A 60,948-nucleotide genomic window follows, 5' to 3' on the forward strand; every position below is an offset into this window, starting at 1 on the left:
TATGAGCCTAAAAAAACTTTTTTGTATTAAATATATAATTCAATATTATTTACCTACTATATTACTGTATACTTGCTCAGTTAGAAAAACTCATTGATCATGAGTTCAATGAATAAATTGAAATAAATGAAAAAATTAATAAATTAATCTTATTTAACTAATTAAATAAAATAAAAACTATGGAAATTAATATATTATCTTAACAACATAAATTTAGCGGACTGTAGGTTGGAAACTCCTGGTTTAAACTGTTAAAAGGTTTAAAGTGAAATAAATTTTAGCTATAATAGCTTGTAAGAACAGTGTTTAAAATAAAATCGAAAACAATTCATTTGTAGATATTTGGCGGAACGACTGAAGACCAAATGAAACATGTTATATTTTTACGTTAAATAAATTTAATTATTATTCTATGGGTATTAGGTACCTACGGTGAACGGTCACATAGGTTTTCCATTCTAAATAATTATTAAATTTGTACTTATATATACATACATGACAAAATACATTTTCTGTCGTGTATACATATATATAATTTATAAATAAATAACAACACAATATAATTAAACATAAGAAATAGTATTATTAAATAAATTATATAATAATTTTAAACATTGTCATTTTTACAAAATATCGTTGTCGCCCAGTAATTAAATATATCATCTGCTAGGCGACAAAAAATTTTCTCTGGGCGACATTAATGTCACTCAGTATATTAGTTAAAATATCCACTGCCACTCAGCGGAGGCAGCTTTTGTATTTTTTAATTCTAAGCAATATTTAAGAACAATTCATAAGACGATAACTAACTGTAGTCCAGGTAAACTAAATTATCAATTTATTTTTTAATTGGTATTAATTTATTATAACTATTAACCGGTATTATTTATTACATTATAATAACTATTTAATCATAAATATTTAAGGTAAATTTGGAAAGCGATTTCTTCTAAATTACGATCAAAAAGAGCCAACAGAGCGAAAAAGAGGAAATTATTTCTAAAAATTAGAAAAAATAAAATTAAACGTTCAGATGGACCCGATAAAGATTACGGCATGGCTGAACCTTTTATTGATTCATATTCCTAAAAAGAGATTGAAAAAAAAAACAAATTTCCTGAAAACATTAAGTCGGTCTAATTTTTCATAAATTGAAAAAGATACGAGAGGACAGTGACACTCAAATTTGGTTCAAAGAACGAAAAACGCGTCTTACAATTTCCATTACAATTATTGTATCTACATTATTTTGAGAATTTGAACATTTAATATTATCATAAAAAATTAGAAGAAATTAAAAATTGGTCAGTACAAAGTCTGTCGACAAGATGAACCTTATATAAACCTAAAAAAAAGTCCTTACGAGTTCAAGCGGCCCATCGGGAAACTCCCGGTATCCCGCCTGCCCAGTCCTGCCCTGAGTCTAGGTATTTTTTTAGTGAATACAATAATGCATAAGTTACATTATTTGTTAAATTATACTTTTTCATTTTACATAATTTACGATCTATCAACAATATGTTTATACTTTTAAATGGTTTGATTGAGATTAAGTGTCCATATTAAGTCCAGAATAAAGAAAATGCGATCGATACCATAAATAATAAACAGGTGCTACTATGAATTTGTATAAATGTATAACCTAATACAATAAGCCACTAACAAAATATAACAAATTATTAACCATTATTATTAACATTTTAGAAATATACAGAAAATAAGTTGGTCGTATCATTCAGGGTTGGTTCGTCGCTATAAGTCTATAAATGTAAATACTGTTCTATAAAAGTTGTAGTACTTAATTAATCGGTACACATATTAAATTAAATGAGAGCTCTAGTAAGTTGTGACCAGTGAGTGCAATGCCAGGAGCGAGTGCACCGTGTGCTTAGAAATAAATTTGCGAAATCAAAATATTAGAAACGGTCTACTGCATTGACGAGGGATGTTCTGAACGGCAGACTGAGGAACAATAATTTACCTATGAAGCGCGGACCGCGTCGCGTATACGATGGGCGTGGTTACAGCCAGCCGCGTCGGCGCGCAACGCCATCTCTGGAGCGTTGTATACGTTTTACTTTCTGTGCGGCGTCCTCTTAAAATATAATAAATTGCAATTACAATTTCAGATAATTCAGTTTTGTCATAACGGTCACACTGTTTTTCCCATCGTGTAGTCTGCTGTATCTCCTTTGTCCAATATTTGTCGACGGTTTTTCTCTATACGCGCAGACGCGCATTCCATTGATTTTTAGGTTGTACGTGTGTGGTGTATGGTGTGCGAAACTAATACTAATGTATGTTGATGTCGGCCATCTTTTACTTTGATAATAATATTACACATTAATACATTACACACTTACACACTGACACTTGTAAGCTTTGTGTACATGTGTTGTCATCGTTATTTCTTGTTAGTACGCTATTAGGCACTGAACGCTATTCGTTGTTGTTTATTGTATCTACTAGCGTCTAAACTAGTTAATACTTGATTCTGTTTACGTATATCTATTATCGCGTCGCATTAAACAAATTTTAATTCTGCAATATTGTTGTATAGCGTTATAGCTGAATTAACTTGTCAGTCATAAGTGTTACACTGAATCCAGCACCAGAAACGAAAACCACACTAGACTTCAGAACGTCAACAAACGTAGTGGTGAGTATTAATGGAACTAGCGATATTTTGGAAGGACACATACCTAACATATAACTAGCTTATAAGTTTATAGACACATAAGTCATAATAACGTGTTTTTAATGTCTGTAGAGAATGTCGTCGAACATCAACAAAATGCCAAGTGCAGAACCATCCACCTCGAAGACAACAAACGTAGCTACCAGTTCCACGGATAAAGTCATTAGTATTGACTGCCAACACCAGAGCATGTCTGTGGCTGTTCCAAAGGCTGATGCGTCGGAGGTGGTCGAAAAAAAGTATTCGGCCACTCTCCAAGAGTACATCCGTCTGCGTGTCATCACTGCTGATATGTCTAACGAAGTACACTTTCGTGTAAAAGCCGCCACAGCCTTGCTTCGCCTGAAACGTTCATACTGCAACAAGTTGGGTTTTCAAGTGAATGAGTTACGTTTTGTGTTTGATGGCCATCGAATAACTGACGAAGATACTCCAAAATCATTAGGCATGATGAACGATGATGTAATTGAAATATACCAAGAGAGGATCGGTGGTATGTGATGCAAACATAAAAAATTAATTATGTTTTTAATTTAAAATCCATGGGTTTCTTACTGAAGTATCTTAAAAATTAATTCTTATCTCAAGGTAAATATATATTTTACAAACAATATAATAATATGTTAAAGGTGGTTTTTCAATTACAACATTTTTCAATTTAAAAAATAGTCTAAAATGTCAGAATAATACAAAATTCAAAATTGTTAACAAAGTTTAAACTTTAATTTTATAAAAAAATTATGTTAGCTATAATTATCTTCTTAATTAAAATTAAATATACAGAATGATCTAGGGTTTCCCATTTTTTGTGTTTACCTTGTAGCTTATGGGGACCATTCTAAATAATACCCTTTAATTTATACCAATTTTATTTTAGCGAATTGTTGAATTATTGTACTGATAATAAAGTTTTAGCAATCATTTATTTTTAATAATATTATTTGTATGCTTTAGTACCACCAATAACTGGATAATGATACAATTGTTTTTAAAGCCTTTTTGATCTATCACCACATATTATATACATTTATTTTACAATTCATTATCTTAAGATGAAATACCTTCATCTTACCATTCAATATTTTGTAACTATAATACTTATAAAAAGTTAATCAAATTAAAAAATGCTTTTCATGTTTATTTTCCTTATTTTTATTATTATGTACGCTATAGTGAACAATTTAATGTTAATTATAAAAAAAAATGTGTTTTCAATTTAATATACAAATAAAAAAACCCAAACAAAATCTGTTTTAATTTGTATTACTTATATATTACCTGTGTAGTTTATTAACTATAAATCATTGTCATGTTTGATAAACTTTAAATTCTGGAGTCAAGTACAAGAAATAGCTTGACATCTAGTTACTTAAATGCTATATTTGTGTAATGAGTTTACCTCTAAATTGTGTAATTGAATTGGATTGAAAATATTAATATACTTAATGAGTGATACAAGGATTATTCCAAGAATTTTAATCAACTACAAACTTTGTTTAAAAAATAAGCCTATCAAAATAGAACTTTAAATTGAAATTTAATATTAGATATTATAGTGAAAAATGATAACATTTTTAGCTTTCAGATGGAATAATTTAAAATTTAACCTATTAATAAGAAATAAAATAATAAAAATTTGTGTTTCACGTTTAAAATATTTCATTTTAATTAATGTTTACTTTACTTTTTTCGTAATTAATACAACACAACACAATATTAGAACATTTTTTTAAAATTGTTTTCAGTTTTTATCTTTAGTCATAATTAGATTTTCTTTTTGAAACTGCCATAAAAATCCCATTAAACCATTCTTGTTCTTTGGCTTCAGTACATGAGTCTTTGATACAAAATTCATAATTTATCATTTATTATTTTTTTTTTTTTTTCATTATTTCATAATTTCTATATCTTTACTATATTGCTGGTCTTGAATCTCAATTTTGAAGAGCAGACGCCAGGCATGTTAAAATTAATAAAAAAACATTAATTTTCCGTTTCTAGTGGTTCTACATACAAACTTTAACGGTTTATTGATTTATTAAAATTTTACTGATATTAACTTTTACTAATTAATTGTTCAATGTCAGCGCTGTGACTAATATGAGCAAGTAAAATAGTGATATTTTTTAACTCGTTGGACCCTGCAGATAAATGTTATATCATAATTTTGGCAATGACACTTGTTGTATTTCTTTTAATCTATTATTTTTAATCTTTATATCTACTACCTACATATTAAGATCTACTAAATTTAAATCATTACCCAAAACGACAAATTCATTTTTAATATTAATATTACAAATTACAATCAAGGTTAGCTATACAGGTGTAATGTAGTACTAACAAAATATTCATCAATAAAGGCAGAGATTACTTAATCAATATCTACTGGTTTTATCGAAAAAATATAACCTAACCTAATGAATCCAAGACCACACATCGCACATGTCACCTCATTACAACTACAACTCTGCTTATCAACCTTTATGAACAACTTTGTGATACTTCACTTTTCCCAAATTAGTTAGCTGGGTCTTATATTGGACAGAAGACTTACCTGAGGTCCTTACTACAAAGATAAACATAAGAAGTTAAACCATAGATTCCTGCTTAGACCTTAGACCATTTATCAGGTCTAATATTAGAATTAAAAAATAAATTGTTGTCATAAAATAGTTTTCTCCGTTCGATTTGGACTCTGGGGCCTAGTTAAAAAAGACAATCCTGGCTGTTTGGTCTATCTGCTGTAAGGTAAAGAAAGGCAAATTATGCAACGGCATGTTGAAATTTAAGTAAGAATTGTTTTTAATTTACTTAATATACTAATAATTTATTAGGTATATAATTATTATTTATTATTGTATAACTAAAAACATTACATAAATAATATGAACAATATAAAACAAATTACATTAATATAAAATCTCTTTAAACATTTTTAATTTGTTCTTCATAAATATCATGTATTAACTTTTCACTTTATATTTAATAGTAATTTAATAAATTAGAATACAATTATTATTATAAAATGATTCTAAGGATGATTTAGACCTTCAAGTAATAAACACAAAATAATAATATTTAAATAGGACTTACCAAATTAAAAAAAAAAAACATACAATACATTCGTATTTAAGTTTATAAATGATGTAATTTATAGTGCTTATTTGCATATTTACTAAAATTTATTTTCTTAATACATATTATACTGATAAATATTTATATAGAATGTATTAAAACCTGTTCAAAGTAATACAAATGTATATGCTTCAGATAGTACAAAAAAGATTTTTGTTAATGTTAGTGCTCAGACAAAAGTAACTGGTTAAGAATTGAATAAAACAATACATGATTTACAATGAAAAAATAAAATATTTTTAATAAAAACTTATGAGAAGTGATAATCAAGTAAGTAATATAAGAAAAAAGTTAAATTTATTAAGATAAAATAATTTAATTGAAGGTATTGTAGAAGATATTTATAAAAATCAATTTAATTCTTTACTACTATTCATATTATTTCAACATGAAATTGCAAATATAAAAAAAATCAAGCAAACCGCAAGTCATACTCTGAGGAAATTCGTGAATTTTGCTTAACATTTCATATTTGTTCTCCCTGAGCTTATTACCGAGATTTTATACGTCAAAGAAGTGCACTATCAACTAATCTGCCCGTAATTTGTATTTGGTTGGTAATAGACACTGAAATCTTGGTGTTTTATATGAAGTCATGGAATATTTTAAACACAAACTTAAAACTTAAATATCTGCATTTGTACATATATCATAATATATTGCTTTAATTTATGATGCTTTGTTTGTTAGAGGTGAATTTTGGCCAGATGAAAATAGTAAAGTTTATGCAATTCTACTGCGATATTGCTGGTATTGCTCATATGCATAATGGGGAGTTAACTAAAGAATTTAATATTCATAATTAATAGTCCGAGTGAGAAATTCGCCTTCCTACAAATTATAAAATGTTAAAAAATGCATCAAAAAGTAGCACATTCCCCAAAGCTTAAACGAATGACAAAAAATCTCTAACCAGAGCAAGAATTAAACATTATATTTTGACCTACGCATTCTTAATCAGCAAAAATCCAACACCCATATAAGATATATGCCAGGAAAATCATACCATCCAACATATCATTCAAGACTGCCCATATTTTTAAAACACTGAACACTTTTTCAATACCAAACAACTTAGATGAAGCTCTAAATGGAGACAACTCCATTAGAATCTTAGATTTTCTTACAAAAGTTAATATTGTAAACAACCTCTAATCTCATGTATAAACAACTTATATATGTCTAAATGTTAAGCCTGTTCCTCTTTAACTTCCTCACTAAAAAATTATGGTTGTAAATCATCACTAAGACATAAATTAATAAAACTAATTTCATTTTATCATATTTAAAGTTTGAGTTTGTACAATATTATGTAAATTACAGTAGTAGTTGCTTTAAATTTCTAATCAGTTATATACCTATATCAATAATCAATAATTTTAAGTATTCATTTTTTAACTAAAATATTATATAAATATGTTACTATTTGTTGTATAAAATAGGAAGAGGAAAAGAGAGAGAGAGTGAAGTATGGATATAATATATATGTGTTAATAATATTTTAATTTTTCAATATTATTAGGATATTCATTTTTTAAACACAATAAGAATAGATTGTCAGGTGAATGGACATTTAAAAAATCACTAGTAAAGATACATTATTATATTTTTATATTTAATAAAACCGTGGTTGTTTTATAATATTTTTAGTGATGTTTAATGTATTCTTAGTTGTTGGAATAGTTTTGTATTCAATTATAAGTAAATTAATAATGTTATTAGTTTATTATAATGTTTTAAAATAAATGTTTGACTTTTTTTTAATAATAGTACCAGATCAATTGTGTGTACCAATCATTATCCCAATTTTTATACTTATTTCTTCACTTAACGATGTTGGTGGAGGCATGCTAGCAATGGTTCCAAATCTAATATTTTAATCAATAACGGGTAAGGATATTATATAACATTCATTATTGAAATTATCATTCATTTTAAATTTGGCAGCGGCATATAAATGTTTATAGATACATAAATATAATACTAATGCAAGAACATTTAAATGTATGGACACAAATTATAAGAAAAACAATATTAAATACAATCATCACAAACTACAATAACTTTTTCAGTTGAATATTTCATATTTAAGGAACTATTACATCAACATTTGTTTTCTCTTTTTATATAGCACATCACATAGGAACAAAGATATTCCATATTTCCACGATTACGACTCTCTGGTTCAGTTAAGGGCAAAGGCACTAATTATATTATATTTTATAAAGAACAATATTTCCTGTACATTGACCACATACATTTTTAATATTTTCTTTTTTTTTTAATTAATTATTAGTGGTTAAAAATAATCAAAATCAATTTTAATCAAAACATTTAAAACATACTTATATTTATAAAAAATTTGAAATATTAAAAACTATCCAGTCATTGCGCAGAAAATATTTTTTTTATAAAATATATAATAGGTGCCTTTACCTAAACTAAGCTAAAGAGTTGTGATCATGGCGTTATACCCGCATGTGTTGTCTTTGTCTTCCTAATGTAAATCATAGCTAATTTTCGTTCAGCAGAACACATTTTGTGATGTTAGCTTTAAAATTAGAGTAAATTTACCTATTATTAAATTTAAAGGTAAGAATATTATATAGAAAATGTCATATGCTTTTATTGATATCATTTTAAAGTGAGTTATAGCTGTGTAAAATATTATAGTTATATAAATATTAAGTTATATTTATAACTCACTTTAAAATAATAATATTAATAAAAGCTTATGACATTTTCTATATAATATTCTTACCTTTAAATTTAATAATAGGTAAATTTACTCTAATTTTAAAGCTAACATCACAAAATGTGTTCTGCTGAACGAAAATTTGCTATGATCTTACATTAATAAAACAGAGACAACACATGCTGGTAGAACGTCCGCTTAATACAATAATAATACATAGCTATGTCATTATAGTTGGTCAGTTCATTGGTTAATATTACATTTGTCACAATATTTTGTTACACAGACCACAGTGTTTTGGCTTTCGTACTCGTCACTCGTGTCTCGTACAGTTATACTGTGCCGCGCATTATACATGTTTAAACTGTTTGCTGTAAATTGTAATATATATTGTCTATAGTAGTATAGTCTATTTTATAATGTCGAATAAAAGAAAAATTACCACCTATTTCACTCGTTCTACCACTAAACACTCGGACTCGGATGAAAAAAATAGTATGATCCTTAAGATCATTACAGAAAATGAAGTTGTGGACTTGCCGATAATATTTGTTTAACCAATTAATGTAAAATGTTTTATTTATGTCGTCTTAATGTCTTTTCCTCTATGGCTGTTCATCGTGGGATTATAAATATAACCTCCAATGAAGTACTGGATGAATTGACAAAAAAAAAACAAAATAAATTGATTTAATAATACAATACAAATATTGTTAATATTACATTGTTATAAATAAAATACCAATTTACCTTGATTTAAAAAAATTTATATTAGGCATAACCATAAATTATATTTTAATGATTAATAGTAGTGCATATTAAAAAATCAGTCACATCCCTCCCCATGACAAAATCATTTGACCGCCACTGAGTTAGGTACACAAAAATTGGTAATGATAGGCATATGCTGTAGTCACGTTTCCAATTATATGTAATAATAGTATTAACAATTTGTATTATTTAGTTTTTAACTTCCTTTAATAAATATACTATATTATGTAATGTAATATCTATAAGGTATTTAGTATTATTTGCGTTTTTAATTTTTCAAAAAAAAATAACTTTGGAGACGACAACATAAAGTTGACCACCACTAAATACAGGTTGGGGTAAATATAACTTTGTTTTATCCAATGTTTAACCTTGTACTTTGTTTATTGTCATAGTAAAAGCTATTCTTAACGAAACAGACGTCTAGTACTAGTAAACGAAAAGGGAAGAATAGAATCTGACGGAGTCAAATCAATTATAGGCAATAAAATACGCTGGCCAGTTATGGATTCTTTAATTCTAATTAGATGTGTGTGTGTGTGTGTGTGTACATACAGCAATCAATGCACATCATTACAACGCAACAACGCGACTAAACAGAAAACTAAATATTTCCAAAAACTATTTAATTGATATGTTATAAGTACATGAGGTTTCTGAAAATTCGATCTAGTTTAACTTCAGATATAACTGTTCAAAGAAATCGCCTCAGGTTTAAAATGTTTTAATAATATTATAAAGATATTGCATATCTACTTAGTACCAGTAATACCTATAAATAATAATTATCATTATACACCGTGAATAAACACTATAATATGTATTATTTAGTGTCAATAATCAACACTGTCAACTTTCAAATATGTCTAACTGCAATAGATTCTAAACAACGGCTGTAAAAGCGTTTTAGTACGAATAAAAAAGTTTTCAGTTGCGAAGCCAGGGGACACATGGACCTCATCCTCTCTCAGACAACATTCCTATGATATTCATATAAATATTTAATTAAATAAAGTAATATGTCATATAGTATTCACAGAATACCTTTTTGGGAGGAGGGGAGGGCACGTGCCCCAGGGCCCTCTCCTCTGGCTAAGGCACTGTAATAGAGTATGTACATAAGTTGTTTAAAAATAAATGTTGTGTTCTTAATACTTTTTGAACTAGGGTTTTTTTTTTTTTTTTAAAGCCCCTAAAATTCATATTCTGCATCTACCATTGGGCTGATAATATAAATCGTTTTACATGGATAATACCATTGGAAAACAGACGAGGTTCCGTGTACTCTAACAGCTCCAAGGGCGCTCGGAGGCATTTGCCCCCCCCCCCCTGGAATTCAAATAGAATGTTGGACATTTTAACTTTTATTTTGATTTAAAAAAATTACATCGATATTTTTACTTTAGTGTGTGGGGTTGGTATTTTATTTCATATAATTCTAAAATGTCTAACACATTTTGTAGTTTACAAGGAATAAACATTTTTTATTGTATTTTTTGGTGTTTAATGTCATTATGTCCCTCCCTGATAAATTTCTTGCTAAGGTTCCGCGAGTAAAATAAATTGGGAAACACTGACCTAGTAGATATATTTAAAGGAGCATTTGTGGTAAAGTAGGTCTATGCAAATTAGTATGAAAAAAGTATAAATGTCAAACGTAACACCTAAATCACGATTTTCAACCACTCGACGAAGAAGTAGAATATTATTTAAGTATAATAGCTGTGGAGAACTATAGCAATATACCTATTAACCGATAGTTATTTTAATTATAAATGTCTGCTGTTTCATATAAGTAGGTAACGCGAATAACAAATGTACATTATTTAAAAAAACTCAAATTTAATACCTATTCTCCATCATTCAAATCGAAATGGAATCATTAGCATTGGCATTGTCGTATGATGTTTTAATAAAAACCTGCCTTATTATTACCTACCTTAATGTAACAAACTCAAATTTACGATTTGAATTATTACAATTATTATTATACAAGTATTATTGATATAATCAGTAAATCAGACTACGAGACCCTGTATGGTTGTATGGTTTAGCACTTACTTTGCCTTACAGACGCAAAAAATCATAATACACGATTGCACACGAAAATATGTATTTATATTTTAGGTATAGCCGTATAGGTATATAATATATACAATGATGATAATGATTAATAATAAATACGAGTATCCGGTATAAATCAAAAAATAATAGCAATGAGTAGACCAATAGACTATGGGAATTCATTTGTTTGTCATTTAATTTAATTATTTATGAACACTAATTTATTAATATTATCATATTGCCTATGTACCTATAACACTAACATCGGCAAACGAGTATTTTTAATTTATTTTATCTTTCTATTTTTTTGCTATTATATGCGTTGGCTAAATATCACTGCACGTGTGAAATTTGTTTCTTCACAACAAGTCATTTAATATACAAACACTTCCAATTAAAAATTGTAACAATTACTTATAATTTATATCCAATATAGATATTAATTATAAAATGACTACATATATATTACAGCTACTGGCTAACTCGAATTTATAAATAAATATTATGTTATTGTTGCACAAAAGTACAATACGTCATAAAAATGTCAGACGATCGAACCATTAACACGACAAACTGCACAATATACGTCGGAAGTGTACGAATCGTCCTCGAACCACGTCCGAGCGACGACGACGACCAAGACGATGCCGTCACGAATACGCCTACGAAACGGACGAATATCGTCGGCGACCGCGGTTGTACAAGTACTTCATTATATTATCATCAGTCATTCGTCTTTACATTATAGTTTCACCGGTAGGTATTATATATTATTGTTATGATATTGTACACTGCGCGTTTCCAGAACATGTCGGCCAACGTCAACTCTGCGCCGCACCGTACGCGGTCCAACCAAAAACCGCGGCGTCGGTTGGCCCGACAAGTCAGCCGTCGGACCGTCCGCGGTTGTCGGCCATCACTACTACGTCGTCGCGATCTACGGCGTGCTGCTTACACGGCGGCGGTCGGTGTAATTATGACGAGTGGTCCGGTGCCGGAACAGACAATTACTGGATTTCCGCCGGAAGCGACGACTGCGACGCTGCCGCCAGGAACGGCGGACGCTCTCCGATCTGGGGCACCCAGAACGGCGGCCGATTGTCACCGCTGAGGTTCGTGTCCCGGAACCAGTCCGCCGGGCAGACGCTGTCCAGGATACCGGTGCCCTGTCCGAGCCGGCCCGAACCGCCCGTCAGACAGGACCGGCCGGTGGACCTGTACGCCGATTCCAGACTTCCCGTGCCCGTTCGACCCGGACCGGCGCCGGCGCGGATTCCTCGGCGCGACCGAGCTTTCGACGTGCGGCCGTCGCCGTCGTGGGACGATGACCGGAATGGCCACCGGCACACCGTCGACGATGATCCGGCGGGGGGCGGGGTGGCTGGCGTTGACTCGTCGCTGTCGCGTGACACGCTGCACGACACTGACGGTTCGCTCGACAGGCCGCACGACACCACTGACGACGGCGGCGGCGGCGTTGACGGTTCGCTCGACAGCCATGCGGACGATGGTGACGCGGCGGCAGTCGTGCCGGAGCAGCCGAGCGTGTGCGTCGACGAGTCGGCCGCGAGCACGTCGCTCGAACAGTGGCTCCCGCAGGCGCCGGACGACTTGAGCTCGACGTGTTCGCAATCGCTGACCGTCCAGAGTCTCGACGACGATTGCCCCGGTTCGCTGGAAGGGTGTACGTGTACGTCCGGCGACCGCGGCAGTCTGTCAGACGCGTCCGAACGAAGTAAGTCCGTCGAGCCGTGCGTTTGCAGGCCGCTCCCCGACGACCTAATGACGTGACACTTCCGACCGGAACACCCGTTCGACGGCGACGGCACGCAGCTATATTATATTTGTAGAATATATAACACGTGCACCGATCGGCGTGCCGCTGTGCAGCAGTCAACAGAATGAAAGTCAATAATATGTGTACCTCCATACGGTTTTCTATATATATATATATATAATATATAATATCAATATATTACACGTTATAAAATATTTTCAATAAACACCTATACGATAATATTATATTCCATGATTGGTTTGGTTATCCCCTTTATATTATATGATATTGATTTTTTTTTGAATATTTGTCGGTAATTTTTTTCACATTAATTTTATTCTGTTTTCCAATATGCGAAGTGGCCTAAAATGATTTTGGATAAATTTAACAAAGTTATATTGAAGAAAACAACAAGCGATGACGTTTTAAAATTTAGTTATCTCAATTTAGATAATTATTTATGTAATAAGAAGACGTCGCACATACGTCATTACATACGTACGACATAGTAAATTTTCGTTCACCAGTTTCAATAGTCTGCTTTTAGTTTTGATATTGGAGTAAATTGACATATAATCAAACTTAGGTAAAAACATTATCTGTGTTCTGTGTTCTCTCGTTTGTTTTTTACGATATTTTAATTTTTAAGTGAGTTATGAGTATGAAAAATATAAATATTTGAAATGTTCACAATTCACTTAAAAATTAAAATATCGTACAAAACCAACGAGAGAACACAGATAATGTTCTTACCTAAAAGTTTGATAATAGGTCAATTCACTCTAATATCAAAACTATAAGCACACTATTGAAACTGGTGAACGAAAATTTATTATGTCGTATGTGTGTAAGACGGAGTCAACACATGCGGGTGCGACGTCCTCTTAAATACATTTACTTGTAGTAAGTAACAAATAACAGTATCATTTGGGAAGAAATAGGTATTAATTAAATAAATGAAATTCTGTTGTAAAAATTTTAAATTCAAACAGTCATAAAATATGTACTTGATTTAATTTAAATTCAATTTTTAATATAGGTTGAAAAACGTATAAAGAACATTGTTTTAAATTTTTAATCTCAATAATAAACAACATTTTTTTATGAATTTTTAACTACGCCAAATAATTTGTAATTATTGAGATTTAGACAATTTTTTTAAAAATTCTTTATTTAAATGCTTATAAAAAAATATTGTAGATTTTATAAAATGCTTATAAAATTATAAATTTTTGATATTTTTTAATTAAAAAATTAAAAACTTGTTAGGAATCTTATATTCAATTTTAAAGCATTTTTACCCATTTATACATTTTCAACAAAAATTTCAATTGTGTATATAAATAGCTGAAAAAAATTTAAATATTTTGAAAATTATTCGATGTTTATATATATACATAAAGCCATATAGGCTTTACTTGTGTAATGAGTAATGACTAACAAGTTTATCTAATGATTAAGGGCTATATATTATTATACAGTATATATTATAACAACTAACCAGTTTATTTTTCAATGTTATCATATTTTATTTTAACCTAAAATTATTACAAAAAATTATCATAAATAAATAATTAATGAATAATACATAGACACTGCAGGAATGCATTCAACCATGGATTTTGATTTTTGACTTATTAGTTATTACATAGTACCTATACATATTATTAATATATTCTTCACTTCTTCAGATAAGAGATAAATGGAGGAAACCTACATTTTTTAAATGTTATACATACATCAGTATATGTAAATAAAACTTTCATTATACTTAAACTTTTAATACATATATATTTATCTGTATTTGTTATTATATTTACCAGTCGCAATAAGTCATAACTTCATAAGACTGTTATAAGACTGCCGCATTGTTAATAGTTTATACAACGTCATGGAGGCTTCAAGAATCTTTGCACATATACTTATCTGTCACTAATATTTTCTATTATTCCATCCCTATATTAGATACACTCCCTTTAAGTACACTAGTATACAGTGTATGTACAATCTGTTATTTGTATAATTTTATGTGACATAATTACTAGTTAGCCCTTTCACTCACACAATAAATTTACTTTTTGTCCTGATTGAGTTGTTCTTAGGTAATAAGTTATTAGTAATTAAATAAATATAAATATAAACATATATATTTTGAATAAAGTAAACCAGTTATATTATTTGAGTAAGATACATTTTTTTTTATATTCTCAGCTTGAAACTAATGAGGATTGCTAAGCTTTATTTTAGTACTTTCGGATATGTATGACTTAAGTACAATGTAGTAAGTATCGTTAAGCTGCAAAATACCAACACTTTACAATGTAATGGAATGAATAATTCTACAAATTTACTAAGCTACAATATTTATGTAGTTATTACATAAAATAATTATGTGTACTAAACAATAGTGTACTTATTGTATCCTTACAACTTACAATTAGCAAATCAAATTATATTACAATATACATAACTAGTGAAATTTATCATGATAGTACAACTATCAAATATTTTTGATACTCATGTTTTTTCAACATAGTTTTTAAGTTTGATATAGGTAAAATGATATATTTTTGCAAATTTTTTTTATATGAAAATACACAATTGTGAAAAAATAGTAAATGAGAATATTGTTATTCATATTTATGAAAAAAGTTAAAATAACATTTTTTAATCTGCTGTATTCATTCTTTGTGGTTTGGCTGATTCATAAGTTCTTATTTGTTTTTCCAAATTAGCACATGCCAATTCTATTTCATAATACTTGTTTACCAATGCTACCCAATTGGCTTTTAATTCTCGTGATTGTTCAGTTATTTGCAACTGCACATTCAATTGTTGGAAATTAATTTTTTTAATAAGTTTTCTAAAAAAAAAATAAAACAATTTATTAATAAATGTAATAAGCACATAACTATAGTCTTAAAAATGTATATTTACTTCAATTTAGTTACTTGTGTCTGCAAAGCAGTAATACATTTTATTATAACTTCTAAATAAGATTCCCAAGCATCTATATCATAATCCGTCATCAGTCTTAGGTTTGTAATTCTGTTAGACAAAAGTATTTTGAGTATATAATCCACTTAAATAAGGTTTTAGTAAGAGAAGGTCATAAATAGATCTCATATTTAGAGTACAGTAAAATCAGTAAATAATGAGTAAATATAATGACTAGTATAATTGAACAACCAATTTAAGAAATTATATAGTCACAAAATATTGAAAATTGAGATAATGCGAAGAGTGTGTTATACTGTATCTATGGATAGATTCATTATGAGTAAAAAATAAAAATATTTAATTACCAAATAATTACTAATATAATTAGTTTATTGCAGTAATTTACTATTCCTTTTCGTGCTTTCATTAAAAAAAAAAATATAGGTGTACTTGAGACTGACTATGATTATTTGTGAATTAATAAAAATTCAATACAAATCTATGGTAATTCAGCTGCATATTTACACTACGGAGATTTCGCCTATTGTAGAAACAATGGAAGTCCAGAAACTTCACATACACTTCCTCCCGTAGGTCAAAACGTAGTTTTTTTATTTTTAAATAGTGTATCTTACTGAGTTTTTTCCATTAGATATCTCTGTAGCCAAGAGTGTAAAAACAGTTTTTTTATTGTTTTCTTTGAATGGTCAATTATAATATTTACAATGATGTTAATGGATATTAAGCAGGATAGCTTAAGCCACATTAGTTGAGTGTGATTAGGAGACATGGCAGATTTGTGACTCAGTTGGTATGAGGACCTAAATTATATACGTAACTGGGAAGACTGGTAGAATTGTTATTAAAGGATCTAAATAGTCTGTAACCTAAAAAATAATAATATAAAATACCTTGTAGCTTGATTTTTAAGTTGAGCCATTGAATTTTCTAAGCAATCATTCCAAGCAGACATATCTGCAAGTTGTCCAGCTGGCGGTGGAAGTAGCTCATAGCGTTTCATATTCATTATTTTCACAGGTAAATGCCTCTCTAGTCTATCAAACTCTGCGCGCATCATTTCTGTCTATTGATTAAAAACAATATGTCATTATTATAAATTTTTAAAATGATGTATTAGGCAATTAAATTAGTAAATATATCAAATTAAATAATCCTCAACATATTTTATACTCTATGATGGTATTGTGGTGATACCAGTTAATAATTACTTCAAACACTGATATATTGAGTGCTGGCAAATGTTCAAGATAGTTTTTCGATGGCCTGTAATTACGTTTTTCATCTTCTACCATACTAATCGCCTGTCAGTAAATTGAAGTGAATAATTAGTGTTTGTTAGTTACAAAAACAATATGAATATATCAAAACTACTTACAACTTCAAGAATGCTTGAATCGTCATACCCTTGATCAATACACGGGAGAGCATCAACATTAATTTCACTGGCCATTGTTGAAATCCTGGTATTACTTAATTTTTATCCAAAGGCAATAAGCTAGAAATTCAGGAAATACAAATAGTGATGAGATTGCAACAGTCATTTTTTTTTTTTACAGAGTCGGATAAGGTATTTTTTCTAAACAATTTTTACATAAAACGTTTTTTTTTAATTACAAAATTGGTAAAATTTAATGGTAAGAATTTATTTAAATACAAAAATTTAATAGGCTCCTCCAAAAAAAAAATTATATAGAACTTAATATATTTCCTGACAGGTCTTTGTACAAGCAATTTGACATATTACATGAGTTTAAAAAATTATATAACAAAGAAGTTATTAATACTCATGAAATAAGAGCATATAACATTAACGTATCATACACTAAAAAAGATTTTGGTAGACATTTCATAAGCTATCTAGGTCCAACTAAGTTTAATTCTATGCCTTAACATCTAAAATATTAAATAATAATAATACCAAATTATTAGTGATAAACTAACTGTCAAATAACTAAACTTATTAAAAAAAAAATTTTATGAATAGTAATCATAATTTATTGTAGTAACATAAAAAAGAATTTTGTAAATATTATAGAACTTTACCGTGTTTAACTTTTTAAATTAAATTTTTATAAAAAAAATATTAAAAAAACAATTAAAATTGGACTTTCAATATCAATTTTAACATTGAGGTAAATAATAATTTTTAATTTTAATTTAGTCATTTCTCATATATTTTATAATTTAGTATTAAACCTTAAACCAATTATTTCATATTAAGTATTTTCTAACATACATACCTATATCTTTTTTAAATGATTTTAATTTAAAACTAAAATATATATATAAAATAATATATTATTTATAAATATTTGAAAATAATTGTATCAATTATTAATACTCACTAAAATGGTAATAATAAGCAAATGAAATGAGCTACAGCCAAGTGCTAAATTTTGATATATACAATAAAAGTAAAAAGTAGATATATAACCAAAATAGTGAAAAATCATAAACAAAGATACTTTGTCTAATATTAATGTAATAAATCTAATGTTTTCGAGTACCTAAATAGTGTTGTACTTGTCTGATTAATACCGTACAGTACCTATTATGTGATAAAAGTTTGTTAAGTTTAGGTTGTACTCCAAACACAATATTAAAATTATAAATTTAAATGATTTTATGCTTAATGAATCTATGTATCTATGTATCTTAATGTCTATGGAGATTACTTTGAAGACAAATCATATAAATGCATAAGCAATCTAAATACAGCATACAATTAACACTATAAAGGTACAAATACACTTCACCAAAAGTTAAATAACGACAATGCTGCAATTATTCTCTCGATGCTCTGGTCATTAAGATCTTTTCACACAACGCCACAATAAATTGTTAAAAGCGGTCATACCAGCAAAACATATATAATCGAAGCCTAACCTCAAAAATAATCCCAACTTACAATGTAAGGGCGTCTGTCCTAGGGCGGTCCCCATATGACAAACACTCCATTCAGTTTAGAGTATTGACTCTACTCAAATGACAAATATGCGTACTATTGCTTGCCGCCCTAACGACCATGGCCTTCGGACGATGAAGATACCCACGACGAGTATTCAAAAATTTAAATACATAGCGCCAGCGTTACAATAAATACGCGTATATGACTTACTTGGGTACTGTAAAAATAATTATAGTCGCAAAACGAAGAAAAGTTCTAAAGAGAACACATTTTGACAACTGAACAAATTATGACCAATACATATTAATATATTATTGTGACTTTTCGAACGCCATGATCATGATATAATTTATAGCAGTAACAGATGATATAAACGAGTAATGGTTGATAGTTTTTATATCGCGTAATCAGAAGAGAGAGAAGTAGATAGGGTCATACAGGGTGATGACGGCGGATAGCCGATAAATACCATATAATATATAAATAAACGACATAAATACATAATGGGTATGTAATTATTGTAGAATCGACATAGGCAATATAGGTTAAGACTGAAGACCGCAGTGTTGTAAAAACATGGTAATTATAATCTAAATAATGGCCAACAATTTCTAAAAGGTCATATTTATCAAAGTACCTAATTTTTATCATAAGAGTTTCTCGACAGATTGTATTTTTGCTAAAAATGCAGTACCTACTATAAGATACCGTCTTGAATCGTGGTACCTACCTACGTACCTCGAGATTATAATTACGATTATTTAAAGTGTCTATAGTAGCCGACACAGATTATACTCGGAGTATGTTTGTAACTATAAGATGGGTATACATAAAAAAAAAAAAAAAAAATAGACAGTTATATCATGAATTACATAACTATTGTGACCAGAAAATAACAGCTAATAATTTTATTGATGTTAAACACTGCAGGTAATGGGCCGACGGGTAAATGGATACAGCATATTGACTTTCATTGGACATACTTACGCTTTTTAGCATACACAACTGAGAGAGAAACGATAGTTTTCACTGGCACTATGGAAGTTTCGATAAAACACGTAAACACGATTAATACATACTAACATTTAAATAAGAGTAAAAAAAAATTGTAACGGAATGTTGTGGTTAACAATGGCATCAGTTGTATTGGCCATATGTATGATACGTAAACTGGGGCTGACCTACACATTTTAATATTTTGTATAGTCCTCAGACCAGTGCTTCCCAACTTCTTTTACTCGCGGGAGCTTAAACGTTTTGAGGAACCCCCATATAATTGTTGGGGCTTTTCTATGTTCAAATCATAAATATTATTAATTAATTTACATTTTCCCAAATTTCTCGCGGAACCCTTGGTTGGCACCGGCTGACGAAACCCTTAGGGAAACACCGGTTGAGAAACACTGCCTTAGACAATGTATAAGTATCAATCGTGTAGTACACATCTACCTAATTTGACGATTACACCGTGCAAGTAACACATTTTCATTTGATTTTAATAGAAATTTCATAAGGCGCCTGTTAGTTTCGTGATTACATAATATTATATTATCATCATAATATTAGCACATTACAGGTTAGTAGGCACCAAACAGAATAACTCTATTATGTCTACGGTGGGTACGAAAACGAAAACCGCGGTTAACACAATAAGTCAGCCCGTGGTAAGGACCAGTGCGCAGTAACCGCCGTTATCATTACGACGAAGATAGCACCGACTGATTTGAGTTTATGAATTACAACGGTTTTGAATCGTTCGGCCGTGCAGGCGCTACAGGCTCGTGGGTGACTGCCGTTTTGTGTTCGAGACGTTCGAGTTCCGCGGTATGAGGTCGGAGCCGTGAAGGTGATGAGGTTAGAATTGAATCTTGATATTGAATTAATGACATTGTAATTCAATATTCGTTGTTAGCCGACACGACTGATATCCCACTGTTAACCTCACAGTACATAACAACTTCATTGCGTCTCTTTTACTTCTGCGTAAATACATAGATTGAAACAAACCTACGTATACGCTTATCTTTCTTTACCTATCTGTGTTAATTATTAGTTTATTTATCGCTCAAAAGCTTCTGTGCGACTGAGAACCATTATTTATCTTTGATAACTACTCGTCATTGTTAGTTGTACCTGTGGTTGTTGAATGTCGATTTCTTAGTGACCTTAAAGTATGTATTATTATATTGTTTTGTCCGATTTAATATGTCAATATTAACAATATATTCGAAACTTCGGTATTTACTTTCAGGTTTTATTACTCTGTGTTATTTGATCAAATATTTAATACGACTGCCATCATGAGACTCTGTGATTTTTTGAGAGTCCCAGCTTTATTTATTATGGACCAAATTTTCAAAATTAGTTTCGGGTTTGAAAATCTTGATGGTATAATAATTAATTTACATAATACCTCCAAGAACGGTGACTTTACGCAATACTACAAGCTCATGTTTCTATTCTTCACCAAAATAATAGTATCTTGTTTAAGTAAGTGTAATACATTTTCATAAAAAAATATAATTAAAAATACAATAAAAACATTATCCATTAATTTAGTGTTATTTTATTAGTATTTGGTTTATCATTATGTTTATTGGCTCTACCTACCCGGTACTTGTACTTAGTATACTTACATTCAGTTTCTGTTTGTGTTGTACTTTTATCTTATTGGGCAAATACAGAAACACTAAATGTTTTATCGGAGAAATATGAAAACTTTATAACAATTATGATAAACGGAGCTGTAACATGGGATGTAGATATAATTATACATCATTTTAAACAATTACAAATAGTAAATGTCCTATACTTGTTATTCTTTAATGTAATACTACAGATTTTTCTATCACAAGTATTTGACTTCTTACAAGTTTGTACCACTAATCATACCAACCATAAAGTAAATATCCATTTAAATTAACTTCTATTTTGAATAGAAATAATATTTTTGATTTTTCAGGTTTTTAATTTAGGTTTTATTATGCCTACTATAATAGCATTAATACCTGGTTCGCATGCATTTTTAAATACAGTATCTGTGTTATTAACATTGTTGCCATTGTTTATCATGCTAAAAACATTATTGCTAAATATATTTACAATAATAGACTTATTTTGCCATGGATATAATCATATCCGATTGACCATTAAGTAAGATCATTTTATACATAGTTTTATAATCATATATGGCTACAATAACTATAATCTTAACATATTCCATGCAGACTATTTGATAAATTAAGTATTTTGTTTCAGTACTTATGAAATAAATAACCTTATTATAATTGAATGGTCTCGTCTCAAAATCCCAAGTGTTTTACGAATATTTTGGGCTATGCGAGTATTGGAACAAATGGCATACTTGTTAACTCAGAAAGAAATAAAAAATGAAACTTTGTTTAAAGTTGTAAAATATTTGTTGATTAAAGGTTGTAATACATTTACTGCAGTTTTAGGAATGACAAGTTTTGTATCATACTTTTTCTATTATCTAGGAGCATTCATTCGATGGGTAAGATACTAAGATTCTAAAATGGATTTAAATATTAAAATATTTTTAATAGTTTATTTATTTAGATATTGTTGACTGAAGATGTGGAACAGATTAATATTGAAAATGTGTTGGCAGTATTATTTTATTTACTAGCTATACAAACTGGACTAACAGTCACAGAGCCAGAAGAACGTTTTGTACAACTTTATCGAAATTTTTGTTTAACTTGTGGTATCCTATTAATTTACGTCCATAGTTTAGTTAATCCATTATTATTATCTTTGAGTATTTCTCAAAATTCTTCACTTAATAGGTATTATATAAATTATTATCAATAATATTTAAAAATTAATTTTATTTCATTTTTTTTAGGCATTTAAGACCTCTTTTAGTTTGCGGATTTCTTTTAGTGCTTTCATACAATATATTGATATACTTGTGGTCTTACAATTTATTGAACAATTGGCTACTAGCATTTTCTTCCTTAAACATTCAAATTATTATAAAAGTATTGGTAACATTAGCTATCTATTCATTAAATATAATTAATGAATATTATAGGTTATTTGATGAGAAATTGGATGATTATGTGTTCTATATTAAATCATTTGGCAGTGTGGTAATTTTAGAATTTCTTTAAATTTTTTCATAGTTAAGATTAAAATTTTTTATTTTAGGTGAATTTTTGTTTTGGAGTCTGTATTTTTCTAAATGGTGTTTATAATACAGCTTTTGTATCTGATAGTGTAATCCATACACCCTTGATGTGTTTAGATGCATATTTAATCATATGGTGTGGCATTAGGGACGGATGGAAAATATTCATTAGACGTCGTATAGCTATGCTCAAAATTGAATCATTAGCAGATGCAACTAATGAACAATCATCAGAAATTAATGATAATTGTCCCATATGTTATCAAAAAATGGTTTCAGCAAAAATTACCAATTGCAATCATTTTTACCACGGTACATGTCTGCGTAAATGGCTCTATTTACAAGTAAATAATTATTTAATATATTTTTATTATAATTAATAATATAAAATAAATCAAGTTAGTATTAAGTTATTACTTAAGTATGGCAAATACTACAGAAAAAATGTAATGTAATTTAATATATAAAATTATTTTAAAATAATATATTAAGAGGATGTAGTACCCGCATGTGTTGTCTCCGTCTTACAGACGTACAACATAGCAAATTTTCGTTCACTAGTTGAACTAGTTTGAAACTGTATATTTTAAAATTATCATAATTTACCTAAAAATAATAATATCAATAAAAGGCCCTGAATAATAATCTTACCTTTAAATTTTATAATAGGTCAGTTCACACTAATATCAAAACTAACAGCACAATATTGAAACTGGTGAATGAAAATTTGCTATGTTGTACGTGTAAAGACGGAGACAACACATGCGGGTACTACGTTCTCTTAACAGTAATTATTAGTTGGTATTTGATTTTTAATACAGGTACTTTAGAAAATATTAAAATTTTAAGTTTGAGTACTTTAACTAAAAATCGTTTAAATAATAATTTTGAGTAAAAATGTTTAAAATTATTTTAATAATTGTTATTTAAGTAACTAGTTAACAAAAGCTGCCTATTACAGTAATACAAAGTCTATTCTATCAATTACAAATTAAATTTATACAAAAATGTTTGAATTAACTAAATTGTATATAATTTAATTTTTGTTGTTTTTTATAATTTTACTTTATTTTTTGTTTTAGGATTACTGTCCAATGTGTCATACAGTTGTATCCTAGGCATAATTGTCAACCATCCATAACGCAGTGAATAAATATAGAATATTAGATAGAATTTAAACCTATTTCAAAGGTCTTCAAAGTGTTTTTGAAGTTGATAATTCTTAGATAATTTTAATTGATTAGATTTTTTATTAAAGATAAAATGTATACCTAATATTATATCCTTGACAACTTTACCATTGTAATTAAAATATTTGATTAGATATTTAATTTTGTACTTAACATATATTTACTATACGGCCATTTTGCTCAAGAATTTTTTTAACTATCATGAATAAAAAATTCAATCAATATTCAACATTTTCAGAATTAAAAATTTGATTTAATTATTTTAAGATAATTCTTATGTATACTATATTATTATACTGATGTTATCTTTGTTTATATACTTTAAATATTTGTTATTTGTCTGGTTTTTATGTAAAATGTATTTTATAATTGTATTGATTTATTATCAATGATCACTTATTTCAGTACATTACACATATATTTTTAAAGTTTTATTTATTAAAATTAATATATTTTATTTAATAATATATACTACCGTATTATTTCTTAAAATTATGCCATACTCATTTGTATTTTTATGCTGTCTGCGTCTTTCAAATTAATAGTGTAGGTAGCACATTTGAGTTAAACTGTTCCAATTTTGTATTATAGGGATTTTATCTATTATCAAATTTAAACTTAATTATTTGTAATCTATCATGGGCTTTTAACTATATTTTAAGTTCTAGGCAAGTTAAGAAATTTTTTATTAGGATAATTGGAATATATCAACACCTAAATTACTATTATTAGGTCACCAAACAATTATTTTAATAATAATACAATTTATCTATGTATATTTTTTTTCAATCCCATTTATTGTGAAAAGTATCGTGAATTTCTTTTTGTCTCCTAAAGTAAAATTTAGATCAATTCTAACATAAAATTTTCAATTAGAAACCATGGCCCATGGTAATGGTTTGAGAATTTTTTTCTACGTAACAAATATTTTTATACCATGCACACCCATGCACAAAATAATAATGATAATAAACAAAAACATAGGGTTATAGTAAAAGAAAAAATATAGTTGGATAATTATTACAAAAATATATATAAATAAATAACAATTTTTTATACAGAAATAATAAAATTGTCTGTATAGTAGGTATTTTTCATCACTATAAAAACTATTTTAATTTATTTTAAAATTATAATGTAATTTGTGAAAATAATAATAATAATAATACTTAATAAAAGTTTATTGCAACAATATAAATTACAAGATTAATATTAGAAAAATAACAAACGTTGCAACTTATCCTATAAGAAAAAAGGTTGAATGCAGACAAGTATAATTATAGGATTAAATTAAACAGGGATTTCGAAGACAAGTAATATGAGTGCTGGTTGTGTGATCGTTGGTAGGGTGGTGAGATTGAATATGAAAAATGATTGTATAATCTTCTGTAATCATATTAGTAAATAATCTGTTGAGTTTGGAATGAATACATTCAATTCACGAAATGATCGAATGAATGCGTGAGTACCTTCAGTTTTTACATTGTGAATTATAAATGTGAATGTATTCATTTATATACAATTGTAAGTTTAAATTAAATGTATAGTGCATTTTTTTGACTAAATACAGTAAAAATATTATGTTTGAATTTAAACTTTAAATAAATAAATGAATGATCCCAAACATTACTTATCCTTTTCACTACCACCTGGGTTAGGAATTGTATAGTATTAGTATTACATTGTAATTTGTCTTATATCCATAGTGACATTCAATAAATTGAATTTTCTACACAAAACTAACTAAACATATAATTAATATACATATGGTAGTATATTATGGTAATATGGTATATCTTAATATTGTATTATTTTAATCATTTACGTATTTATAATCGTTGTAGGCACAACGTGTTGATGTAATGTTATGAATGTAATCTATTGTGATTAGGCGTTCCATTGACTGTGGACATTTTTTAAATTTATTCTAAATTAATTTTCATACATTTATTTAGCAACGTAATTTGTAGTGCAATAAGTACCTTTATTGACGTTCGTTATTTCATTTTTGATATTATAAAATTATCCCTTTGCTGTACTAATTGTTTTTTTTTAAAGACCATCAATCGGGAGCAGATTGGAAAAATATTTCGATGCAGGAAAATGGTAAATAAACCTGCGCAGGGTCGTTGTTAATTACGATCATGACCATGACAATTTTAGATTTCAACGACACATTTTTTTTACTTTCATAAAATAACCAATTAATTATTTATATATTTTTGTGAAAGTGGCAAATTGTTATTATATTTAACTCTTTTTCTAATAAATTAGGTCTAACCTCACAGTGGTGTATTTACGGGGGGGGGGGGTATGGGGGATAGATCACCCTTACCCCCATAGGTCTTTTTTATACTGATAAGTTTATTAATGTCGTACATATATTACAGAGATACAGAACACAATTATTGAAAACGCTACATTTTATTATAAAATTGAAATATTAAGAATTTAGAAGTATTATGGGTGATGCTCGTAGTCAATACACGACTTACTGCTAAATATGTAAGTATATGAATATAATTGAAAACAATTCGTATCGTAAATCATTTATTTGACTATGGTAGGTTTTATTGCAACAGTACAAAAAAAAATTTGAAAATTATTAGATCAATATTTAAAAAGGTGGGCAAAGTGGGTATCGTTCTGCTATATAGTAAAGAGATGGAGAGTAAGGTCTCTATAGTGGGTATGTGAAATTCGAATGCAATGACAGGCATCATGATATACGATAAACGATTCTGTACGGAGATGGTTTATCAGTAGGATATATTATCTATATTAAATACATCGTTATTTTACTCAATTTCGTGAAAAATTAAATTTCATACATAACATTTTTCCTATATTGGCGCTGGAGTTTTTTTTTACAGTTATTTGAAGAAAAATTTATGAAGAACCTTGTGTTGGGTTTTTAACCTTAGATATAAACTATAAAATTTTTATGAATTTTAAACTTCAAGTACAACTTATAATAAACCATGTATTAAATTTTAAAGATTTTTAGAAAGCCAAATTTTTTAATCGGCATTTCAAGAAAAGATATTTAGAAAAATCAAAAGTTTCAATTGCCAATAAATTGGCTTAAAAAAATTCAAAATATTTTGAAAATTTAATCATAAATAGGTAACGTTAATATAAACATTTGGTGAAAATTTCAACCTTCATAAAGTTAGCAGCACAACTATGACAGAAACCTATGAAATACATCCAACAAACTTGTTGGACATTGTTAGATTACTCCCAGACTTTGTTGAACTTTTATTTAACATTAGAGCTTTAGACACTTTTGTGCTACCAACTATACTCCAACAGCACGACTAATATATCAGCCAACTTTCATCTCTAAAAAAAATGTCAAGCTTGATTTGTTGAACACTATTGGAACACTCCGAAAATTTGTTGGCCATTATTATCACCGGCAGAGCATTTACAAAGTTTCACTGCCGACAGAACGACTTTATGTCATCCAAATTTCATCGCTATAAAAAATGTCGAGCTTGATTTTTTAAAAGTTATGCTATATACAGAGATTAGACTTAATAAGGATACAAATTTTTTTTTACTGTCAGACCAATTTTTTATAATTTTAAATTAAGTTATATTAAAACATTTTTTTATACTTTACCTAGTTAGTTGATTTAATCATATTATATCATTATAATTTTCATATTTTTAATTTTATAACTTTAAGTTATTTAATCAACTCTATTATTATTAATTTTACATTAAAAAAAAATCAAAATGCTATTTATATTAAAAATTTTAAGTTTCCATTATTTTATTGATTATTTTTGTTTATAACTTGGTTGAACTCGGGTTAACCTGGTTGGTTAATTTAATCATGTATTATTATTATTTCATATTTTAATTGTTACGTAATGTTATTTTAATCAACTGACAATCATTTTATTATTTATTTTTTATTAAATAATCAAAATGTTATTTATGTTGAAATTTAATTATTATTACAAATTTTTAAGCTTTAATTATGTTATTGATAACTAAAACAATGAATAAGTAAAATATTTAAGTATTGGTAATTTAAAATTATAAAAAATTGTTGAGTGACAGTAAAAAAAAAATTGTATCCTTATTAAGTCTAATCTCTGTATATAGCACAACTTTTAAAAAATCAAATTCGACATTTTTTATAGGGGTGACATTTGGCTGACATAAAGTCGTGATGTTAGAGTATAGTTGGCAGCACAAAAGTGTCTAAAGCTCTAACGTTAAAATGAAAGTTCAACAAAGTCTGGGAGTAATCCAACAATGTCCAACAAGTTACCAAAAAATTTGTTGGATGTATTTCATAGGTGTCTGCCATAGTTGTGCTGCTAACTTTATGAAGGTAAATTTCAAGTATTTATAATGATTAGATTTTGAGTTACAATAAAATAAAAAAATTGATTATGTTGAAAACTGGTTATGCGTAAAAATATTCGTTTTTCAGTTACTTTTTTAGGGTTTTTCCTGGCGCATTTGAAAGCTACTGGAAATTGCTTACTTTTACCCGGAAGTACCAATTAGATTCATTTTCCTTTTCAATAAGGGGCTGACGTCAAAAATCAAAGCACTATTACTACTTCGAAACATGATAACACACAAAAAAAAAAATGAAATAAAAAAAATACATCATTGTAAAATCAATACATTCATCACTCCATTAAGAATCTAAAATATTTTATTAATATATAAAAATGTATAGGTATGAAAAAAATAGAAAGATAATTTAGAATAAGTATATAAAGTAATAATTTCCAAGTTGAATATAGGGTTTTTAAGTCACACCAGTATTAGCATTGCTTATTACAGCATTGTATACAGTGACTAGTCTATATGAGAATTACATACCTATGTATTATTTACTTTGGCCAAACATCTTAGACATTGTATACAATGTCCGGGCATTGTATTACAATGACTGATTTATCCACTTATCGGATCGTAACATTAACATATACATACAGACGGAGATATTAAGTGTACCTATCAGGCGTATTGTCATGGATTGAAATAATTATCTCGATCAATTAAACTTGAAATAGTAGTTTATTTCGTTTAACACAAATAAGTTTCATAAAGAGTACAATAGTGTGAGATGTGAAGGTGCTGAGGACTCAACAGGTTAGGTACCTACATGTGAAAATGATGTAATGTTTGGTATCTTTATTATTTTACTCCTAGACCAGGTGTTTTTAAATTGGCCATGGCTTTTCTGGCAGAAGTTTATAAGCGGATAAAGTATAATAGATATTAGGTATCATATATTATATTATTATAATACTATAAGTATAATATTATGTGTCATACGTGTATGAAGGAGCCAAGCAGCGATGATATGATAATAACTATAATAAGCTTGGCGGATACAAATTAGATAAAAATAATTGGTACATAAATTCGATTTATTATTAATGAATTTGATTTATAGAATTATTTTGATGACTACTTTATTAATAACTTCTACAAAATATGTTTTTATATTATACAACAACTTATTATTATAGGTAATTATGTGCCAAACAAACGTGTGGTTGCCGATTAGTGACTCCACTCACCACCAGAAAATTTTACAATATAAATAGCGACAGCTGAAGCACAACAACATGATGTTTTTTTTATCGTAATATCATATGTATCCACGCTGCGATGTTGAACCATATAAAAAGGTGTCGCATATAATATAAATAGTGTCGTACTATCGTCAAGCAAAAAGAAAGAAATACAATTATCGAATTTTAAATTTCAATATAATATTCGTATAATTATGTTGAACATTTTCGCTAATTGATTGGAAACAAATTACATCAATTTAGTAACATCTCGTACAAATCAAGGTTTTCATTGATTATAATATAATATTTATAATGTTTTTCCCACTTAAATTATTATAGGTAATATATACATTTTATAACAGTAGATATAGAGTTGATGATATAATATTGTACAATGTTGTAACTTGGTTATAATTAAAAATGTCAATAAATGTTGAGAAAATATACTAATTTATAAATCAGTTTTAATATTTACTTAAATTATTGGATTTTTTAATTTATAACTTTCTCAAGAAGGTTATAGTGTCATTGTTAAATTTTAATACAATTGGGTGATTCTTCATCTGTATCAAAGTAATTATTCCACTAATCAATAACACAAGAATCTGTAAAAGAAAAACTAATTTACGTTGACTGATCAAAACACGTAAAAAAATACAAAATAAAATATTAGAATCTTAAGATTTTCAACGGGCATTCCAAGACATATTAATGTAGGAAAAATTAAATTGTTATTGAAAATATGCCGTGAAAATAAAACGATTAAGATCCAGTTGATTAAACATACAATGATAAATCAAACGATATATATATACACAGAGGCGGAACTAGGGGGGGGGGGAAGCCGGGGATTGATCCCCGGGCGTAAAATTTTAATAGGCGTAATTTTTTTGTAGGTATTTAAATTAATGTTTGGACATCATTTTAGTTAAAGGTAAGATTATAAATAGATTTGTATAAGTATAAGTAATAAGTATATACCTACTATAGTCTATAATTATTAAGATTCTGAGTGATAGTGTCAAACTAGGTATTTATTAATGCTGTGTTTTCGTTAAAATGTCTGGTCTGATACCTACACAATAACTTTTATAAGATTATCAATCAACGTACGATATAATATTATATCTGTTTATTGAAAATTATGTTAATATTTTATAATATTATTATATATTATAATATTTACCAAGATAGTTATACATTTGTTTATGTTTAAAAAAAAAGATTTTATTTTTATAATTTGATTACATTTTTTATTGGCCTAAAATCTAAATTTTTGTATCTTTATCAGAATAAACGAATTTATATTTCACTATAAAGGTCTATTATAATTGAGGCACACAGAACCAAAACAGCAAAAGTGTTTTTATATAGGACAGGTGCCTATTCAAGTTTTGATTATTTTGCAACATTTTTTTTTCTTATAAAATCCACTCTAAGGAAAATAATAAACTCACGTTTTATGTATAATTTCTTGCTTTTTAAACTAACTATCAAGCATTAACTCAATTAACAGTTGATTAAGTTTTAATGTTTAATTATTTTTTAAATTAAGGTTTATTATGTAAATAGTAAATATATAAAAATATAATACCTATATAATTGTTTAATGTTTACTATTGCAGACTGAATACAAACAAAAATAAACAGTTTCTATTTAAATACCCTATTTCGAAAAAAAATATGTAACCACTTTAAGTTTTTAATGTTGTAAAAAAATTTTAATTCCATAAACTAAATAAAGATATCTAGTTGCATTCATCGCTTCAGTGGTTTTAATTAGTAAAATTATATTATGATTTATGTTAATATGTTATTATATTAAATTATATTATATTATATTATTTTAAAAAAAAGCAGTAACTTTAAGTTATTGGCGTATTTGTTTTATAAAATAGTATTTTTCCATCCAATTTTGGATAACTTAAAAAAAGGAAAAAATATAAAACGAGAGATTATTTTTTGTAGATTTTTATTGGTGCTATGAGCCTCAATTTATAATGTATTGTAAATTGTAATAAAGAGTGTAACAATATATCTACATATTACCTTAATTCGTAAATGTAGTTAATTATTCAATATTTTATAATTTTAATTATATTACAGTAAGCAATATAATATTAATTTAAGTAATTCAATAATTATAATTCTTAATGATATCAATACATTTTTTGCTTCACTCAGAACTTAAGACTGATTTTATTAAATTTTTAAAATTTCAAAAAAAAATGTTAATACATTTAAGGACGAAAATGTCAAAGCGGCCTCCAGGTTCATTTTTTCGCAATAGAAAGCAGAAGATAGAAGCTGAAAAGATACAATTAGCAAAACAGTGGGAAAAAACGCGGAAAAACTGGTTAAAGTGTGAAAATGTGGATAAGTCTGAAGATTCTTTGGATGTTGATGTCAATGAAGTAAATATTGAACAACATGAAAATGAAAACACGATTATAAAAGAACCATTACCATTGATAAGTTGTAATAGCAATTTAAATGAAAAAATTACTAATGACGATTCTTTGGATGTTAAGATAAATGAAAAAAATATAACTGTCAATGACTTAGAACTCATAACATTTAATATAAGTGAGAATTGTCATCAAGTTAATAATGAGAATACTTTTGAGGTATCTTTAGAAGGTCAAAATAAGTATGAACATTTTAAAGCCACACATTATCCTGAAATTTTATTTGACAATCCTCGTTCTTGGTAATTTTAATATTTTCCCTGGGCGTAAAAAATCTTAGATCCGCCTCTGTATATACATAAATATAAGATTTGTCATATAATAGATGAAAAAACGAGTAAGGTACTTACAGATGTAACAAGATTCAAATTGATATAAAAAAATCCAAATGCTGAAATTTGGTCCGAATTGCAAGCTGATATTTGATTCATAAACATTTTGATCTGAATAATAAAACATTAATAGGTAATGACGAAATAAAATTAAAATAAAACTAGTAGCTTTCTACAGTAAAAATATAAACTAATAATATAAAATAAAAATTATATATGTTTATTACTTGTCGTTTAATGTCCATGTGTAAATTGGAAATTTGATATAACCGTAGGTATGATATAATCTTCAATCGCTGTAAAAATAATTTGATAAGACTTATTTTTATGGAATTTACCTCAGTACAGTTTAGATATAAAATATTTTTCTTTGTGTTTAAATAATTGTTTAACCCGACCGAAATTTAATTTACTTCAATCCATAGTTTTTTATTTTTTTTTTATTGTTCACTGAAATAAAATAATTAAAGAAAACAATACAAATATAGGGAATCAAATTCTTATGAACACGATTTTAATAACATTTTTAAAATAAAAAATAAAAATTCTTGTAATGAGAATATAATACAATTTTACTGTAATTATTTATTTTCAAGACGGTCACATTTCGTAACTGTACCTAAATGTTTTATTGAAGATGTAATGCATTTAAATTTAAATAACTATTCACAGTTATATTCGTAGTTTAGTTATTTAATGCAGGTATGTGTCTTACAGTAAGGATATCAGCAAAATAATTTACATTAAATATAATACGATAGGCAAGGTTCATTTAAATACAATGTCGTAATGTTAATACAATAATAAATATTGCTTTAATTTTTAGTACATAATATACCCTTTATATAATTAATAAATTAATAGTGTCCATAGTACTCATGCTAGGTACCCAAAGATCACTAAATAAATAGGTAGCAGTTCAATAATAGGTATGCCATTAAATTTTTAAATATAATCATCTGCATAAGAATTTAAGATACGAGTGTTAAACGTATTCTTTGGGGAAAATGCTAGTAATATAATATATATAGAATATAAGTACCTAATTAAAAATATAATTTATTAAGAAGAGTTTCTAGTTAAAAATCAGAAAATGAATAAATTAAGGTTTAATGGACGAGAATAATATGACGGTGACAAGGTTGAATAACCCATTAATTACCTACCTTATCGTTTATGAATGAAACAAAAACGATAACTGACAGCAAAAACGTGATAATTTGTACGTGAACCATCAGTGGTAACCAGAAACCATTTATCGGAGCTGATTTATTGGATCCATCAGTGTTGATAATAATAAAATAAACACAGAGAAGCATATTAATAAAGCTGGACGAGAAGAAAGTCAAAAGCATTGGGCCGTAACCAAGAGTAAACGCTTTTAACAACTCGCACAGTTCGGAGTGTAACAGCCGCGTGTTTTCCATCACATCCACTATTTTGTCGTGTGTCCATTGGCCAGGAACGACCGATAAGTCGGCAGGAAGACATACCCAAATATCGTTTAACTTTTGGAATCTAACATACATGTTTTGAAGAAAGAAACAAGAAGTGATCGTAACCGCATAATCCATAACATATGGTACACTGAACAATGCATAATGTAACATCGATAGAATTTGTTGTGTTCTTCGGAACCTAATATAAATAAAGAAGAATTTAAATCCAATAAAGTATAAAAATAATGATATAAAAATCATATTCCATTGTTTTTTACTCCACGAACGCTTCGCGGTCAGTAAATTTGTTGCAAGTTGTTTAATGTTTCGATCAAACTCGATAATACCATTAATGAATCTGAAAACAACAATAATAAAAACGTATCAATGTTATTAGTTACTATTATGTGATGATATTTCTCTTAATACATTTAATTTGAATACAGCTATTATCACGGAAAAGTATCAATTTAACTAAGTGCACAAAAAAACTGTGTCACTAACTTGGCAAATGAAAAGTGTGTACACGTACAAATATTTAAATATATCGCATTTCTATTAATTACAACAGAAGGTTAGTATATAATTAGTATTATTGTGATATTGAGAAATTAAATCTAATATGATTTAAATTTTATGTTTTGAACGGACTATACTAAGTACTCGAAATTAAGATTTTATTTCAAACATTTTTTCTTTATTGTTTATTATTTTATATAAAGGATAAATCAAAATTATTTGACATATTACGCAGTAACTTTTATTCTCTCCAACTATCTTATGTCTTATATAGATATATATTTTTTAAATATTGCATAATATTTTTAACAGTGTTATTTTTAATAAGATTAATTTTTTATGATGGGTAGAGTAGAAGGGTTGTAAAGGGTGGAATTTTAAAATCTGCCCGCAGGTGGCATATTTGTTGACCCAGTACTGCATATAATATAGATAAATCTTTCAATCTTAAAATTAAAAGATGGTTTTGATGAAAACAATTAAATTAACAATTTGGAAATATATGAATAGGTAATAATTATAAAACAGCATTTGGACATCATTGATTTTTATTTATTGTTATACTTCAAAAGTGAAAATTTTAAATAGATTAAGGTTATTAAAATTATTACTAATTTACTTCAATTTTTTGTATGGTTTAATTTTAGTTAAATATTTTAGAGTTTTGTTATTATGGGGCATGTGGAACGATTGAACAAACATATTATACATATTTCTATAGTGTTTTCTCTATGACGTGTATTTTAGGCACTCCAAATTTTATTAAATATGTAAAATCAAATCAAACAAACAAATATTACGTCCTTTAGTAACTCATTTACAGTCTTGTAAAGTATTTGAGTTCATGTATCTAAATACAATTTTAAAAGTATCTTTTACAAGACTGCTGATTTATGAAAATAGTTAATATATACTTGATTATCCATTTTGTTGATAGTCTGGCTGAGATAATGATAATCCAAAATTTTATAGTATTTATAATTTGAAGTATGTGAATTTCTGGATCAAATTGATGTAAATATAAAAAAGTGCATATCAACAACACAATCATTCGAGTTATTTCTAGAACTGCATGAAACGCAGAGTTTTTATTATGAACCAATAACCCAGATGGTTCAACTGTAAAAGTAATATCAATTAAACCAATAGATTTAGATAAAATTAAAATAGGTCTTAAGGTTATGTGAAATTTAGTCGTCATTTCGATAAAGTTTGTTACCAAAACTGAAATTAAAAATTATTTTATAATAAATATTTTTAGTAATGAAATATTGATAATATTTAAATTGGTCGACCATAATAAATACAATAACAAACATAATAATTTATTCACATAGTATTATTACTCACCAGAAAATATTAAAACATATAATTGGATATTATCGTGAATGTTTGAATTTAATGTTATAGTTTTTGTATTTGTTGTTTTTAGTTGCTATATTGTCTAGTTCGTAGTAATTTCTTCAAAACAATAAAATATGCAAATTCATTAAAACAGGATATGCGGAGAATATTATATAACTATTGACTTTCATAATATTTAAAAAGTGAGATTGTAGATAGTTATATGAGTATACAGGTTGCGATAATTGTATTACAATTTAAATAATGTAAGCAGTAGAGTTCATGTGTACAATAAACATATGTTTGGATAGTTTTGTAAATGCAGTTTTATTATTAACACGAAAGTTAAAACACACCTATGTCCTTAATAAATAGAAAGGCTTGAAATGTTAAGTTTTATTTGATAATTTCTGAAATAATGTCGGTGTACCAGATAATAGGTATAAATTAAATTGATACATCGTGTACATTTTATAGGCAGTGGGGTAGTTAGATACTTTTCACACACTATTAACTATTTTACAACATTTTAAAAATAAAATTTCCAAAAATTTTACTTGCAAAAAATTATAGATATATCATATATGATAAGTTAGTCATATGGATAAATGTTATATTTGTTTCAGTTTATCTTTTAATCTTATTGATCTTTATTTTGCGCGAAAATAATTTGAATTTGTCATTATAATTGTAAAATAATAAAATTATGACATTCGCTAGATCCCGCTATACCTTTATGTCCCAATACTTTCTTAATGGCACTGCTGTTTCCCGTATTGTTGCCGTGTTATAGGTCTTGGTTTTAGCTTAACCCGAGTGCTCACATTGAGTACGTGTGTTGTAGGATTCTTTTGGTCTAGTCATGCGTTTGGTGAAAGACTTTTGACTAAAGTACTGTTAAAAATACTGTGCATCCCATATTGGAGTATGATGTTGTAATAAAGGCAGCTTGAGCGTATTCAACGTGGATTCTTTGATAGCTTTCTACTAAAAAATTCCTTGTGTGCCTCAGAATTACACACCGGTGGCTACTTACCTACCTTGGTTTGTCTTCCTTATAGTTGAGCGTCGTCGTATCGTTGGTATTACATTTTTTGATGGGTTATCAAACAATACCATCGATTCATCCGTCTTCTGTAATCTGTTTTAAAGTTCCATTTCTTTCCACTGCTCCTTGCTGTGTACCTCATACCACTGCCGACTAAGCAGGTATAGTTATACATTTATCATAAACTTTTAAGGTGTCTAATATTGATTGTCAATGTAGATCGCATACCATATAAACATAACAATACAGTAGTTTTAAATTTGTGTATTTTATAGGTTATATAAATTATTTTTTGTAACATTATTTTAGAATTACCATTAAAACCTTATTATTAATTATTGCATGGCATGCTTCCGTGACATTTTGAAAGGCACAAAATATCACATTTCCCCTTACATGAATTCATGAATACCTTTTGGCTTTTATATCCCTGACCACCGCATCATCTGACATTTGACTCGAAATTTCCCATAATGATTTTGATACTCATCTAGGAGTATTAGAGGAAACAGACCAACATATTAAATTAAATAATACAATGTTCACGATATTCGTCCTGACCTCAAAATGCTTGTGTTGATAATGTCATTAATAAATCTGGAAAAAAATACAATGAAAACCAATTAATTTTAAAATTAATTTTATGGTTTAATCTGACTATAAACATTCATTTTTTTCATTTTAAGTGAACTATTTTGCATAGATTTAGGTGACCTATTACACAAATATATATTTTCAACCTGGCCATCTGGTGTACTTTGTTAAAGTTTTATTCAAATTGTTCCTCAAAAATTAAATAGATGACAAGAAGTCATTCGGACCAGAATGAGAATTGGACATTAATTTTTAAAACATGTGTTAAAATGCCTTAAAAAGTATTAGTATTTTAAAATATAATAAAAAAAAGTTAATGTTTATTTAACGAAACTTATGATAACAATAATTAATAAAAATATATTTAACAAAAGTATTTTGATGAGCTGGCCGAATAAGACTTTTAATTACCTTCTCGTTTATTATTGAAACGAAAATGATAATAGACATAAAAATGTGACAATTTGTACTGTGAATCATTAGTGGTATTAATTTTTCCCAGACATTTTTGTCAAAATGTTTGCTGGATATTTCTCTAATGTTGACAATAAAGTGAATACAGACAAGCAAACTGATATAGCTGGATGTGAAGAAAATCAAAAGCATTAAGCCATTAAGAGTAAACGTTTTTAACAATTCGCAGAGTTCGGAGTGTAAGAACCGCGTGTTTTCCATTACACACACTATTTTGTTGTGTGTCCATTGGTTGGAAACAGCAACCGAGTCAGCGGGTAGACATTTCCAAACATCGTTTAACATCTGGAATCTGACAAATATGTTTTGAAGAAAGAAACACGAAGTAATCGTAACTACATAATCCATAAAATACGGGGGAAAGAATAATAAATGATGTAATGATAATAGAATGTTTTCTACTTTTGGGTGCCATAAATACAAATATATGCATTTAAATCCAATAAAATATAATAATAATGAAATAATAATCGTATCCCAACGTCTTTTTGTCCATGAACGTGGTGGGATCAACATATTTCTCGAGAGTGTTGTAATTTTTCGATCAAACTCTATAATGCCATTTATAAATCTGCAAAATAAAACAATAAAAATTAATTCATTTCATTATTTATTATCATTTATTAGTATGATTTTCTTAAAATATTTGATTTGAATACAGCCTTTATCGTAGAAAAGTATTTATTTAACTAAATGTATTAATATACATATTATTAATACTACTGAATGTTGATTAATGCATGATATTCCACTTTTATGATAATATTAAAGTATAAAATTTCTTATGAATTAAAATTCATATTATGAATAATAAAAAAATATTTTTGTTTCACACCATAAATGATAATAAGAAAGTACCTAACCAGAAATTCTGTTAGAGACTGTAGACTCTTGTTGATTGATTATTTTATTTTGCTACAACTTAAAAAGAAACCATTGTAAATACTTGACATTTTCACCAGATGTTTATATTAACGTTATTTATTTACGATTAAATTTTCAAAATATTTTGACTTTTTTTAAGCTAATTATTTATTTTTTTTTGGGTTTATGGTCATTGAGCCCATACCGTCAAACAAATTTCTCTCCATCTATCTCTATTTTCTACCGCTACTCTCCATGGTATCTCTGGTTCAATGCTTTCCGCATCTCTTTTTACACAGTCTTGTCAACGTAAGCGTGGTCTTCCTAAGGATCTCTTACCATCCGGGTTCTCTTCAATTGTTGTTCTGACTATGGATCCTACTCTCCGCCATGCATGTCCTGCACAGGTTAATCTCCTTTTCTTGATTTCATTCGAGATGTTCGGTCTCTGGAACAGTTCCTCGAGTTCCTTTTGTGTCGAAGCATGGGCCGTAGATTTTCCTTAGGATTCTCCTTTCAAATACTTTTATTCTAGTTTCTTCTGCTTTCCTAAGTGGCCATGTTTCCGCGGCATACAGTACTATGGGTCGTATCAGGGTCATGTACATTCGTATCTTCAAGTTTGTCGATAATGTTCTTTAGCTCAGTACTTTTCCAAAACCAAAAAAAAACTTTTGTTGCCTTTTTGTATCCTAGCACTGACTTCCATTTTCAGGTCATTATCTTGTGTTAGCAAGTGCCCCAATTACTTGAAATGTGTGATTCTTTTGAATATATACCCTTCTACATTCATAGATTGTCCTTGTTGATATTCTCTGTCCTGGCGGCTTAATATCATGTACTCTGTTTTTTCGTCGTTTATCTCCAGTCAGACCTTACTAGCTATCATGATGAGTTTCCTGCATACTTGTTTAACCGTTTCTTCAGTTTCTCTTATTATCGCTGTATCGTCCGCATAAGCCGAGATATTTATGTTCGAAGTGAGCTTAACTTAATCAGAATATCTGTCCTCATGGACCAGACCATCGTGTATGAGCATACCATATATCAGTTAAAAGGAATCAACAATCAGATAGTGTATCTACATTAGGGCGAATAAGACTAGATGTACAATTTGGAAACAAAACCATATTAACAGAATTTCAAATAGTTCATTCCACATTCCCAATTCCCAACGACGGAATCCTGGGCTAGCTGTTGATGGTCGAAAATGAAATCAACTTGAATTACCAGACAAATAATGTAATTATTCCAGATGAATCAGAAATCCTTTTAGAATCTTAAGCAGAAACTCTTGTAGAGGCGCTGATCATCGAGCATAAAACGAGACTATTCTAATAGTAAACCAAGAAATCGCAAATTCAGTCAGGTGTTGTAATGCAGTTACCACAGTGAAAAATCATAAAGTCTTGGTTTCATTCATTAATCCGACCGAGAATATTATTTAAGTAAAAATATCTGGTCTAAAAGAAAATGTTCATGAAGAGTTTCGAGAAGCTTCAATACATGCAATACAGTCCAGCATTCTAGAGGAAAATCATGTGGATGCTCAGAGAATACGAAAATTAGAAGAAACGTTACGTATGGAACATCTGAACTCTGAAGAAAAAGAATCTCTAAATGCAATCTTTAAAAAGTATTTCAATGTTTTCTTTCTAGAAGGTGACAAAATCACAGCAACGACAGCAGTTGCTCACGAAATCAGAACGTCTGAGTCCGTGACACCCATTCATGAGAAGCCACACCGTTTACAACAGCAATATCGTCAGGAAATTGCGGAATAAAAGGAGGCCCTCGAAATATAAGGTGTAGTTCAAAGCAATTCACCTTGGAACGCTCCACTCTTAGTCGTTCCGAAAAAGCCGGATGTTAATGGAAACGTTAAGTACCGTGTCTTTGTCGATTTACGTCGATTGAATGAAGTCACTGTAAAAGACGCATTCCCACTCCCTAACATTGTAGATATACTGGACCAGTTAGGAAGGTCTAAGTACTACAGTACTCTTGATTTGGCGCATGGATATTATCAAATTCCTATGAACCTAGCAGATTGTGAAAAAACTGCTTTCTCCATGGACAGAGGCCATTTTGAATATTTGCTTATGATTTTTGGACTAAAAGGAGCACCGGGAACATTTCAAAAGCTGATGAATAAAGTATTAACCAGTTTAAATGGGTTGAAGGCATTCGTGTATCTAGATGATATCATAATTTATGCCAAAGATTTACCAGAGCATACACAAAAACTCTCCGAAATATTTCAAAGACTCCGGCAGTATCAGCTAAAACTTCAACCGTTAAAATGTGAATTTCTACGAAAAGAAGTTAAATCTAGGATAAAAAAAACACCGATGAAAGAGTATAACCAGACCCTTAGAAAATCGAGTGTGTTAAGGATTTCCCAATCTACAAAAACGTAAGAGAGGTAAAGTCTTTCCTTGGATTATCCGGGTATCGACGGTTTATAAAAAACTATGGACAGATTACTAAGCCATTTACAGCGATGCTGAAGAAGGACGTTATTGGAAAAGATTTACTCATAGCATTCGCTTCACGTTCCTTGAACAAAGCCGATATTAATTATAATACCACTGAGAAGGAGCTCACTAAGGCAAAGAAAGGGATTGCATTGGAATTTTGGAAACAATTTGGGAAGGTCAATGAACTTCGTTGCCAAAAATGCCAATTCACGGAGATTTCAACTGTTAATGTAGATAGATACTAGGTGTTCTTCATAATCATTAAACAGTTCTTTTGGCAAAAGGAAAACTATGAAACTATTTTCAAAAGTCTTCAGAACCTTTGAAAAATATGTGTCAAACATTAGGATACACAACTTGCTTGTACACGTCTAGGCTGCAGTTTAGAGGGACGAAATATGCTGAGGTATATTTTTCGTGATGCGCCTGTGTATATTCAAGTATACACACGTAATAAATTATCGGACGAAAACAAATTACAGATCATGAAGGAATTCCATGAAAATCTGTTGTGTGATCACCAAGGTGTGACACGCACTTACAATAAAATTGCACAACAGTACTAATAGTAGGGTATGAGAGCACAAATCGGAAAATACATAAAGATATGTCCGGTGTGTCAGATCAACAAAACTCCGAACCACACCATCAAGGAAACTAATATGGTTATAACTATCACTGCAACTGCTTCGAAACCTTTCGGAAAAATGTTCATGGATATTGTAGGGTCGCTTAACAAGTCTTACAATGAGAATTCGTACATTCTAACACTGATCGATGATTTCTCAAAGTTCACATGGGCTTCTGCAATGAGAAATCACGAAGCAAACACAGTCGCACAGCATTTTGTTACGTAATTTGTATGTCTGCACGGACAACCCGAATCTCTGTTGACGGAATATGGAACAGAATTCCTTAGTAAGTTTTTTAAAGAGGTATGCAAGCTTTTAAATATATCTCAAACATCCACTACTCCGTATCATCTACAGTGTAACGGTAGTTTGGAGAAAAGCCACCGAACTATGGGTGAATATTTGAGGAATTACTCTGGGAAAAATCCGCAAAACTGAGATGTTTATGTTCTTTATGCAATGTACTGTCATAATTCTTCTGCACATACCTCTACGGAATTTCTACCGAATGAAGTTGTGTACGGATATCCTTTGAATATTCCAAATTTGTTAAGCCCTAAGCCACAACCTCAGTATAACTACCAACAATAACAATTTGAAACGAAACGACTTATGCAAGAGACTCATCAGATATTAACAGAACATCAAACTAAATTCAAACAAAAAACATAGGAGCTATACGACCAAACAGTTGTACCGTTACAAATTAATGAAGGTAATAAAGTTATAGTGCAAGAAAAAGCAAATAAGGGAAAATTAGCACCTAAGTGGTTAGGACCATCACAGTGGTGGAAGCTAATATAGACTCTCCGAATGTAACCATATTAAAAAGAAATAAATGTGTGAAATTGCATGAAAGAATGAATGAATTTGAAAAAATTTCATGAACGAAATCTAAATTATTTTTCAGAATATCAGTGATTAATTGTCATGGAATGCCAGATTCTCAAGATGGAAATCTCCAAGTTACACCGTTGCTGAATTTATCTTGCCTATAATTTGAAGGTATGGGTCCTCTTCGTGTCTTTTTCACGAATTGGAACTTTGTTATTTATGTAAATATGACTACTTATCATATGAAGTACCGTTTACTCCAGAATCTCCATTATTAAACAGGCAAAATTTGCATTCAACTAAAGAAGAGGGAAGATTTAATTTTAACAAGCACTTGTACAGATTTCATGAAATACAGATTCATGCAGGAGATTGAAACAAATTTTAACTCCGTACTACGAATTCTTGGATCAAACCACAGAACCTCTGAACATTTGAATCGTCAGTCTCGGGGATTAATAAATGCTGTAGGAAGCTTAGCGAACGTACTTTTTGGAGTTTGTTCTGATAAAGGTGCCGAATTCTTTTACAAAAACATTGAAAACCTAACTCGTTCTGAAGATAAGCACGTGCATCTATCCCAGGAACAAGTACGAAGAATTTCTTTAGCCACAAATAATGTCAATTCTACCATGCACGAATTATTAACAGATACTCAGAAGTTGCAAGAGAACGAAATAGAAGAGCAGTCCAGACGTTCTGCAATAACAATCAACGTTAACAACAAATTACCTTCCTGGAGCACACAGCAATAAAAACCATTCTTCTGAACCAACTCGCTTGGGAAACTCAAAACCTCCAGTCTATCGCGAATTCGACGTTGAATGTATTAATGCATACAAACGTGTACCCTCCATCTGATCTAATTCATGAACTAAAACAAATACAACTAACATTACCGCCTATACTAGAGTTTACTACAACTGAATCTCGTTTATCTATTCCCGAATTATTCCGAATCTCCAAGTTAAGCGTAGTGTACAATCAGTAGAATCTTGTATTTGTGACTCGTATACCCGTATTGTCAAACCTTTGGCTTAACCTTTTTCATAAAATTCCACTTTGATATCTACCAACAAAGGTAATATAGTAATCATTGAACCACAAATCATTATCTGGCAATAAGCGATACTAATGAATATTATTTTAGTCAAAAAATCAATATGAAAGATGCACAACATTGTTTTCTTTAAAATTATGTGTAAATCCGGAGGTTACACATAAGTTTACACATCAGGAAAATTGTGAGGTATCTATGTACAATGCCTGTTATCAAACAGCGGGAACATGTAATCTTAAATATCTGAACCTAAATATGACGATCTGGCATAAACTTCATTTACAAAATAGTGATAACGTAAAACCATGCATTAATTATTATACGAGCAATTAGTTGTGGAGACGTCCATAACAAGTGGTCTTTGAAAGCTTAGGACCACCTTAATTTTACGTGCACTTGGTGAAATAATTCTCTTTGTAATTTCACTGTTAACTTATTAAAGGCCCTGTAGTCCACACAAAATCTCCCTCCACCATCTTTCTTTACAGTTTTTCATTCAGACTCTCTTAGTCTGTTGGGACGGAAGTTAACAGGTTCATCAGTAATTGTAATTATTTCACATTCCGGATTTGTCGACTTAACCGAGTTCGCTCATTTGAATGGCGAAACAGCTTTGATGCTTTTTCAATTAAGTCTGCAGTGCTAGTTTTTCTTCAGTCAATAATTGGTTCCCATGATGCTTAATGGATATTACCTTAAAGCGTGGTCCTTCCTTCTATCTTTCTAAATCTAGACATCCGTCGATAAATAGTTTATAACGGGCAACCGTGTTTTACCTTGGTTATCCAAGATTAACTCCATTGATACATGAACGTTACAACTTCTTATTAATGTCATTATTTCTTTTTGAAATACTGGGAGCATGCGTCATTGATCTGAGCAAACGTCGTTGTATCGTAATACAGAATGTTATCGTCCGTATGATGTCGTACCAATAAATAATGACATATTTCTTGTGACCTTAAACTAGCAATAATCTATTTTGAACTTCATTAAATGGCAGTTCTAGCTCTCGGCATAATCTGGATTTGTGGTGGAAATAGTCAGCTATTGCTTGGCATAACTAAGTAATCAGCATTGTCAGACAGCGTAATTCTTCGTTCTCGATGTCCCGTGTTAGTAAACAAACTGTTTATCAATTTTGCTCTAACAGTGCTTTCACTATTGGGTCTAAACTGCTAGTTGTGAAAGACGGGTTAGTTGCTGTACTTCGATTATTTTTTTTAGTATAATCATGATCAATATTACTGCGTAATCTAGGTTCTGGAGGTTATGTTCATCTTCTTTTGAGCGACTGGCGCGATTTTCGTCGTCTACACCACATGATCCTTGCGGGTTTACTTCATCGTTTGGCATATTTGGGTCGTAATTCGTCATCTGTGATTACGATAATTACTATTATATCATTAGTATCCTACTTCTAAATATTAACTACATAATAATTAATAAAATAAATACAGTGATTTAAGTATAACTGGATATTTATTTGTCACTAGGTCCAAACATCGTGGCTCTCGGTCACTAATTAACATATAATACAATCTAACTACTAACCTAAGCAGTAAGACTCCTTGTCCCTAACTCAATTTTATGTTTACAACCGCTAGTTATTAGTTGAATTTTTACTGTACCATAAATTAAAGAAGTTAAGGTTTTTAATCAAACAGTGTTTATTTATTGCCTTGTTGGTGAAATAAATAATTGGTTGTCAAAGCAGAGAAATAGAAAATTATTGTTTTGGTATTTATTTTTGGTATTGGTGTCCATCGACTTAATACCTACTTCATTAAAAGTTGGCTGTTTATAAATATTTGATATGAACTATTTAAATAAATATGAGCATAACCCAAAATTGGTTTTCATTTAAAACCAGTAATAATTTGTCATGTCATTTTATACCATTTCGTTAAAAACCATTTAAGTTGATTTAAATTAAATTTTAAAAAGTTAATATTAACTGAACTTAAATTTTTAATTTAAATTTTCCCACTATCTAAGCTCGAAAAAAACTAAGTTTATAAATCGTGTACAATTAAAACGAACAAACAAAAAATATTACACCTTTGTATAATGTATAAAAATAATTAATAGGTACTTGATTATCCATATTGTTGATAGCCTGGCTGTGATAATGATGAACCAAAATTTAGTAATATTGATAATTTGAAGTATGTGAACATCTCTATCAAACTGTTGAAAGTATAAATAAGTGATGATGACCAATGCCATAATTCGTGTTATTTCTAGAAATACATGAAACGTTGAATTTATATTATGAACCAATAATCCAGTCGGTTCCATAGTACATGAAATATGAATTAAACCTATACACTTGGATAAAATTATAATAGGTCTTGAGGTTATTTGAAAAACAGTTGCCATCTCGATAAAATGTATTACCTAAAGTGAAATTAAAATATAAGGAATTGTTTTTTTTTTTATGTTAGAAATTCTTAGTAATGTAATTATGATGTCACTTGAATTTAACGACCGTAAAAACCAATAACAAACATTATTGCTTATTCATATATTTTCTCATTATAAAACACTAATAATTTAATTAAAAGTTTTTTTGTGTGCGGTTTTTGTCTATTTACCTTTTTGGGGTCAAAATAAAAAATATGTGGTTTTTAAATGCAATCAGTTAAAACAGAAATTATATGCATTATGAAAGTATTTTAACAAATTAAAACAATGTAATTAAGAAACTTAAAAACGTCATGTTTACAATAAATATGTATTTACATACTGTTCTTAATGCAATTTAAATATTCGTAGAAGTTTAAAGTAATAAATATTTGTAAATAAATTTAGAATGTTTATTATACTAAAATTGATCCCCCACTCACTTTTAAAATGTATCTAACAATGCTTAACACTCAAAATCGATATTTTCGTTTATTACAGTGGGATTTAGACTACACAATGCAATTATTCTAACATTATTGACATTGTTTAATAAACGAGATATGTATAATAATATTTAATGGAAATAAATATAAAACTTTTAAAGTAGGAGTAATATTAAAAAATAAATTATGTCAAAATAGTTATAGTTCAAAAAATTGCATAGTTTGATTTAAAAAATGTTGTCTGCTGAATATATAATCAATAAACGGCTGTACCCAGTTAATACAGAATTACCGAATGGAAATTCAAAGCCGTAATTTTGCTTTTCATTCGAAGTGACAATAACAATTAAATACATTTTACAGACTACCATCAAGGAAGACTAAAATATGACATGATATGTGGTGGCACACTAGCATTGTTCTAGATTTAAAAATGTATTCACAAATTAATTTCGTTATATGGTGTCATAAATCATCATATCGATCATCAAGTGGCGTGGGAAACGTTCAAATTATAATATGAATAAACATAAAAAAACAGCATTTAGGCTCATTATCTAGTATTTACGAAAATCTACAAAACCATTATTTTATACTATTTATAGCTATTGTCTATTATGAGTATAAAACCATATTTCCAAAATGATTAATATTTTTTCAAAAACAAATATTTATTTTCAAATAAGTCACTTCGTTTTATTATATAATTATAAATATTATAGTAAGACAAATATTTTATAATTACAGAACATGTACATTTTAACGTGTTACAATACAATTAAACTAATGTTCTAAGATTTATTTCATAAACAGAAAATGTAATATAATCAATAATCATCCATTGTAATATTTTAAGTATTTCTTTCTCCTTAGTGTGAAATAATGATTAAGATTTAAGATAGTAAAATATTAACTATTTTCTATTGTAACATTTTTTAACTATGAAGTAATACAATATATTTGTGTATAACAATATTTTAATAACTGCAAGTAATTTATATTATACAATATTTAATTTTTTTATTTTGCAATTTATAATTTTCCCAAGAAGGATTTAGTGTCATTATTTAATTTCAATATCATCGGGTGATCTTTCATTTGTATTAGCGTGAATATTCCAGTAATCAATAATACAAGTATCTGTAAACAAGTAAAAATATTAGAAACCAAATATATTATTACTAGACTAAAAATCCATAAGCGACCAAATTACTGGATTAGACACAGAATGATTAATCAAACGATAAAGAAATATACTATTATAACATAATTGGTTAACGATGATTACTTACTGTTGTAACGAGGTTTAAATTGATATCGAAAAATCCAAATGCCAAAATTTGGTTTGAATCACATGCTGATGTTTGGTTCATAAACATTTTGATCTGAATAGTGAAATAAAAAATAAAACATTAATAATTACGAAATAAAAAAAATAAATCATAAATCTCGTATTTTCCTATAGTACTGATTCCTAATTAGCGATCCGCGAACCTCAAGGGTCTACATTTTGATGTTAGGTTAGGCCGGTTAGGGTTCCGCAATTGTAAAGTGATTGATCGCTCGTATATACGACGTATACAGTGGATGAATACGTTCTAAAATTAAAAACTTCTCGTGTCCTGGAAAACCAGCAATAAAGCAACTTGTGCTTTCTTACATCAAAAATCATCGTTTATCTTTATTTATTTTAAATGGATCATTTTTATTTGCGTGTTTAAGAATATATGAGAACACTATCATAATATCTAAATATTTTCGAATACCTATTAGTTTAGGACGTTTAGGTCATAAATGGTCAGCAATTAGTATAGTGTATCCATTTTTATATATTATACTTAGAAAGTAAATCATAAATTATAGTCATAATGGCATAATGTATCAGTTGTAAAAATCTGGGTCACTTAAAATCCCTAGAAGTGATATTGAAGAAGATAATACTGTTAATGATATAAATGAAGTTCAAGTAAATTATTATTCATTGTGAATAAAAATGCCATTTTAGCTTCATATAAAGTAGCTTAACCTGTTGTAAGAGTCAACATTTAACAAAGATCATACCATAGCCAAAGAACTAATTCTTCCGGCTGCAATAAATTGTCTTGTTTAAAAAAATGTTAGGTGATCTGCAACCAAGTTTGTTAGTTCTGTCTCCTTTGTCTTTTCCAAGCAAACAATACTATTTAAAGAAGAATAATTGATATGTCTGAAAATATTGAAGGAAATTTATTTATAAAGCTATCTATGAGTGATATGTTTGCACTGTAATTTGATGAAAGTACAGAAGTAGCAAATAAGTGATCTATATTGATTTTTATATATTTTACACAAGAAAAATAATGATTTATTTTTGTTTCCAATAAGCTCATTCATACTTCATCAAAAGCTAAATTTAAAGCTTTTTATGTTTTTTACAAAGTATGGCATTAGGTAAATTTTCTAAAGTCAAGAGAAGAAAAGTTTGAGTATTTCTTCCTGTAACCAGGTTTGCAGACTTGTTAACTAATTTTGTTTTTTACTTTGTGTCGGTGCCTTGTTGATGTTTTTAAACACTTGAATTTACTGAATTTAAGTTTAAAATTAATTTATATTAATATAATCGAAAGATGAAATCAAAACAACTATAAAAAGTTTGAAATTTGGGCAAAAAATGTTGATATAAACTTTTTCTGCATCTTTCAAATATTACAAGTTATTTGAGAATTTTTATGTTAATGTCTATCACAGAAGGTATAGAGTGAAATATTTGAACACTTGTTGACCATGACTAATACATTACGAAAATATTTTCACCAACCTAACCAAAATAATATGTGGATAAGAAATTAATTTTCCAGTAATATCGATAAAAATCGAAAATATCATTGAACCAGAAGCGAGATAAATTAATTAATTGATCAGGTTAATAACGAAACAGTGAATATTTTCGATTTCAAAAACTAATTGATTTTTGATTAATATGATCAAAAGCAACTGGCAAAAGAAGATTTAAGATAATTTATTCACTTTTGCACAACGTATAGATGTGAACAAGCTTTTTCTACTTACTGTTACATGAAAAATAATTATCGTAATATACTGAATATTGAAGCTAATCTAAAATATTAAGCCGAACTATGTACTAACTTGAAAAATAATTATGAACAAAAAATAAATGTTTCACTCATCAAATAAAGTTTGAAAATTAGTGAAATAATTATAATTTAAGTAACTTAAAATTAAATTGTAAAAAGCAATTGTTATAATTTTGTATGTAAGGTGTTAAATCAAATAAATCTCATTATATAATATATTTATCTATTTATCTTAATATTGTTTTTTGAGGATATCTGTGTTTTATGTTTATTTTATTACAAAAATATATGTACAATTAAAATAAATCATTCAATTTTTTTTTATATTTAAACAAGTGATTGAGAAATGTTTACAAAATAGTATCCCCAGACCAATTTAAGTTTTAGCTGAGGGTCATTAGCTTCATACAAATTGGGCACTACTGTACTATAGAAAAAATAAAACTCTTATAATTCAAAATACAAAATATATATTATACTTGTTGTTTTATGTCCAAGTGTAAATTTGAAATTTTGTATAATCGTAGATATGATATCATTTCCATTTTCTGTAAAAATAATTTATCAATATATTTTTTTTAATGGTTAGTTTTGAAACATGAAACACTTATCTTTACTTTTTTATAATTATGGGAATAGGATTAAGATTTAATTTATTATGTTTAATAGTTTTTTTTTACATGTTCACTTATATGTAAATGAATAATAGTGCCACCAAAAAGGGTGTTTCGGGTATTTGGACACTCTCCCCCCAACCATAGTTATGAAAATGTCAACCAATTTGAAAAGAATCTTTTTTTTGAAATTCAATGTATCATGTAAAAAATTTAAATCAGTATATGAATAAAATTGTAATTTACAAAAATGTGAGAGCGAGCTGTATGGTTAATTCTTTGAGTTACCTTCTCGTTTATGAATGAAACAAAAACGATAATAAATATCAAAAACGTGACCATCTGTACGTTGATTATGAGTGGTATTATCTGTTCCCAGACATTAGCCGATGAATGGGAAGCTGGTAATGGTCCATTGTTGACAATACAATAAACACTGAGAAGCAAATTGATAAAGCTGGACGCGAAGAAACTCAAAAGCATTGAACCGTAGCCTTGAGTAAACGTTTTCAACAATCCGCAAAGTTCTGAGTGTAACAACCGCGTGTTTTTCATAAAATCCACTATTTCGGCGTGTGTCCATTGGCGGGAAACGTCAACTAAGTCGGTAGGAAGACATTTCCAAAAATCGTTTAATGTTTGAAATCTGACATATAAGCTTTGAAGAAAAAAAAAAGAAGATATCGTAACTACATAATCAATAACAAATGGTAGAGTGAACAATAAATAGTATATCAACAATGATACAACGTTTTCTATTTTAATGGGTAAAAAATAAAAATATAAGGATTTAAATCCAATAAAGTATAAAAATAACGAAATAAAAATCATATCCCATTGTTTTTTTCTCCATGAACGCTGTGGGATCAACAAATTTATTGAAAATGGTGCAATTTTTCGATCAAACTCAATAATACCATTAATAAATCTGAAAAAAAAAATAATTAATGTTATCAATTTTAACGATAATACAATGTTTTTAGCCTGTTTGGGGAACCTTGATTGGTTACGGGCGTAAAAATTCTGCGGATTTTAAGCATTGGCGTTGAGAAGGTAGCGTAATCATCGCCCAGGACACTAATAATGTTCTGAAATAGCCTTTATTATGACCTTAGGTGATTAGAGGAGTGAACTGGTCCTTCAGTAGGGTGTTGGTCGACGGGCTAACGTCCCGCCACCGTCAAAATCATTATTTTTGTGAATATTCTAAACATGTTTCGGACACTGAACAAAACGGACTTTCGGAAAGGTATCGAAAATGGAAAACTTGTAGAATTAAAGATTGGCATTTGGAATATTGGAGATCTTTTTAAGGCAGGTGGAACTAAAATAATAATTGATGAGATTAAAAGATATAAAATGCCGTTGGTAGCGCTGCAGGAAATAAGATAGCCGGGAAATGGCAGCGTAAAGTCAGATGATGTGACCATATTCTACAATAAAGGCATCAGTTCCAGACACGAATTATCTAGACATAGTATTTCTGATCAATAAGTCGTTACTACCGGAGGTCATCAGGTTCGAAGCGATTAATGAACGATCATGCTTTATATAATTGCCAATGCTAAACTATGATCTTATAATAATCAATTGCCATGCACTGATGAAGGAAAAAAAGGAAGAAGTTAAAAATGTATTCTATGAAACTTTTGAGTGAGTATATGATACATTTCCTAGACAGTGTAAAAGTTGTTATTGGTAACCCGAACGCAAAATTAGGGCAAGAAGAAGGTTATAGGCCAACAATTGGTAGAGAAAGCTTACAAAGTATATCAAACCATAACGGAACAAGACTTGTACACTTTGCAGCATCTAGAGATATTGTTATAAGTAGTACTTATTCCCCGAGAAATAATATATAAAAGCAAACCAAACACGAATGGATCACCATTTCTATCACCTGATGGAAGGACCTTTAATCAGATCGACCACATAACGATCGATAAAGAACAGCGACCATGGATAAAAACATTTATAGTTTCAGGGAAGTGGATGGTGATACAGACCACCACCTAGTGATAGCTAAACAAAAGGTTTTCAATCGCCTGGAGGGTGAGAAAAAATAAAAATAAACTAAAATATGGAAAAACTGAGGACCCAATAGAAATTATTAAGTATTGAAGATTCTTCAGAAAACGAGATAGAAAAACATAAAAGATATAATTGAAGTAGCCGCAAAGAACCTAAGAACAAATTATGTAAGTATAAAAAAAAACATTGGTTTAATGACGAATGCTAAAGGGCAATAATGAAGCATAATGACACAAGGAAAAAAATGTTACAAAATACTACCCCAGAAACCACGGAGGAATATAGGCTCAGAAAGACAATAGTAAACAAAACGATTAGAAGGGAAAAAAGATGGGCTGAAAAAGAAATGTTGGAAAGTTTTGAAGAAGATTACAACAACCCTAGAAAATTTAAAAAAAAATGCAAGGCAGTAAGAAAAGACTATAAACCTCAAACTTCTATTATAAAAAAGAACAATAGTGATCTGCTGACGAATCCAATAAAAATAATCAAACAATTCCGTATACATTTCGACGAGTTGTTAAATAACAATAGTACCAATGGAAGCATTGTAAAATATGAGAGAATGATTTATCAAACAGCAGAACGTGAAATGACTGAACCAAAGTTGAAAGAAATAGAGTTTATCAGTAAGGCTTTAAAAACTTTAAAGCCCCAGGAGAGAATGAAATTATCCAGAGCTACTTAAACTGGCCGGAAAAGATCTTGTGACAGAAATATATCTCCTAGTAAAAGATATATGGAGCGAAGAATGTATGACTAAGAATTGGAATTTATTAATTATATGTCCAATCTTCAAAAAAAGAATATACGAAGAAGTTACATAATAAGGACCTTCATATGCTGTTTGTGGACTTCAAACAGGAATACGATAGCATCAAATGTGAACAACTGTGGACAACCCTAAGAAACTTTAGCATACCCGATAAATTAGTAAAACTAATCAAGATGTGTAACGAATAAATCAGTTGTATAGTACGTTTCCTAGTAGAATTATCCTCATTATTTAAATGCAAGAGTGGCCTGAGACAAGGTGATACAATGTCCTCAGTGCTGTTTAATTTAGCAGCTAAATTTTAGTTCTAGAAAACTTAGTGAGGGATATATAAGACCTCAAAGAAATTGAAATAATAGGCCCTCATACCTTGCTCGCCTTTGCAGATGATATTATTTTATAGGAGAATCCAGAAACGACGTCGAGGAGAGTGTAAAAAAAATAATAAAATCTAGCTGAAATATGGTACGAGTTATAAATGAAAACGAAACAAAATAAATGGCCGATGACTAGGAATACAACTGTAAAGGATAATCTATGGATCGAAGGACTTTGTTTCATGCAGGTAGAGAACTTTAAGTACTTGGAAGTTAACATAAACAAAAAGAACAATGTACAAAATAAAATTAGGATGAGACTGAATGCGGAAAACAGATGTAACTTCACAATGAAAGAAATGTTATCCTCCAAGTTACTGTCCAGACGTACAAAAGAACACCTATGCTGTACATACTTTAGCCCCATAGTAACGTACGTATGCGAGATATGGTCTGGCACTAAAGGAGATGAAGAAAGGCTACAGAGTTTCGCGAGGAAAATACTCAGGAAAGTATATGGACCAGTATATAATAATGACTTGAAAAATTACCAAAAAAGATCAAACGAAAACCTGCAACAACTGTACAATAAGCCGAGTCTAAAACATTTCTTAGCCAGGAAAATGCTGGAATGGGTGGGACACGTTTGGTGAGCTAAGGGATTACTCAGTCACAGAAAAACAATCTAACGGGGAAAAGATTAAGAGGCAGACCTCGGCAGAGATTGTAGAACATAGTTAAGAAAACCCTAAAGGAAATTAATCCAAAGCTGGATACGGAAGTGGTGTTGGATAGAGGAAAGTGGAAGAGTTTGTTTGAAGCGGCGATGGTTCTAAATATCTAAGTGGACCGCTATCAGCTCTATAAGAAAAAGAAAAAGAATACAATGTTTTTAACGTATTTAATTTGAGCCACTGCCATGAAAATTTAAAAATAATATCTAACTAGATATTAGTGTCTATTAGTGTTATGTTTCAGTTAAATATCTATTACTAAATTCTAGTTCATACATTAAATCCTACCTTTATGATAATATTTAAGTATTAAACCTCATATGAATTAACATTCATATTCTGAAGTGTTAAGGAATTTATCGGACAAAATGCTTCAATCTTAAATTTTGATGGTAGTTTCTGGTAGAAAATTAAATCTACATATTTAATGAGGTGGTATGCTAATATTTCAAACTAGTCCGAAAAAATAAAAATAAATTACGGAACAACATCAAAATTCATACGGCAGAAGCTATTGACATCATCATAATAATTTTTGTTAAAATTCAAAATACATATTATAATATAGTCATTTCAGCTCCAAAAAAGGCGTATACAGAATGAAATCGGAAAGTTTTGAATTTTTGCAGAAAGTTTGGTTAAAAATAAATATTGCTGACAAAATGTACAACAAACGTATGTTTTTATATATTTTTGTAGCTTAAACAGGTGAACTGTGAATTCCACCAACGCGTTGTAATATTTGATGTGACACGCTGTAAAAAGTTCTAATAGGCTGCACGCCGCACTCGTGTAAACTATAGTAGTGGTCAAACGTATGTGTGGTTAGTGACTCTGACTATCTCGAGGTAATATTACACAGGTTAGTCTTCACACGCCAACAACTGTTGGGGGGATATTAGAAAACAAAGCGGTTTTAATGCTTTTTTCATGGAGTAATTTAATAATAATAATTTTATTTAATCATATATATTTGAAATGTGCGTGCCGTTGGTGAGTGAGCTTTACCTAAAATATCAGGTTTTAATTTGCCGGCGGCTATATAAGGCGGAATCACCATACGTTTGGCCGCTACTATAGAAACCGCCAATACAAATTAAATTAATAAAAAAACAAACGGACTCGATATATTATCGGTGTATTTATTACTCTAAATGGGTACTAGAACAGGGGTCTTCAACGACTTCAACCCGCGGCCCGCACTTGTCATTATTTGCAGGCCTCGATCGCATTTGAAATATAGCATAAATCTTTTTTATTTCACGAAAATGAAAATTCTCTAATCGAAAAGACGAAAACTACAACATGGTTAATTGACATTCACTTAGAAAACTTGCTGAGGACTGCATCGTCTCTGATTCAACAAAGTATAAAACAATTAGTGAAAAACAATGTCAGTTATCACGCTAAAAATAAAACAAATAATTTATGATTCAAAATTTAAATACGTTAATCTATATTGTACATATATTATGTTTTAATAATAATAATAGTTTATTCAAAATTTAATCATGATAATTATTATGATAAAACCGAATTTTTGTATTAAATACATGTTTTTACTACAAATGCGGCCCGTGAGAGTTTTAGAAAATAATATATGGCCCACTGCATAAAAAGATTGAAGACCCTTGTATTAGAAGGTTATAGTTCTATCATGTCAATATAATTGTATCGGTGAACTACATTAATTTGTAAGGCGGGTGGTATATTTAATGCGTCAAAAAGACAAACTGTCAGCCGAGTTGTTAACTAAATATGAACAGTCATTATATTACAATAATATAAATTCTAGTGTAGACAATTGTAATATTAAGATGTATAAAAGTTTAATACGAATATATGTACAATGTACATAATATATTATTTGGTTTAGTAGCGTGTAAACAAAGTAAGGTTACTAATTTAGATTCTGAACACTGTAATAAATATATTGATTTTATAACAATGTGTGTTTTAATTTTGAAAAATGGAATGTTTTCTCTTAGAAAATTAGATCTAGTTAGTACTTTAAAGGGTTATAGAAAAAAATTTTGACTATTTTTGAGTAATTTTTATACATAAGAGATATTCATATATTTTTTATTTTTAGAAATTTAAATTAAAAATTATTTTTTGAGAAAAAAATGCTTGAACATTTAATATAAAGCTCCCCATAAATTATTAATTTTTCAATTAAAAAATTTGAAAATCTAAATTCACTATATTTTTTTTTATAAGCGTTCATAGTTAGAACTTTGACAAAATTCATAAAAATCGCGAAAATTTGTAAATTATTTTTTAGATAAAAATTTATAAAAATTTTGTTTTACACCTAAGATTTAAAAATTTAATACAACATTCATTATTCATTTTTAAACTTATAAATGAAAAAAAAAATTTACCAGAAATTCAAATTATTTGTTTATGAGCATTTCAAGTTTAAATATTTATAACATTCGATATTCACCCGTAAAATAATTATTTTTCTACAAAAATGTTTTGATATTTTATCGTATTAAGTTTTTTTTTTACTTTTGAAATCCTAAAGTACCAATTAAATCCAATTTTTGGCCAGAAACTACTCCCATTTTTTTAAACCAAAGAATTTTGTCGATAACTTATTGTCTACTCATTTACAAAAATAAATAAATCACGATAAATGAAAATAAATAGTGTTAAGTTCCATTTAAGCGTAAAGTACCTCAGCTTTTTTTTTTTTGGTAATGTCAAAATTACTTTTAACTTGGTTATTAGTTAATTTAAATTTTTTTGATTGAATATGTAAACGATTGTATTACATTAATGAATTTAGAACTATTTCGAATTAAAACACTGAAAAAGTTAATTTAAAATAACCTATGCAAGTATAAAACATAATAAATAAATACTTGATAATCCATGGTGTTGATAGTCTGGCAGCGATAATGATAATCCAAAGTTTAATAATATTTAAAATTTGAAGTATATGGAATTCTGGATCAAACTGATGAAAATATATATAAGTGCATAACAATAACACAATCATCCGTGCTATTTCTAATATTCCATGAAATGCTGAGTTTGTATTCTGAACCAAAAATCCAGTCGATTTGACGGTATACGAAATATTAATTAAACCTATACACTTAGACAAAATTAAAATAGGTCTTAAGATTTTGTGAAAAACAACCGTCATTTTGATAAAGTTTGTCACCAGAACTGAAATTAAAGTATAAATAATAGTCTTTTGATAGTAATGAATAAATTATTATGATGACACTCGAATAAAACGATCGTAAAAACATTAACAAACATCATTATTTATTCATATATTATCACTCATTGGAAAATATTTAATATAAAATTAAAAAGTTATTACTATAGAACATAATAGAACCGACAGCTATCTGAATTCCTGTATTTACTAAAAAATATTTTCGTTAGATTTTGAATAAATTATTATCATTTTTTGTGATATTCATAATCATAACAATTATAAATTATAATTGCAAATGACTAACATTTAAATCATATTATTTTATATAGTATGAATAAATTATTTTTAATTTTTGTTCATATAAACTTATTAATTACAACTAAATAATGTTTAGTGTATTCATAAAATATTTTCAAACATGTTTATCTCGACATAAAAACCCTTTAATATTATATCTTGTATTTTATGTTTTCTATACACAATTCTATATTTGTTTAGATTTTTTAATAATTTTACACTTGTCATTACTTACTTACAATAAACATATACAAATACCAGCAGTATGATGTTAAAAATATAAATGTATTTTATAAAAATACAAATGTCTTTTATCGTGTACTATTATTATGTTCATTTTATTTTATTATAACTTGATCTGACAATGAATTCTAAAATACTTACTCTAAATTATATATAATTTAATACTCTGAGTTTTGATTGATTCTAAAAAAAAAATAATAATAATAAAACTAAATGATATTAATAACAAAAATAAAATATCTATTATTCTATTGTATACAATATTACTTATACATATAATGTCTTTTTTGTAATACTCGTTATAAGTTTTTTTAGGGATATTGGAAGAATCTACAAAAGTATATCCCAATATAATATGTATACTTTCCCTCAATATTCAAAATTTAATATTTATTATTTCAGCCAAACTCATACTTTTTTGTAAAGCGAAATTTAAAATTTTTATTTATATGACTACTAATTTCTATGTTTTTCTAGTATTTTGATTTTAAGCTGTTTATGAAACTCTTAATAACACAACGATTAGCTGCTTCTGATACTTTAACAAATACTTTAACTAACTGTAAGTTTAATGTTAAAATAAATAACAACATACTTAAAAATGTAGTAAATTTATTTGGACAAAAATAAATCATATGTAATTGTTTGATACTTTTAAAATGTGAGTTAATATAATATAGTGTATATAAGTTGTGTAGCGTGCCTACTTTGCGCTGCTTCATCGGAATAAGTCAATGATACATTTTAAATCCTTGTTTATTATAGTTTAATTTAATTATACAGAAACATGTCATAGCGTGTGGTTGAAGGTGATTTGGACTCAACAGCTCTGGTACATCTGATTATACTGTGCCCCCAGACTTCCTTATAATATGTGGCATTCCTATTCCTCATCTTCTCATAGATGTAAGGACCACGACCTCATTGTTACGTTTTTCGAAAGTTGTTGTTTCCATAGGTGCAATATGTGTAAACCGGGTAAACCTCCCGAAATACTTTGGTTTTTGCATGCTTATTTACTTAATCAATTTTAATGTTAATTTTGTTACATCAATGTTTGTATTTAAAAAAAGTATTTTAAGTATACCTAATTTTCATAAAAATTGTTTGTATATTTATTAAAAAAGTTCTACTTTTCAATAACTGATTTTCAAAAACACCCCCCAAAACTTTTTTCTGCGTACGTCCCTATTTTATTGTGAAACAACATATTTCCTAATTATATATTATATGGTTCTTAGAACTGGTAACAATTTTTTATCTCAATATAGTGGCCAGGGTAACTCAAAATGGCCTTGGTGACAGGTCCTTAATCCTTATCGGTTGTAATATACTAATATGTTGATGCATATGTGTATTGTTAAAATTTAAATTACTAAAATTGCCAGAATATTTTATGATATATGACAATAAATATATAAAAAATTATATGGTTACAACGTCATAAATAGCATCTTCGGAGTACAATCATGTACATAGAACATCATATATGTAGAACCATTGGACAAAATATATTATAAACAAATCGATCAGCTGCATGACTGTCGCTTTTCTTATGTTCTATATTATAACGAACATTTTAAATGAAATATTTTCTAGTTCGTAGAAATTATTATTATAAAAATAATTTAATATGTACATTCAATATCAGTAGGGTATAGGTAGGTAATATGTAGCTGTTGACTTTGACATTTCATAACATTTCAACATTTAAATTAAACAGAGGGTTACCTAAATAAATTTATTATTACGAATTAAAACAATATAATTATGAAAGGTCATGTGTACAAATGTGTGTTTGTGTTGTGCTGTTAAAGTAATTTAATTATATATATATATTATATAACAAGTTGAAGAATACCTTTGAAATTCCGCATAAAATTGATATAGAAGTATAATAATAATTGTCGTACAGATAAATTTATTAGTCACCTAGTGGGCAGTAGCCAGTATTGTTTTATAATAATACCTAGTGACTTTTTTATTGTATATTAGCACGCCTAAATTAACTTTAACTGTAACATATTATAGGACAGACAGAAGTAAAATAAGTTTATCGAAATAATTAGGTACAGAAATATTCAACTATTATTGTTTATCTATTGTTGAATTCAAATTAAACACATCCAATACTATAGGTACAATGATCTACTCTATAATGAGGAGGTACTCTTGAAATATACTATGAGCTATTGCAGAGCAAAGAAAATTTCCCTAGATATTTATTGAATGACATTTAGTTGAACTTATAACATAATAAAATAAAAAATTACGAAATATATTAAAAATATACGTTTCATACTAAAAATAGATAATTGTGCAATAAAATATATTTCTAAAAACCACATTAAAAAAAAAAAAAAAAAAAATACGATTTTAATTTAAAATTATTATGAAACAAATTACAGTTTTGTTTATTCATTCATTTATAATTGTACATCTAATTATAATTCCTGAAAAGCAATATAAAAATTGTGCAAAGTAGATACCTAAATTATAAAAAAAAATGCATGATATAGATACTGTAATAATTGGGTAGGAAAATTTTGGATATACCTATGTCAGTTATCTCGGTGAAAAATTGCCAGCCGGGCCAAAAAGGGTTTAGAGCCATCACTAATCTATACGAACAACTAAACAAGTGAACTACAGACAGTGATGACTTATTTTAATTAGATAAATCAGTGATCAACGATTAATAAATGTATAGAATTATATTATAGTAAACAATCAATATTGGTCTTTGTGACCTATTGTTGTTTGGTTATAACATGATGACATGGAAGTCGATTGTCATGTAACGAATTACTTACGATTAATTAACGTAGGAAT

The 60,948-nt window shown here is 28.5% G+C and overlaps 5 protein-coding genes across 8 annotated transcripts; 2 read left to right on the forward strand and 3 right to left on the reverse strand.

The window, feature by feature from the left end:
- The first annotated feature begins 2,249 nt into the window (after positions 1-2,249).
- On the forward strand, positions 2,250-3,324 carry LOC113557496 (small ubiquitin-related modifier-like). Its single transcript, XM_026963054.1, has 2 exons — positions 2,250-2,659; positions 2,771-3,324. The coding sequence occupies exon 2, from the start codon at positions 2,774-2,776 to the stop codon at positions 3,197-3,199; it is 426 nt and encodes a 141-aa protein (XP_026818855.1). The 5' UTR covers positions 2,250-2,659; positions 2,771-2,773; the 3' UTR covers positions 3,200-3,324.
- A 12,421-nt stretch (positions 3,325-15,745) lies between these two features.
- Positions 15,746-20,137, reverse strand: LOC113558693 (pre-mRNA-splicing factor SPF27-like). 4 transcript variants are annotated; one of them, XM_026964200.1, is made up of 6 exons: positions 20,000-20,137; positions 17,480-17,599; positions 17,313-17,405; positions 16,995-17,167; positions 16,081-16,191; positions 15,746-16,006 (listed from the first exon to the last, which is right to left on the reverse strand). In XM_026964200.1, the coding sequence occupies exons 2-6, from the start codon at positions 17,552-17,554 to the stop codon at positions 15,811-15,813; spliced, it is 648 nt and encodes a 215-aa protein (XP_026820001.1). In that variant the 5' UTR covers positions 17,555-17,599; positions 20,000-20,137; the 3' UTR covers positions 15,746-15,810. The 4 variants fall into 4 exon arrangements, with proteins under 4 accessions (XP_026820001.1, XP_026820004.1, XP_026820002.1 ...); XM_026964203.1 differs by having other exon boundaries at positions 19,996-20,055; XM_026964201.1 differs by lacking the exon at positions 20,000-20,137 and adding an exon at positions 19,223-19,314.
- Positions 20,138-21,262: 1,125 nt separating this feature from the next.
- On the forward strand, positions 21,263-24,417 carry LOC113558660 (protein TRC8 homolog). Its single transcript, XM_026964153.1, has 8 exons — positions 21,263-21,502; positions 21,586-21,914; positions 21,975-22,165; positions 22,271-22,526; positions 22,592-22,821; positions 22,881-23,127; positions 23,186-23,509; positions 24,248-24,417. Exons 1-8 carry the CDS (start codon positions 21,313-21,315, stop codon positions 24,281-24,283), a joined length of 1,803 nt encoding a protein of 600 aa, XP_026819954.1. The 5' UTR covers positions 21,263-21,312; the 3' UTR covers positions 24,284-24,417.
- Positions 24,418-30,403: 5,986 nt separating this feature from the next.
- Positions 30,404-35,872, reverse strand: LOC113558802. The gene is made up of 5 exons (XM_026964351.1): positions 35,586-35,872; positions 33,880-34,510; positions 32,941-33,009; positions 32,732-32,824; positions 30,404-30,518 (listed from the first exon to the last, which is right to left on the reverse strand). The coding sequence occupies exons 1-5, from the start codon at positions 35,870-35,872 to the stop codon at positions 30,411-30,413; spliced, it is 1,188 nt and encodes a 395-aa protein (XP_026820152.1). The 3' UTR covers positions 30,404-30,410.
- Positions 35,873-47,885: 12,013 nt separating this feature from the next.
- On the reverse strand, positions 47,886-57,555 carry LOC113559017. Its single transcript, XM_026964609.1, has 5 exons — positions 57,269-57,555; positions 50,830-51,469; positions 50,407-50,475; positions 48,146-48,238; positions 47,886-47,993 (listed from the first exon to the last, which is right to left on the reverse strand). Exons 1-5 carry the CDS (start codon positions 57,553-57,555, stop codon positions 47,886-47,888), a joined length of 1,197 nt encoding a protein of 398 aa, XP_026820410.1.
- Positions 57,556-60,948: the final 3,393 nt, after the last annotated feature.

Source organism: Rhopalosiphum maidis, chromosome 3 (assembly GCF_003676215.2).
Source record: "Rhopalosiphum maidis isolate BTI-1 chromosome 3, ASM367621v3, whole genome shotgun sequence".
NCBI lineage: Eukaryota > Metazoa > Arthropoda > Insecta > Hemiptera > Aphididae > Rhopalosiphum > Rhopalosiphum maidis.

What these genes read in the sequence shown, in the direction of transcription:
- LOC113557496 (XM_026963054.1), top strand. Translation starts at nt 2,774, where the DNA reads ATGTCGTCGAACATCAACAAAATGCCAAGTGCAGAACCATCCACCTCG.
- LOC113558693 (XM_026964200.1), bottom strand. Translation starts at nt 17,554, where the DNA reads ATGGCCAGTGAAATTAATGTTGATGCTCTCCCGTGTATTGATCAAGGG. An exon ending in ATTCAAGCATTCTTGAAGTT is followed by an intron (nt 17,406 to 17,479) that starts GTAAGTAGTTTT and finishes ATTTACTGACAG; the next exon opens with GCGATTAGTATGGTAGAAGA. An exon ending in ACACAAGTAACTAAATTGAA is followed by an intron (nt 16,007 to 16,080) that starts GTAAATATACAT and finishes TTTTTTTTTTAG; the next exon opens with AAAACTTATTAAAAAAATTA.
- LOC113558660 (XM_026964153.1), top strand. Translation starts at nt 21,313, where the DNA reads ATGAGACTCTGTGATTTTTTGAGAGTCCCAGCTTTATTTATTATGGAC. An exon ending in AATAATAGTATCTTGTTTAA is followed by an intron (nt 21,503 to 21,585) that starts GTAAGTGTAATA and finishes TTATTTTATTAG; the next exon opens with TATTTGGTTTATCATTATGT. An exon ending in CAAAATTCTTCACTTAATAG is followed by an intron (nt 22,822 to 22,880) that starts GTATTATATAAA and finishes CATTTTTTTTAG; the next exon opens with GCATTTAAGACCTCTTTTAG.
- LOC113558802 (XM_026964351.1), bottom strand. Translation starts at nt 35,872, where the DNA reads ATGACGACTAAATTTCACATAACCTTAAGACCTATTTTAATTTTATCT. An exon ending in TCAACAAAATGGATAATCAA is followed by an intron (nt 34,511 to 35,585) that starts GTATATATTAAC and finishes TGTTGTTTTCAG; the next exon opens with ATTCATTAATGGTATTATCG. An exon ending in ATTTGAATCTTGTTACATCT is followed by an intron (nt 30,519 to 32,731) that starts GTAAGTACCTTA and finishes TTTCTTTTACAG; the next exon opens with ATTCTTGTGTTATTGATTAG.
- LOC113559017 (XM_026964609.1), bottom strand. Translation starts at nt 57,555, where the DNA reads ATGACGGTTGTTTTTCACAAAATCTTAAGACCTATTTTAATTTTGTCT. An exon ending in ACTTGGACATAAAACAACAA is followed by an intron (nt 48,239 to 50,406) that starts GTATAATATATA and finishes TTCACTATTCAG; the next exon opens with ATCAAAATGTTTATGAACCA. An exon ending in ATTTAAACCTCGTTACAACA is followed by an intron (nt 47,994 to 48,145) that starts GTAAGTAATCAT and finishes ACTTGTTTACAG; the next exon opens with ATACTTGTATTATTGATTAC.